This window comes from Carcharodon carcharias, chromosome 21, assembly GCF_017639515.1.
Source record: "Carcharodon carcharias isolate sCarCar2 chromosome 21, sCarCar2.pri, whole genome shotgun sequence".
Classification (NCBI taxonomy): domain Eukaryota; kingdom Metazoa; phylum Chordata; class Chondrichthyes; order Lamniformes; family Lamnidae; genus Carcharodon; species Carcharodon carcharias.
The window spans coordinates 50,639,181-50,711,269 of NC_054487.1; positions in this window are offsets into that span (position 1 = coordinate 50,639,181).

The window sequence follows — 72,089 nt, forward strand, 5'->3', positions numbered from 1 at the left end:
AGGAAAGAGAAGCACAAATTGATCAAAGGTGAGTCACACTGCATTTAAAGAAGATGCATCTTACCAGAAATGACCCTGCCATGGAATGTACAGGCAACACTGATCATGTGGATCCGAGAGAAAGATGTGTACATGAACAATACACTTCACCAATTTAAGCAGTAGGGAAGCTCTGTCATCTACTGCATATGGATCTGCAGCCACGGACGAGTACCCGGGCTGCTCATTTTGTGGCTATGAAGGTGATGACTGCAGTCACCTTTTATAGCACCAGTTCATTGCAGGCAGGCATGGACAATCTCTGTAATATCAGCTGTCTCACGGGCATGCATTCATCAGATCAGGAATGCCCTTTACAGCAGAGCTGGGAAATTCATCACCTTTGGGATCACAGCAGGGTGGTAGTGAGATACAGTGTTCAATTTTAAGAGATCCTGGTTAGTGACATGGCAGATCATTGAAGTCAAAGGAAATAAAATTCAAGAAAGAGATAGAACAGGCTGCTGTTTCACCATTATCTTTTATAGGCTGTCATAAAAAATCAAAATTACCCCCATTGTATTTGCTGAAGATTTCTAGCAAAAACTATTAAGCCTAGAACTCTGCCCTCTCATGGGATAGAAATCCAAAAATCTGGGAGTGGAGAGCAGCTAATTATAATAAAACCCATTCTCTCGCTAGACCAAGATGAACTTATCTGTGGAGGTCAACTAGCCGAAGTTGAATTGTTGAGATGAAGGGAATAATAAATATTAGGCATTGTTTGGTTAGCCTTACGGTCAAAGAATATTTTTTGCAGAATGTTCCTTCAGATTAAAACAGCGGAATGCAGTGCAGGTTAGCTGGGTAAGTTATACATGGAAGGAGTGAGTTTAACTAACTGGATGATATTTTCTGTACATGGTTTATATATTGTTAACTACTTGTGAAGAGACCATTCACAATTATCGGCAATCTATCAACATCAATAATGATAAATTTACATTAATATTATAAATAACTGAAAGAGTTAATTTATTGTGCATCCTCTAATTGTGCAGTAAGGTATAGTCAATTCATCTGTTAATATTATTGAAGTGGACATGAGCTTTTGCCCTTGTTACTGAAGTTGCTCCTGGGAGTAAATGAGTGCAATATATTTGAATGCACAGCCCATGGGCAGAATTTTTCGTTTGATGTGCGGGGGGCAGGCCCTACACGTCTGTGCGTAAAATGATGCGCGGTGACATTGTGCGAGCGTCCTGATGTCACCGCGCGTCATTGCGATGTTTCGCTGGGGGGACGTGCGATGAAGTCCGACGCGCACCCACCATTAATTAACGGGCCACTTAAGGCCCTTTAGTCTTCAATCGACGGCGATTTTTCGGCGCCCGTGCTATCTTCGGGTTGGCGCAATGGGCAGGTGGGGAGGAGACATTTTTATTAATCTCACCCACAGGCTGGATAAGAGGACTCAGTGGGGTTATGAATCTGCTCTGTGGAGTCTTTATTGGAGAAAGTTCTTTAAACTTGCCTGTGTGATCTGCAGCACATCAGAACACATCCCAATGCTTTTTCTGGACTCTTAACCTTCAGGTCAGCACTCTGCAGTGAGGAAGATTTTTCAGGCCTGCAGATTTCAGGAAGCCTCCCCTTAGCCTGGGTATGGGATCTGATCTGCCCACTGGAGGCAGCTCCTCTGAGGAGGGAGGGAGGGCTAGAAGGAGGAGGAGACCCAGGAGTGCACATTCAGCCTCCAGAAGAGCCATCTTTGGGAGTACAGGCGCAGGCACAAGTGGCGCAGGACCAAGAGGTAGTCCAAGGTGGAAGGGGCCGCAGAAGACACCACTATCCTGCTGCCAGGGTATACAGGCGGAGAAGCAGTTACCTCAATATGTCTGAGGTGCAGTGCCAAAGGAAGCTCCGACTGTCAAGGGAGGCAGTCAACTATATCTGTCAGATGATTGGACCTGAGATCTCCCCTAACTGTGTGGGTGGACACCCCATGCTAGTGGCTCTGAAGGTCATAACTTCTATGCCTCTGGCTCCTTCCAGAGCTCGGTGGGTGATCTTTGTGGTGTCTCCCAATCAGCTATCCACACTTGTGTCAAGCAGGTTACAGACGCTCTGTTCAGGCGTGCACCGACATTCATCCACTGCCATGGGGACCAGGCAAGCCAGACACAGTGAGCCAGAGGCTTTGCGGCCATTGCTGGCTTCCCCCGCATCCAGGGTGCTATAGACTGTACACATGTGGCCATCAAGGCGCCAGCAGGTGAGCCTGGTGCCTTTGTCAACAGGAAGGGCTTTCACTCCATGAATGTGCAGATAGTGTGTGATCACAGGATGCTGATTCAGCAAGTTTGTGCAAGGTACCCAGCCAGCTCCCAGGATGCCTACATCCTCAGACACTCCCAGGTGCAGAGGTTCTTCAGTGCTCTGGCCCTGCTGGATGGATGACTGTTGGGTGACAAGGGTTATCCCCTCAGAAGGTGGCTCAATGACGCCTCTCCGCCATCCAAGAACAGTAGCTGAGCAGCGGTACAATAGGAACCACACCTCCACAAGAGCTCTGGTGGAGAGAGCCTTCTCAAGATGCGCTTCCAATGCCTGGACCATTCAGGGGGTGCACGCCAGTACCCCCCAGATCGTGTCTCAGTGATAGTGGTAGCATGCTGCGCTCTGCACAATCTTGCGCTGGAAAGGGGGAAAGCAGTGGATGATGAAGATGTCGACGAGTGGCTGCGGCTGCATACGATGAGTCCAGCAGTGTTCAGAGGATGAGCAGGCACAGGGAAATGCTGAGGGATGACGCTGACCTGGGCATACTCCAGGGAGGCAGGGATACCCAAGATGCTTTAATCCAACGAACCTTCAGATAGCACAACACAGATGGATCACCAGGACAAGCCTGGGCTCCCGCCTCGATACTTGACACCTGAGTGCAAAATCTGCCAGGTCAGCAGCACTAACTAAGTTCTTTGTACATAAAGATGAAGCTCCAAATAAACACTCATGACACTTTTCTTAAACATACACATGCAGAAGAAATGAGCCACCCTCAGCCATGGTCACACATCTGGCCTTTAATGTGTGAATCAGAAGTTCTCACAATCATTAAACAATAGTGTAAACATTCCAAAATGAATCATAAGGACCTAATCTTGCGCCAACAGAAAGCACCAATAAGAAACCCGTGGTGTACCTAATGTGCCTTATGCTTTCATTTACGGGTGCTATGTCTTAGTGCTGCCCCATCTGAGTGGCATCTGAGCCAGCCTGCTGACTCTGCTGTCCTGGTGGCTCGATGACCTTGGCGGCCGTCATCTGGCCCGTGGAGCCTGGGAGGGAGTGGCCAATTCCACAACTGCCTTCTCCCCCAGTTGTCGCAGCCTCACCGGATGATATGGTTACTGGGAGAGGGGCTAGTGCCCGCAGCGGGAGCGCCCTGAGAGGAGCCTGCAGAGACGCCAGGCAACTGCTGCGCCAATGTGAGGTCACCTCGGACCTCCCTGCTCCCCGTGGATAGATGTACAACGAGCTGGAAAGCTTGATGCCCACACCATCTCCCACACTGGCTGAGGTCATTGCAGATGTGAGTGCTTGCAGGTCAGAGCGCATCCCCAGGAAGCCTTGGCGGGTCTCCTGGAGGAGCCTCACCATGACAGTCGCCATGGAGGATGCTTGGCACTCGGACATGTGGTTCATTGCTTTGGCAAGCGTCCGCATAGACCTCCACCATGGACACCAAGCCAAGCATAGCCTCATGTATCACCCTAGATGCTCCCGCACACCCGGCCACATTTTCTGTACCTGCTGCATTGCGGACGACTCCAGAGGCACATCATTACTAAGCCTGTGCCTGGTGCCCTGCAGTCCTCTGACTGCTGGTGCCATGGCATTCTCTTTCTCTGCCAGCTCCTCCAGCGACTGTGAAGTGCCCTCACCACTGTGCCCCGGGACACTAGCCGATGTTCTAACTCCCACAGAGGTGCTAGTATCTGTGCTGGTGCGTGCCTCACAGAAATGGTGTGACGCTGGTGAGACTTCAGGGCCCTCAGGTGTGAGAGGGGGCATCTGCTGCTCCTCTTCCTGGCCTGCTCTAATGATGCTGAAAGGAAGAACAAGAACAGTGGATCAGTTAGCGTGCACACATTATGCGCTCAACCTTCCAGAACCAATGGTCCAGCAATGTTGCAACAATAACTAATTTAATAATCTTCAATGCTATGGCTGTTGGGAGAACAATGCTGACCTCACTGTTGGCCTTAAATACCTGGCCGTGGCACCCTAGCCTCACCGATACCAGTAGACCTGGATGCATGGTGCCTCTCCAGCCCAAGGGCCTCCTGCTCAAAACGGCTTAATATGGAGAGCTGTGCCTGGCTGCCTCCATTCCTCACACGCTCGGCCACATTATAAACATTCTTTTCCTGAAAAAGAGAGAAGATCATTCATTAGGGCAAATTGCACATGGATGCTGCTTGCGCATGCCACACCCCAACCAGAGTGGGGCATATCAGGCCTCCAGTGCCTCCTCTCCCTGCTGCTGCTGATCACTCAGACCAAGATGCTAGGCCTGCTTAAAGGCTAGGCCTCAAAGGCTAAGGCTACCTGCTGGGCTAAATTCCCAATACCAACATGGTACTCACCCTGCCAGAGCGCAACAAATCGTTGAAGCGATTGCGACACTGGATCCAGGTGCGCCGCACCACGTCGCGGGAGCTCACCACCTCCACCACCTCCCTCCCCGGCATGTTTTGTCATGTGGGGGGGCCTCCTCCTCCCATCCTGGGGGAACAACACCTCCCGCCGTGCTGCCACCTCTTCAAGAAGGGCAGCAAGGCATTCATCAGAAAAATAAGGGCGCTTTGGCCTACCCTTCAGCCTGGCCTGCTCCTCTGGCCTACCCTGAAGCCTGGTCTGCTCCTCTGGCCTACCCTGCAGCCTGGCCTGCTCCTCTGGCTTACCCTGCAGCCTGGCCTGCTCCTTTGGCCTACCCTGCAGCCTAGCCTGCTCCTCTGGCCTACCCTGCAGCCAGGCCTGCTCCTCTGGCCTACCCTGCAGCCAGGCCTGCTCCTCTGGCCTACCCTGCAGCCTGGTCTGCTCCTCTGGCCTACCCTGCAGCCTGGCCTGCTCCTCTGGCCTACCCTGCAGCCTGGTCTGCTCCTCTGGCCTACCCTGCAGCCTGACCTGCTCCTCTGACCTACCCTGCAGCCTGGTCTGCTCCTCTAGCCTACCCTGCAGCCTGGCCTGCACACATGAACCCCTCTGGTGCAGCCTAGAACTGGCCATTGTCAGCAGCCTACAGGAGGCTGCCAGGCCTTCCTTTAAACAGACTGCCGGGTCACCATTGGACCTGGCGGTCTGTGCACACCCGCCTCTGCCCGCACACTCCCACTATCCACAAAATGGTGGAGTGGACCCAATCGCGGGTGGTGATGAGGTCTGCGCCCTGTCCCGCTACCGCCGCCCCCCCCCCCCCCCCGCCCCCCGCCAAGTGGAAAATCCTGGCCTATGTGTTTGTTAAGCACTCATTAGGAAGCAGTAAGAATCTCCCTATACTGACTATTATTGGAAAAGCATGATTGATGTCCATTTGGAGCTGGTGTTACAGTAGTGGACAGAATGCTGACAGGATGTTTCCTCTCCTGGAGAATCTAGAACTCGGGCACAACTTCAAAATAAGAAGTCTCCTATTTAAGACGGAGATGAGGAGAAATTTCTTCTCTTAGAGGGTCAGTGGTGTTTAGAATTCTCTGTCCTAGTGAGCAGAGGAGGCTGGGTCGTTGGTTGTATTCAAGGCTGAGTTAGACAGATTTTTTTGTTTGACAAGGGAGTAAAGGGTTATGGGGGTGCCAGGCAAGAAAGTGGAGTTAAGGTCACAGTCAGATCAGCCATGATTTAATTGAATGGCAGAGCAGGCTCGAGGGGCCGAATGGCCTACTCCTGCTCCAATTTCTTACGTTCTTATATCCGTTAGAACCTGAAGCAGACAAAAGCAGCATGTGAAACAGTAAAGATGAGATAAATGCATAAAACAGCAAAGTACAAAACTAAAATCTGGGCTGTCCTGATGCAAACTGCAGTTCGTGCTGAATATGTCCCCCTCTGCCTCTGCCCCCACCCCCACCCCCACTACGGGTGTCTGGGGCATGTGTTTAACATTAATATTAAGGCCATCAGTTAGGTTAAGATTTTCACAAGACAGGCCTGTGTTGATGAGGGCCAAATAAGTTCTTTTTGTGCAGTAATCATTCTATGATTAGCACAAAACTCAGTTAAAATGTCAATTTTGCATTATCATTAAATATGTACTCAGGGATATATATATTACTTTCAGGACCATCAAGTTTATTGCATCTGCTAACATTCAAGCCACAGTGACTATAATGTGATTTCATTCAACTTCTGCATACAATAAAGGCACTCAATTTTGGGGCCCAACAGGATGTTTGAGCAACATGTTGTGATGTATCAGTGAGATCCTTTTGGAACTGAAAATAGCACTCAGCTGCTGCTGCTGGCAGTTTAGGTGTACTTTGTCATTTTTCCTTTGCTGACAGTGCAAAACATGAACAGTCTACATACATCATGACTATGTATCCAAGCTTATAAGTAGGACAAGTGCTTTGGCACATCCAGTGATTTGTTGCTTTTAAAATCTATTTAGAAGTCTGAATTTTAATGCCTTGAGGAACCTTTACTGTAAAATTGCAGTACACAGGCAGTAATAAGTCTTTGTCCAGGGATATCAGTCCAAACCAATTCACCTGTACTACTGATATTTCAGGTACTACTTAATTGGAAATACAAATAAACATTGTTGTAAATACCAAAGAGATACTTAACTTACAGGTAACAGCTTCTGAAAAATAGGTTACCATTAAATCAATTAAGGATTTGTAGTGAACAGGTCAAACTAATTTTTTCAGATGCTGTGTTATGGAGGTGTCATATTTCACATGAACCATTTAACCAAGGACCTGCCTGCTTGCCTGTTCAGGCGAATATAAAAGATCCAGTCATACAATCTGAGAGAGAGCAGAAAGTCTTTCCAATGTTCTGGTCAATATTGATCCGTAATCCAAAAGAAAACAGTTTGATGGATCATTCATCTTATTTGTTGTTGAGGAAACTTGTATGCAAATTGACAGCCATGTCTGCCTATGAAACATTGACCCTTGCTGAAAAGTAATTAACTTGTTGTTAAGTACTCTGGGACACCCTGGGGATTTGGTCAAATGCTAACTCCTTGGCCTGGACTTTCACTCCCGAGGCCGGTGCTCAGAAAAAGTGCCCGAATGGTGGGATCTTCAATCCAGGGGGCCGAGTGGTGTGTGCGTGTGTAGGTTGGAGTTTGGCCTGTCGTCCCAGATGCAGTTCAGAGGCATCCAAAAGGGCTGCCAAGTACCAAGGAGGACTGGTTCCTATGCCATCTTAATGGCAACTCATGACCCCCATCCACCATCCTTTGCCCTTGCACCCTCCATGCCAACTCACCCAGCATGTGCATACCTCAGGAGGCATACTGATATTAAATAAACTAAAGTTCTAAATATCTTTAACAAAAACAAAAATACCTGGAAAAACTGAGTAAGTCTGGCAGCGTCTGCGGAGAGGAACACAGTTAACATTTTGAGTCCGAATGACCCTTCAACAGAACTAAATAAAAATAGAAGAGAGGTGAAATATAAGCTGGTTTAAGTGGGGGTGGGACAAACTTGTTTTTTGTTTTTGTTTTGGATTTCCAGAATCCACAGTTTTTTGCTTTTATTTTTTTCTAAATATCTATTATAGACTTCACTGTATTAAAAAAACCTCTTATTTATGATAGCTCATTCAATATATTTAAATCTCAAGTACCTAATCCCTTATAAAACAAATATTTGTATTCATAATCCCAAAGCCAGCTAATCCTTTAATAACATCTTTGAACTGTTAATCAAACTATGAATTTACAGTTCCCCACTGTGATATTGATAGATTGTGGAATGCTGTAATTATAGAACTCAGGGTTATGTCAACAAACAACTATTGAGACTGCTAGAACATGTTTTCTTTCAACTCTCAGGCACAAGCAGACAGTTTTTAATTCAATTTTCAAAGGGCAGGGGATTTAAATACCTCAGCAGTTTGACAGTTTTATATACCTTATACAACCTTCAACGGCATCTATGTTTACTCAAAAAAATAGTAAATCACACGCTGCAATCAGCCCTTGCTCCAGTGAAAGTGGAGTCTGTTTTAATTCAGCATTGATTTCAAATGGCCCTGCTGAGTTCAGGTTTCCCACATGTGGGAGTCATGTCCAGCCCCTGACTCTCCCAGCTGCAACAGTTCCCTCCCCCCCACCACCCCCCCCACCCCCACCCCCACCACCACCCCACCCATACTGGTGCAAATGGCTTGTGGAGAAATTTGGGACTTCCGGATCTCGGGTCTGACTGTCATGGACCCACAGCATATTTTCAATATTTTCTGCTCTTATCTCAGATTTCCAGCATATGCCGATTTTCTTTTTAAACCGCTGATTGTATCTACCATATGGTAGGGCAACATTTTTAATTCTCATCGTTTACCTCCTTTCAAAACATATGTTTTGCTCAGTGTTGATAATTTACTGCATATTTCCATGAATGGATGCAGATGATCATTTTAATGGTAATAAGTCATAAAAAGGATAGCAAATAGTGGTTCACAAGATATTTATTTCAACACAGACTGATTTTTAAAGAACTGAATAGTAAAATTGGCTTTCCAGGCTTGAGATAATGCAGAGCATTCCAGATACGATGGTTTTCCCACCTCTTTGAGCTGATTAGAATGAAAGGCTTTGAGTTATGTTTCTGGTGGGCCTCAGCTATATGTAAGAGAGCACAGAGTCTGAACCAGAAATTAGAAACTTTATGTAACCTGCCCCAGAAAATATTTTTAATTATTAGATCACATTTTTAATAAGGCTTGCAGCAAACTGAGTTAATTATCAAACTCTGGCCTAGAAACACAGCCATGTCTTTAGAGAGTTACAATCAGGCCTCTTGTATAAATTAATGATACGCATCATTTAAAATCTTAGCTCCCTAGACATTATACCACTGCATTTAGAGTGAATGTGTGAAATGATTGACTGTTTTCCTATTATATTTTAAATGAACTGTCACAAACGTGTGTGAAAGTTCACCATCCTTATCAAAATTCTGTAAGGTAATAAATGATTCTTGTTATAAATTCTGCTAAAGAGTCAGGTCACTGCCAAATTACCATATTTTAGTGTTTTAAGAGACAGTCTACTTTTATTTGGCCTACTTAACTTCATTTTCTTCTTGTCTAAACAGTTCAGAAGCTTAATGAGCTTTGGTTATAAATTAAATGTTTTTAGGAAAGGAAGCTTTAGTTTGCTTGGCATGTCTGCAATGTATTCTGTTCAATCAGTGACCCCATTTTGAGAACAGTCTAGCCTACCATTGTTATCAATTTCTCCCCTCGTTGGTGCATCCTCAGCGCTTATCAACAATTAAAATTAAGCATTATCGTTAACCCTGCAGCTTTTTCTTGCTACAGATCAGGCTATTAAGCTTCTGTTTTCCCATTCAGATAGCCAAACAAACATTTCCATTAGCAGATGAAAGCAAAATACTGCGGATGCTGGAAATCTGAAACAAAAACAAAAATACCTGGAAAAACTCAGCAGGTCTGACAGCATCTGTGGAGAGGAATACAGTTGACGTTTCGAGTCCATATGACTCTTCACCAGAACTAAGGAAATAGAGAAATGAGGTGAAATATAAGCTGGTTGAGGGGGGTGGAACAGGTAGAGCTGAATAGGGGGCCAGTGATAGATAGAGGCAAAGAAGAGATTGCCAAAGAGGTCATAGACAAAAGGACAAAGGGGTTTTGACAGTGGTGATATTATCTAAGGAATGTGCTAATGGGGACATTAAGGGCAGCAAGCAGGACAAGCTAGTGGCAGATGGCCCTAGTGGGGGTGGGGTGGTGGGGGGAGGGTTCGACATGGGCTAAAAGGTGGATATAAAACAATAGATCGAAATAAACTTAAAAATAGGTGGGAAAAGAAAAATATTTTTTTTTTAAAAAGGGGATCAGAAAGGGGGTGGGGATGGAGGAGAGAGTTCATGATCTGAAATTGTTGAACTCAATATTCAGTCCAGAAGGCTGTAAAGTGCCCAGTCAGAAGATGAGGTGCTGTTCCTCCAGCTTGTGTTGAGCTTCACTGGAACATTGCAGCAGGCCAAGGATGGACTTGTGGGCATGAGAGCAGGATGGTGTGTTGAAATGGCAAGCAACAGGAAGGTCTGGGTCATGCTTGCGGACAGACCAAAGGTGTTCTGCAAAGCGGTCACCCAGTCTGCGTTTGGTCTCTCCAATGTAGAGGAGACCGCATTGGGAGCAGCGAATGCAGTAGACGCTAATTTCCTTTAGCAGACTGTCCTCTTTATTTTTCTGAAATCTGCAGCCCCAATTTTAACCTAGCAATGGAGGCAGGAATGGGGTGTTGTTAAAATCAGGGCAGTAAGTAAATTTTCATGATTTATTTATTTATTTTTATTCATTCATGCAATATGGGTGTCATTGGCTAGGCCAGCATTAATTACCAATCCCTAATTGCCCTCGCTCAGAGGACAACTGTTTCGTCAATAGTTTCATGGTCATCATTAGACGTTTATTTCCAGATTTTTTTTATTGAATTCAAATTTCACCATCTGTCATGGTGGAATTCGAACCCAGGTCCCCAGAGCATTACCCGAGGTCACTGGACTATGAGCCCAGTGACAATACTACTACACCACCACCTCCCCCTTTATAGTACAACTGTAGTGTTGCATCCATGCAAAGCAGCCACCACAATGATAGAATAAGTAGGGGCTGAATCTGGAGTCAGGATCTGACTAAGGCTAGGAGCAAAATGAAACTCATTGGACAGAATATTACGCTCAGCATGCGGGCGCGCGCCCAACATGCCTGAGCATAAAATGACACGTGCTGATGTCGTGCGTGCATCCTGATGTCATCACGCAGTCTCGCGATATTTCGTTTGGCGGGCATACACCAGAAAAGGTTGTGCACCCATCGATAATTAAATGGCCTATTAAAGCCATTAACAATCTAATTAAATTCAAATTCGCACTGCCCGTTGAACTTTACAGTTGGCGGGCAGGCGAAAAGGCCAAGCAGCCTTTAGGTTTTTTAGGAAACCTCATTCACGAGTAGGATGAGGTTTCCTAAAGCAAATAAACATTAAATAAAAAAATTATTTTTGAATTAAAAACATATCCCAGCTCATGTGATAGAGTCAATAGCTGCCGCTTGCGATCCACGCTTAATTGGCCCGCCTGTGTGAAATCACGGTGCGGAGCTGATCACGGGTGGCCGTCGGCTTCCTGACCTCCCCCACCCACCCCCACTGAGCACCGCCGACAAGGGCAAAATCCTGCCCCTTGGGAGGTGAGAGTCACAGATCACATTGCTTTCCAGCCCTAGGGCCTGGTTTACACTCTAAGTTTAGCATTAGTGTTTCTTGCTAATACTAAACTTGTGGAATGTGAATACACCATAGGGTAGATTTTTGTTCCCACCGCCTGGACGATACTCATAGGGCAGAAATTTTAGCTCAGCATGTGGGCACATTTGTGACCCGCTCGAACGTAAAATAGCAAGCGTCCTGACGTCATTCTGCGCTCGTGTGATATTTCAGTTGGCGGGCACGTGCAGAAGTCAGAAGCACACTCGCCGACACTTAAGAGGGCAATTAAGGCCATTAAAGTTCCAATTGTCCCTGATTTTTCGTGATCCATCCAACCTTACGGTTGGCGGATGGGTGAATCTGCCAGGCGGACTTCGCATATTTGAAGAAACCTCATCCAAGGGCTGTATTAAATTTAAAAAAATAAATCTACGGACGGAACTTTCATCATGTATATGTTCAGGTTACAGATTCTGATGCATGGACACTTTTCTCCTCATTTTAAAATCTTTATTGGTTTTAAATTCTTTAGCTCCCTGAGGCAGCTCTCTACCTTCAGGGAGCTTTCATTCCATGCTCCCCTACGCCGGGGCTTACGTCACCACCCACTCTCCTCCTGCCCCCCACTCCGGCAGCACTGAGCATTTCAGCGCGCGTTTCACGCTGGCTAGCCGTTAATTGGTTAGCCAACGTGAAATTGCAGTTGGGGGCCGATGGTCTGGGGGTAGTTATCTGTTCCTCAGCCGCTCCTGGACCCACCAATCGCACCCGCACACCGACCTAAAAATACTGCCCATAGTCTGATAAAATGATACAGCACAGGAGACCATTCACCCCATTGTGTCTGTGCTGAATCTTCAAAAGAGCTGTGCAATTGGTCCTACTTGCCTGACTTTTCATGAAAGCCCTGCAGACCTTTCCCCCACAAATATTTATTTATTTATTTATTTATTATTCATTCAGGGGATGTGGGCTTCGCTGGCTGGGCCAGCATTTATTGCCCATCCCTAGTTGCCCTTGAGAAGGTGGTGGTGAGCAGCCCTCTCGAACCGCTTCCAAGTGCCTTTTGTAAACTTCTATTGGAATTGTCTGTACAATACTTACAGGTAGTGCATACCACATCAAAACAACTTGCCGTGTATTTTTTTTCCTCATGTTGTCTCTGATTCTAATTACATTAAATCAGCGTTCCCTGCTTACTGATCTTTCTGCCATTCTATCTACTTTATCAAAACTTTTCATAATTTGGAACACCTCTATCAAATCTCACCTTAACCATCTCTGCTTTAAGAGAACAATCCCAGCTTCTTTAGTCTCTCCACATAACTGAAAACCTGTTTTCCGGCACCATTCTAGTAAATCTCCTCTGCACTGCCTCCAAGACCTCGACATCTTTCCTTAAGTCTAGAGCCTGGAATTGATAACAATACTCCAGCAGGGTCTAACCAGTGTTTTCTAAAAAACTGACATAACTCCCTTGCTTTTTATTACACTATTTATGTCTCCATTTATGAAACCAAGGGACACATATAATTTTTTAACAGCCTTGTTAACTTGTCCTACCACCTTCAACAATACAACCACAGATCTCTCTGCTCCTGCATCTTTAAAAATTGCACAAGTTTATATTGTCTCACCTCATTCAGCTTACCAAAATGAATAATTTAATATTTGTCTACATTAAATTTCATCTGACATGCAGCTGCCCATTTCACTAGTCTATGTTCTCCTGAATTCTGTTAACTACATCCTCCTTCCAGTTTACTACATTTCTGAGTTTTGTGTCTTCTGCAAGTGTTAGAATTATGTCCTGTGTATCTGACCTGATGTCATTAATATATAGCAAAAAGAACTGTAGTTTCAGTGAACTGGCAAGGTGGATAACCTGCCCTTTACCGAATCTTCCTAATTTTCATTCCATTGAAATTAATGAAAGAAAATTCCAATGGTTTCTATGAAGGACAAGAAATCTGTCCCAACAGTTTACCACCAAAGAGCTGAAGACATGGATCAACTGTCAAAGTCTTAAGTCCATGGAATACTGGAAAATATCATAGAGGATATCTACTGTTTATACAGAGTAAAGCAGCTGATACTATGGCCCTGATTTTGTGACAGTAATGATAGTTAAACTGTCAGCTTGGCCATCATTATTCCTCTGAAACTGACAGCAACTTTTGGAGTCTACATATGCATGGTTAGATCTGCCATCGGTGACTCTACATTTTTCTAGAGGGTACAGTGTAAAAGTCCCCACAAAAAGCTATCAATTTCAAATCTCTGAACTGCAAAATCCTTTGAAAAAGTTACATCGTGCTGAGTGAAATGTAGCTGGGATTTTACCAGCATAATAATTTAAAATTATTGCTAACAGCCTCTCTGGCCCTGAAGAAGTAATGTATTCCTTTATGACAAAAACATTCCACGTATTTTATGGTGTCATTTCTTTACATTTTAGTTTCTAATTTCATCCCATATGTATGTCCCAATCAGTTATTTTACCCACTGTAAAAACTAAAATGAAAAGTGAAATGTTTCATTGCTTTTTACTTCTTGGTTTGCTGTCTGTGAGAATACTTCAATTGATTGGCTGCTTACCCTGCTTGATGATATCTCTGCTGCTGGATGCTGGGAGAACCCCTTGACTTGCTGCCAGCTTCAAATTAATGCTGGGAAAAGGGAAATCCATACCACAGTGATGGTTAGACATTTGTGGGCAATTTACTATGAGGTCAGCTGCTGGCTGCAAAATCCAGCCTACTGTATATTTACTTAAGGTGCAGAAAAGGCGTCTTTTTGGGCTGGATTTTACACTCAGAGGCAGTGAAGGGGTAGAAATCTGACGCATTCATAAAATATACTTTAAATGGGTACATGACTACAGACAGCCTAATCAGAGCTCTCACCAGAGCTTCTTCAACAATTAGAACAGTCTCTTGGAATTAAGTAATCACTTGGAATAAAACAGCACCTTGCCTCCAGCAAAATGCTTCATGTAAAATAGATACACCAAATGCTCAAGTTGCTATTTGAGCCTGAACATTGTTCAGGACTCAGATTAATTAATAAACATAAAAGAGAGAGGAAATTTAGGTGGAGTATCATTACATGTATAACATATGTTATTTCCTCAATCCTTTATGGGGTATTTACTTGATTATACGTCTCTGGGTGCCAATATGCAGGAAATTCCAGAGCCCTCCTACATCTCGTCATATAGAAGATTTCATTGCCCGAAGTTAAGTGGTTCTCATTCTGTCAAGGTGTAAAAATTATAACTATTGAAGAAGCAATTGCATGCTGTGATGCGTAGAGTTCTCCATGAGTGAACAAAGATGAACATCCTTAACTGTATCAATCTTGTAATTAGTATTATTTGTCCATTTTGCAGGCATTCACACACTTAACTGCAACCTGGTTGGTTGAATGATAAACAATGAGCCTCATTGCTCATCAGAGCTGCTACTGCATTATTTTGATAACTTGTCTTTTGTGCTCTACACCATTTACACGACTAGCTCGTTACAGTACTAATTTTTTAGTTTACAATTAATAGATTTTATTCATTTTTTACATTTATTATAATATACCTTCATCTTAAAAGGTGTTGCTAAAATGAACTCTGCTTACTTCTAAACAGTATAGGGTGGAATTTTCCAAGCCCGCTGGCAGCAAGTGTGAAAGGTGGCGTGTGTGGAAATTATGGCAGGTCCCACTTCACGACCGCATGAAGGCAGGTCGTGATCTTCCGCTCAGCCAGCCAATGGCGGGGCTGTGTTTCCTGTGTTTCCTCCATCGGTTGGTGGGGAGCTAATTGTAGTACATCAGCATATAATTAAAAGGCCATCTGCCAGGCTCTTGGAACCCAGCCATATTGTCTGTCCATGTCAACGGGAAAGCACACCGACATGTTTCACAACAGCACACGGGCAACATGCACTTGGCAGCCTTCACTTTGGGGGAACTGAGGTGAGCGAGCAGCAGCATTCTCCACAGCCCACTGTTTACAGGCCTCAGGGGAACTGGGGGACAGGGAAACTGATGCCTGGCCCCGCAGACGACTGCTGAGGGATGGGGGGGGGTGGTGTCTGGGGGCAAGGGCTGGCCAGCCTCGGAGGCAACAGCTGAGGGAGGAGGCGGGGGGCGGGGTCAAGTGCTGCCCTGGCACTGCATCCCATGCACAGGCAATTGAGGTGGGGGTCAAGGTAAGCGAGGGAAGTAGCCATGCATTAGGGACCTGTATAAACTGATCATGCCTCTGCAACTGAGACAGATCAGACACAGTCACAGTGATATGATTGGGGTCGGGCTCCTAGCCTGACCGCCCATGCAAGCATCATGGAGGCACCAAAGGGCTACCAAGCGCTCCATACCTTACCTCACCACCACCCCCCTGCACCCCCCCCCCCCCCCCCCCCCCCCCCCCCCCCCCCACACACCCCGGCACAGACTTCGTGTCCACCACCATTTTATTGGACCGCGGAGCAGTTGGACTGCACACGTTGTACAATCTCTTCACCAACGCTGGCCATGTAGCAGTCACTGCTGGAGGCGCTCAAAGCCCCTTGCAATCTCAACATCCTGGTTTGGACCAGTATCCCCCATGTCACAGGTTGACAGGGCAGCAACGCAGTGCACTCATCTCTGGCCATCCGAGGGGTGACCAGCGCTCACCAGGAAGCATTAAGGGGCAGTCACACAGGGCCAGGAAAGGTGCTAAGTACAGCCATGATAACCACGTCTCTCTCACTTTCATGCTGCAGGAGGACCATGTCAGGATCATGGATCCTGCTGACCTAGCTGTATGCCTGATGGCCTACAGAGACTGTGGAAGACAGAGGAGAGAGCGACTGAGGCACCTGTCTGTGCAAAGGCAGGAGCAGCAACCTCATGAAAAAGGGGCATTAGGGGTCCTGCACACGCTGCCCAGGAGTGACAGTGAGTGTGGCTGGTTGGCACCTACCAACACCCAGGGTCTATAGATGCAACCGGCCATTCCTGCAGATGACTGAGAACTAGTGTCACCAACGACTGCACACGTCTAGGGACCTGGTGGCTCACATCTGTCACTTACTGCAGGACTTGGCACAGAGGGAACATGGAGGGCATCCAGTGCCTGTGGCTGTGAAAGTGACCACGGTGCTCAATTTCTACATCAGTGGCTCCTTTCAGGGTTCCACATTGACCTCTGTGGGATTTCACAATCCACCTCACAAATGCATCCCTGGGGTTATGGATGCCATCTTCTCCATGGCACACAACTTTGTGCATTTCATTTGGGACCGGGATAGTCAGGGTGTAAGGGCCATTGGATTTGCCCTGATCTCGGGATTCTTACAGGTGCAAGATGTGATTACTGCACTCATGTGGCGCTCAGGTCTCCATCGCTACACTCACTGGACTTCATCAACTGCAAGGGCTTCCACTCACTGAATGTGCAGCTGGTGTGCGACCACCAGAAACACATCCTGCAGGTGTATACAGGGTTTCCAGGGACTGTGCACGATGCCTACATCCTGAGTCACTCACAGATCCCTGCAGTCTTTCAGGGTCCACAGAGTCTTCAGGGTTGTCTCCTTGGGGACAAGGGCTACCCGCAGAGGCCGCGGCTGATGACACCTATGTGGTGGCCTCAGACTGCAGCAGAGAGACTCTCTGCAGCAGAGGCTCATGCAGCACCTCACAACTTGGTGGAGCAGACCATCGGGATGCTGGAGGTGCAGTTCCGGTGCCTGGGCCGGTCTGATGGGAGCCTGCAATACAGTCACGCATCGTCGTCATCTGCTGCACCCTTTACAACCTGGCGCTGCAATGGGGAGAGGAGCTGGCTGAGGAGGAGATGGAGTGGCTGCACATCTCCTCCAATGAGGAGGACACTGACAGGGATGAGGGTGAGGGGGTCCTCAGTGGTGACAACGACGGAGGTGAGGCTCTCGCACTGACTAGACGAGGCAGGCACACTCGGAAACCCTCATAGCAGCCAGATATGTGGAGGATGATGACGACATGCAGTGAGGATACTCCATAGATCTTCACATTGCCTCTGAGAACGTCTGACTCCTGTCTGACTGAGAGCAGCTCACTTGCGCTCCATGATCAGGGCCATCTTCGAGACACAGCCATGAAACTTTAGACGCATCTGATGCTGTGTCCACCTTCAGCACCCCAGCCCTTCAGGAGCTGGTGCACAGCATCACTGGTCACTGATGCTGGTGTGATGGGGGCCAGACCCACCTTAAAGATGCTGAGAGCACAGAGAGAGAATGAGAGAACTCTGTGGTGCCTGCCCACTACATTCTGGCAGCAATGACCGGCAGCGCCGAGGTGCAGGCATCAGTAATGTTTCCAGGGAGTGTGAGGCTGGACCATCACTGTGGTCTGAAGAGCACAGGGAAGAGGCCCTGGATTGAGACACTTGCCTTTTACCTTGTGCAGAAAGGTTTCACATCTGAGTGACAAGAACACTGCTCCTCAGAACAAGGAGCCATAGGCAGGGAGACATTCTTAAGAGTTTATTGACAATAGTGAACAGTACAAGTGATCAACACCCATGCCCAGGCTGTGCAACTACTTTTAACTAACTTTGGGGCTTGGCCTAAATAGCCAAGTGGTTATGGTACTGGGTTTGTAACCCCAAGATCAAGAGTTCAAATCTCACAATGGCAAACTATGAAACAATGTAACTTCATCTGAAACAGATGGAAACGTGTTTGTACTCGAAAGAGTTACTTTTACCTAACTTTCCTAACCCTGCCGCTACGTCTTGGTGCCCCTGTGCTCTATTGTGATGCCCTATCCGTGATGATTTTGGCGGGCGTCCTCTGGAGGGCTGAGACTTGGAGGGGCCCAGCCTGTTTTCGGGGTCCTGCTGTGAGGCAGTGGCACCCTCCTCGGCCTGTGAAGCTGGAGCTGTAGAAGTCACAGGAAGAGGGAAGTCAGATAGGCCGGTCACTCCCAGAGGCACCTGGATCACCTGGAGCGTGAACCTGCTAATCCTCCTCCCTATGGGTGCCCAAGGGCCCCTGGCTGACTCCGTGAGCGGAAAGGGTAGCTGGAGTGAGATCGAGCTGCCCAGCACCCCTCTCACATACACACGTTGGAGGCCAACTATGACATCAGCGATGGAGTTAAGCCCACACAGCAGTGCAGGAGTGACGTCCTGGACCAAGGACACCATGGCGGCCGCCCTCCTGCCTGTATTGACCTCAGTGCGTTGCAATGCTGGTGCTATTACCTCAGCCTGAAGACAGACGGACTTCTCCATCGTGCCTCATAATCTGAGGAGTGCAGCAGATATCCCGACCTGTTGTTCCCTAGCTTGCCTTTGCAGCTCCAGCAATTGTGATATGACTGAGACCAGAGGCTCCTCATCTGACTTGGACTCAGCAAGGTTCTGGCCTCCAGCAATCCTCCGAGTGCTGGGGATCTGGGAAGTCCCTTACTCCGCCTGCTGTGGATCAGAAAATGCTCTGTGCTCACCAGATTGTGATCCCGAGGCTACTTTAAAGCTAGGTTCCACTGAGGTGTGTGTCCCTGAGCTGCTGGAGGGTGTGGGTGAGCTCAGGGAGGGGGCCTTCAGATTTCTCTTCTTGGGTTTCTTCAGAGCTTGATTGGAGGCTCTGGGTGATGAGTCTATCAGCTATTTGGCAGATGTGCTGTGAAAGCAAGGGGAGATAATTAGTGCTTGGCAGTGGCCTGTGAAAGAGAACACATCATTCACTGCATCATTGTTTGATGGATGTTGCACTGTTGGATCCTCACTTGGTAGAGCAATGCCAACTTCACCGTCACCACAGGACCGGTCATCAACGGTCAACGACGGCTAGCTGGATGGCTCTGTTTTTGAATTCTGTCAGAACTTTGATCTCTGGCATCCCCCCACCTCTCTTTGACCTTTCCCTCCTGTTGTGAGCCAGTTTGTCCTGCATGGATAGAGATGGGGAGAGTGTATCAGGATGCCTGCCTGGCCAGATGATAAGTCTGCCTGGCCTGTGTGGGCGGTGAGTGGTCCCACAGACGGGATGAGGACAATAATGGTGTGTGTGAAAGAGTGAATGGTGATGTACCTTGCATTGGCAGTGAGTGAGGGCCCTGTGGATGTGTAATGACCTTGTGAGTGTGTGTGTTGGGAGTGATGAAAAGAGTGACTTACCCTGGTGGAACAGTGATCATTCATCCTTTTGTGGTACTGGGTGGCTGTCCTCCTCTGCAGGGCATTTGCACTGACCACCGCTGCCATCACCTCCCAAGCTGGGTTGGTGACATTGCTACACATCCTGCGGCCAGAGCGGGGGTAGAGCAAATCCCAACGGGCCTACATGGCATCCAGCAGTCGGTCAAGGGACCCATCGTTGAAATGGGAGGCTGTAGTCATTTTTTCTTTGCTGGCCATGTCTCCCAGGCAGCGGTGGTGAGCTGGTAGCAATGAGCACTTTGCTGACGACTGCCTTTTAAAGATGGCGGCCAGCGTGATGCAACAGCGGGTGATGGTGAGTGGGCGAATGAGAGCCTGCCTGTCATGGAAATGGCGTGTTTCACAGGAGTGAATATATAATGAGGCGGGCTCGGGAAGATAAGGCGTGAAAACCCAACATTTTCATCGGTTAGGACTCCATTTTACCCGCCCACTACTGCACTTAGTGCAGCTCTGGGAAAATTCCACCCCATAATTATTTCCAATATACGGGTTTCCTCACAACAGGTTATATTTAATCTGGACCATGTTGAAATGTTTCTAATATTCACTGATTGTATTGAAGCATCTCATGATCTATGTGGAAAACTTGAATATGATTGCACTTTTTTGATGGACATTTTGAAATGTTTTGTAATGTTCTTTCAGATACTTTATGATTAAAGTATATTTTGCCAAAAAGAAACCCTGAACCAAAACTAAGGGGAATCCTGGTCATCCTCACAGTAATTACTTTCAGATGGATAGATATCTTCCATTTGACAATTTGCAGTTTGTCGGAGCTAGGATGAAATACATATCTGTGCTCTATAGGTGAACTATCCTTCTTGGTGGCAGAGTGGAGAACATGCAAAAATCATTGACAAGCAGATTCCATGTGAAGGAATAATCTATCCACTATTTAGCAATCCATCAATAGTATCATCACTTTTCTTCAGGAAAACCTTTCTTCTAATAAATGCCATATTGCTTTTTAAAGAATGATTTTGTTACACTTTTCCACAAAGTACTAAAAATAGTGCAGCTGAGTTGTCATTATATTTTACTTGAACCACTGGAAACCTTAGCAGAATGTATAAGAGATTATGTAGATGTTATTTGATTAAGCATGTAATGCCAACTCCTGGCGATACCGCAGTTAGATGCTCATCGTATGTCTTGACTACCAGCAGAGATTGAACCTCAATCAGCTCACTTCATCTGAAGAGCTTTTTCAGTTCTCAGTGGGTCTTCCCATCATGAAGAACTCTAGATAGTCTGCCAGTCTTATCCCATGGATAGCAACGTCTTGTTGACTGATTAATAGAACTGCATAGGCTTTGAGGACATAATCCATTTACCCACCCTCTGTGCTGTTGGGGGATGTAAGGAGCAAGAATATTAGGAAAAAGAATAGGAGAACATGACATTATTAGAAGTATTTAACCATTTCGAACTTGCTAGATGCAAATGTTTTGCGAAATTCTGGCAAATTTTAAAAAGTTGTCAGTAAATCATATGTAAGTGTAAATGGAGCATTATGATTCTTACTTGCCATTTCTAATTTCATTTATGAATTCTTATAATTTCTGTTTGAAAATCATGATATTGTAATATGGAATATGGATTTTAAATTGGGAATTACTTTCTGAAAACTGTAGAATTTTAACCTGACAATGTATATGGGTTTTTGATAGGCAACAGGTTAAAAGTGCTGAAATATCTGTTGTGCCAGGAAGCTGATAGCAACCCACTGACTTCTGCCTTTAAACCGAATGCAATCTCTGGAAGTCCTGTTTCCTAATGATGGTAGCAGGAGGCTCTCCCGCTAATCTGGGAACCTTTGACCAATGGAGAGCCCACATTTTGCATTGGCTACACCCTGGTCTCCACCCACAGCACTGTCTCCATCCTCGACCTTTACTTCAGAGACCTCTTTGTGTTGTCACAACTTTATCACTGGACACTCCCATATTGACCCTGGAGCTTGAAGCCATCACCCTGCACAGTCCGTCAGTCACCTTCCTTCCATCAGCCTCGATCCTCACTCCATCACCTTTACTCTTCCTTTTTTTGACTCTCAAGCAGCCCATCATCACTCTTGCTCAACTTACATTCACTCTAGGACTGCTCTACATCACCATTGTTCTATCCCCTGGAACCTTGGAACTGCTCCATGTCACCCGTGACTGCCATTCGTTATCATCGAACCTCCCTCCATCACCCTTGACCTGCCCTCTGTTACCTCTGACTCTCTGGACCTCACCATTGACCCTCCCTCTATAACTCTGGATCTCTCCACAATCATGCTTTACCTCCTGTCTGTAGATATTGACCTTGACTGTGCAATCTAGCTTCCTACTCGTGTCTCCTACAATCTCTTGTAGGTCTGCCACAACCCATTGCCCTCATTCAGCCATGCCCCGATCCCCCTTGCACAGTGCCTGTCTCCTACCCCTCCTCCTGTGGTCAGCCATATCCTGATCCCCTTGCACTGCCAGCACACATTCTCACTGCATCAAAGCCTACACTTCCCTGGTCCAAAAAATTCCCATGAAAGAAAGGCAGCTTCTACTCAGCCCAAATTCACCAGGAAGACTACCTTCGTTGGCTGCACACCAGCTTTAACCAGCTGTGAATTTGAAGGCATGTGTCCCTCATTTGCTGCAGAATTAGTTGCAAAGATACCATTTAATTTGGTGAAATGGCGTTTTAATAAGTGTGCATGACAAGCTAATGTATTAAAAATAGGCTCCCACAGTTTGCTGTCGGGAAGCTTGATCCGCCTTCAATCTGCCACAGCCTTAATTCCCTACTTTCATCCCACCATCAGGAAGCTGACATTTTGGCTCCCACACAATTAAGTGCACCCACCCACCTCATTTCCCACTGCTGGTAGCAGCACAAGATTCCAGCCATTGAATCCCAATAAAATGTATGAGATTGCTACACACTGGGAAACCCAGGCACACGCATGAAGTCTTAGAATAAATAAGGTGCACAAACAGTTAGTTACTTCACTCAGAAAGCTAGGGAATGTGTCTAATTTATTGCCCAAGAAGGTAGATAGTGCAGAAACTTTTAGGAGAGAATGGGATTGATATTTGAGGGAATTGCCAATTGAGAAGTATCAGTTTTTGGATTTGGCCAGATAACCTCCAGATTATTCTGTTCATATCCTTATCTATATGTGATGTAAGAACTGTCTTCTGAGAGAAATTACGTACTGCTAGACCTATCACAAATATGGCAGAAGCATGATGCTTTCCTATTCAGCAACAAGCAGAACATAAACACTAGTTATGAACCTGCAATTTAAGATCAACGTTTAGTATACTACCTGTTCAAAAATCTAATCAAGCTTAGTGGTGGTCTAAGAAAGATCAATTTTATAATAACAGTAAATCACAAATTAATATTTTATGTTGCAAAATATCCTCCATAGCATACAAAACTGTTATAGACGTTGATATACAAAATATTTGACTGGTGGCTGTTCGTTCTAATTAGCTTGCAGCATACTGACGAAGACTGACATGCTTAACATTAATCACTAGTGGCAATGTATATTGAATTCACTTTTCCCCTTGTATATTAATTCAGAGCTTTTAGTCCTGTCATGGAGGTGACACTTGATCCTTAGGGAGTGGAATTTCCCGAGAAATTGAAATTCCGGATGATAATAAATCAAACAATTTCCTACATTTTTCTCTTTATGTGGAAAACCCTGCAGAGATTACATTGTGTAAGTTAATCAAAGCATTAAATTGTTTTACATGCTGTTCTTTTAACAGAGTGAAGTGTATGTTCTTGATATTTAAAATTACATGAAAGAGCTGTTTCCTGATTGCCTGACAGGAGAGAATATGATTTTATAACGCGCATCACGGCTTTCTGATACTGCTTGGCCTATTATTTGCAGCAAGTTAGAAAACCTATTTAATTTTTCAAAACATACTTTTTCCCTTTCTCTTTTTATCTTGACATATTTACAGCCATGATCTGTTCATTATGCATTACTAAGCATGCTAAAAATTGTACATGAGCTGCTAATTATCTTGTTAACCTTTCAAGCGTATGTAGTGTTCCTTTTTTATCATTTACCATGAACAGATTTTAAAAATGCCAATTCTTCATTTGTTTCAGGAAATAAAGAATATTCTCTCACTGCGTCTCACGTTGGCTATTTTCAAGACTCCCTTTTTCTTTTTTGGGATAATTTCCCCAACCTAAAAGGGTTCACACCCATCATTTAGCTGATAGATTTAAAGATCCATCATTATTATAGTCACATGAACACATTTCTTAATACTGTCACTAGCATGCCTAAATTATCAATTATGTAAACACAGAAAGGCTCCCCTAAGAAGAAAGCAAATAAAGGATGGATGGGGTTAAGGGGAAATGGATGGTCATGAACGTGCACAACTATGCGCTTTCATCTGAGTAACCTGAATTCAAATACAGCCAGATCTCACCAGTAGCTTCCTCAGGTAAGTCCCAATGGTGAGGTGGCACAGGACCATGGGAGGGGAAGCAATCATTAGCCTGAAGTGGCACTTGGAAGTATTGTGAATCTGGAAGGAATACTCAACAAAGTTAAGAAGGGAAAACAGAAAATGCTGGAAAACTCAGCAGGCCTGACAGCATATGTGGAGAGAGAAACAGAGTTAATGTTTCGAGTTCGTATGGCCCTTCTTCAGGGTCATACAGACTCGAAACGCTAACTCTGTTTCTCTCCCCTCAGATACTGTCAGGCCTGATGAGTTTTTCTAGCATTTTCTGTTTTCATTTCAGATTTCCAGCATCTGCAGTGTTTTGCTTTTATCTTAAAGTTAAAAAAAGTGTGCTTACCTTCTTGATGGTGGCCCATCTGGCCAAAATGTCAGCAGAGCAGGCCCAGTGCCTAACCTGATTCTTCAGATTGGTCCTAAGTCAAGCTTCACATTTTTCTGCTTAAATGAACCAAATATGACTCAGTAATGCAATGCTTAACATGTTCAGTTACCCATCACTAGTCCAATCACATCCTCCCCTGTTTATTTGTAACAAATTGCTCTTTGTCACCAAAACTTTCAACATATTACGAATTTAAATACAAAAAAAATTGTAAATTTGTGTTTGTTTTTTGTTATCTGTGCTGCCTTTATCAGTTTGTGTGCTGCATGTGCATTGCCGTGTTGCTTGGAAACCCTGGACCAGCATACAGTACAGAGCTCAGCGCCTTTCAATATAGTGAAATCTTGTTTATTAAGGTATTTTTACGTGGCTAATAGCATTTCATTATGGAAGGATTTGTAGCATTAATAAAATGAAGACAAATGTAGGAATGTAAATGTAATACTGTTCCAAACATGCAAAACAAATGAAAATAAAAGAGATTCACACAACAATCAACTACATTTTGTTGTTACTTCCCTTCTTGAGACTTTGTAATGAATTCAACTGATAGAATTGAGACAAATTCAGCTCCATGAATAACTGCCTCATACTAAAAAATGTGATATCAATGTTCAATTTCAATTGCAGGAAGCTTAAGTGTTGAATACAGAACTGGCCTGAGTTCAGTAGTTATGTTATAAGACTGTTGACCGAATATTTAGGTCACATCCATCCATTCATTTCCCTAACATAATCAGATGAAGAACAGTGAAGAAGAAAGGGTTATGCTCCATCTATCAGTCATACTTGAAAAGAATAAATGCTAAATTGAAATTGCTAACTTTTAGCTTCAAGTATTTTTTTTCTGTTTTGAGCTCTGAAATCCCATCACTCACTGGAATATTTACAGATTGTGAGAAATGGTTTCAAAATTTCTATCTGTCTGATGTCTTCCACAGGGTTAGTGAGGCTAATCTTAATTACATATTATATTAATTCTGCTTTCACTTCAGAAAACTTGTTAGTTATTCTGTTTCTATTATGTAACTACTGCCTGGGAATACCAGTTCTTAGTGACATTAAGCCACAGAATTTAAATCAATATTTGAGTGTGAGGTCCATGCCCTAAGCTTTGTATAATCAGTCCTCAATCAAGCGTGGATTAACCATTATTCCAACAATTAACTTTCACTCTCATTTTTCTACCCTTGTCCCCTTAAGGTGTGAAGTCAAACTGGAGGATGGTTCCACAGGCTGCCCACCAGTACTTTACCCAAGTGAGCATTCCTTCTTTTCTGTGAATTTAACAATTGAATATTTACAGGTCATTCAAACATAGTGAGCATGATCTGGCATCTGTCTTTGTCTGACATCCTTGTAAATAGGCTTGTTACTGATTTGCAGCAAGAAGCAGGAGCTCTGGCTGACTTTGCCCTCCCACACCCGCCACCACACCCGCAACACACGCCCCACACCCCCCGCTGCCGCTCCCCCTGCACACCCCACCCCCCCCGCCCCGTCCCCATCAAACCCACCCCACCAAATATTTTTGGTTTTGGGCATTGTCATAAATAAGAGTCTTGATCATGATCTGAAATCAGAAAACAGCACAGTCTGGGGAATGACACCAGTGATGATCCCTGATCTGAATGACTCCTGTCCCATATTGGGTCGTAGCTTTGCCAGCTGAGCCATAAGGGAAACTTTGCCAAACCTTTAATCAGGTCTTCTGCCTTATTCAATTTGAATGAAGGGAAGAAGGTTAAAATATAGTCACTCTGGCGGGATTTTCCAGCCCCGCCCACAGCAGGCGTCATGGCGGGTGGGAGCAGGAAGTATCGCGTGTTTGGAAAAATCAGTGTACCGCCATTGTCAGAGCAGTACAGGATCATCCGCTCCAGCCGTCAATGGCAGGCCATGTTTCCTGCTGTGGCACATCAGGAATGTCATTTTAATACATTTGCATCTCATTATTAGGGCTGCTCACCGGAATCATCTCCCCCGCTGGATCTAGGTGGCTTGTCAGCATCCAATTAGGCCGACATGTTTCAGAGCAGTGTATAAGCAATGTGCACCTGGCAACCTGCATTTTGCTCGTGACTTTGAGATTCGTTTGTCTATCTTGCATTGTGCAGCGCTCATGGCAACTCAATGTCAGTGCCAGCCTTCACAGGCAGCACCACATCGCTTTTGGGGGGGGGGGGTCTCAGAGGCAAGTATCTACCTACCAGACCAGCGGTAAGGCGAGGGTGGCTTTTAATGTGCTGCAGAGCAAGGCCTCCACTGGGGAAGGGGGGAAACTGGCCTGAGGCAAGGGAGGGGGCTGCATGGTGAAGGCTTCACTGGGGGGTAAGAGCAGAAGGTTTGCACTCAGACACATGACTGGGAATGGGGGTGTGTCCTTAGGGTCAGGATGGGGAGAGAGTTGGTTACAGAATGACATAAGCCACTTGGGGCCAGAATGGGAGGATTGCTGAATGAAGAAGCCCTCCAATGTTGAGCTTGCAAAGATGTCCTTGTCCCAGTCCAGGCAGCGGGAGGGCATGTCAGTCATTCTCAGCTGTGTCCAGGATGTTGTGCCTAGGATGTTGTGCCCAGGGTGCTGCCATAACATCACACTTGTTGGCCCAGAGAGTTTCCGGCATCACATTGGGCTGCAGATGGCACATTCAGTCAGGGGAAGCATCTACAGCCTTTAAACGAGGACAAAGTATTGTGGGGGCATTCGAGGGTGTCAAAAGTTGGGGGTATATGTCAGACTGTGCAAGTGTCCTCAAAATGGGGAAGGGTGAGGTCCACAAAAGTATTAGGCACACCTACCTCACCATGTTCCGGGGGTAACAAAGGGCTATCCATCACAATCACAATGGGATCAAGGAATACAGGGCAGGATTGAGAGGTTCTTGGAGGGAGAGAAACCTGAACATTAAGCTCCTGCGGGACTCACACAAGGAGGGTCCAATCTGAAATAAAAACAGAAGATGCTGGAAAAACTCAGCAAGACTTTTATTTCAGATTTCCAGCATCTGCAGTATTTTGCTTTTATCTGAGGGTCCAAACTGGTCTGGTAGTGAGAGCTCAGTACCACCATCTTCCAACCTGCAGCGATGGGGCAGTACAAAATTTAAATGAGGAGGAGCTCTGCGGGTGGATTGGAGGGCAGGTGCATGCAAATGGTCGGGGGGGGGGGTGGGTGGTGTGATTAAAGGGCCACCCAACTGAACTGTGCATTCCCAAATAAGGAGAGAAGTGCAGCTGAGTAATGTTAGAAGCTTTTCAATGACAATGCAAGGAATCAGGGAAGTGAAGCAATGATGTGCTTTCATGTGAGACTAATCCCACTAAGTGGAATGAATCAATCTCCTCGTATTAACCCTTTGTGCACAGCGTGGAGATTCCCCAAAGCAGTAACACACTCCAGAACAATTGGGCAACTGGACCAGATTCAGATGCATGTTAGAATCGTTGTGCTGGCAGCTTCACAGAAGAGAAACCTCAGGCCCCCCACAAATAATCTCAGTTCCTGACTAAATACTTTCCCTTATGCATATTCCAAACAGTGTGAGAGTGCAGTGAATGAGAATCCAAGTGCCCGGGCTGAAAGCATCACATCCAAGCACATGGCCAAAGCAATCTCATAGTAGTCGGTCATGTAAAGGTGGGGGGTGATGGGGGAAGGCGTGCCTTAAAGTGAATCCTGAGCTAATCTTGACTTTTGAGGTGATTAGTTTCCGACACTGGAACAAAGCCCTTGAACCCACATCCACTGACGAGTCATTGACAGAAACAAAACTTTTGCAAGCTAATGTTAACTCATGTCTTTTTCTCATTGATGCTGAAGAGAGGAGACCATCAGAAAAATGGAGCCTGGATTTATTGCTGCCTGCATAATTGCATTCAGGCAGGCCAAAGGGAGGGGCTAAATCCTCAAGACCAAGGGGCAGCAGGGCCCCCTCGTGGGTGCCTTGAAAGACCAAGGATGTAGAGAACTCGCATTTCTTATCTGCAGATGGGTGAGAGATAGTTTTGCAATTGCCCCTGCAAGTCCAGGGATCTGGTGACTCAAATTTGCCATATTCTCCAGGAATTGTCGCCATATGGACTGGGAGGGCATCCATTGCCAGTGGCTGTGAAAGTGGCTGCTGTGGGCTCTCTCATGTATCCATGCACAAATGCATACATGAGGTCACGGATGCCCCTTTTGCCAAGCCCCACAGTTGCAACAACTTTGACAGGGATCAAGCAAGCCAGGATGCCAGAGCAGTGGGTTTTGCAGCGATTTGCAGATTTCCACAGGTGCAGGGTACCATTGACTGTGCTCATGTAGCTATAAAAGCTCCTTGGCAGTTGGCACTCCAATATATTAACAGGAAAGGCTACCCCTCGCTCAATGTACAGCTGGTCTGCAACCATAAGAAACTTATCATGCAGGTTTGCGCCAGATACTCAGGAAGTGTCCATGATTCATACATCGAGCAGATCCTGGACATCTTTGAGGGGTCACATAGGATCCAGGGCTGGCTCCTCAGTGACAAGGGGCACCCACAAAAGACATGGCTGATAACGCACGTGTGGCGGTCACAGAATCCTGCAGAGAGAAGGAGCAAAGAGGATCATGCTGCTACCCGAGCATTGGTACAGCACACTATAGGCATCTTAAAGATGCAATTCAAATGCCTGGTCAGATCTGACGGAGCACTGCAGGACAGTCCCCAGAGGGTCTCACGGATCATCATTGCTGTGCGCTGCACAACCTGTCGCTGTAAAGTGGGTGGACTTGTCAAAAGCCGACATGGAGAAGCTGCACATCTCCTTCAATACAGAGAACATCGAAGGGGATGAGAGCATGGAGTTTGAGGAAGCCGAGACTGCAGGGGAAGAGGCCATAATACAGGCCAGACAAAGCAGGTGTGCGCGTGAGGGTCTCATTGTCATCAGATTCCACGAGGAGGATGACGAGTTGCAGTAAACTGGACAAGTGCCCTCCATCATGGGCCACCATGAACACCAGTGTTGCTATTCCTCTCATTTCAACCATGCACTTCAATATGAGAGTGAATAGTTACATATCGGCTTACAATGTCCTGATCCTTTGTAGGATGATGAAGCATCAGGAGCATGATGCTTCATTCTTGCTGAAATGAGATGCTAACTGGAGGAGGAAGTCCCAGCATCAGACGTCAGAAGGTGCTGCCTCTTCAAACGTTTCTCCAGCATCCCAATCGCAGCAGCACCCTACAAGAGCCAGGAGCTATTCCACTATCCTCAGCCGGCTCGTAGCTGTATGCCTTTAATCTGACAAAGCTGTTCAAGGAGATCCACCTCCAGCAATGGGATAATGCATTCTGTGTAACAGCGATGGTGAAACTGATAGGTGACTCTTGGCCAAGGCAGCCAAGGATGTTCTGTAGGTGTGCACCTAATCAGAGATGACTCAACTCTCTGTGTCACCTTCTTCTCTATCACATTAACATTGACACTCTCAGTTAGGGGTGCTGTCCAGCTTTCATTCTTACCTTAAAATGCATGTGACCACCCGAAGATGATGGCATTCAACCAGGGCAATAAAGTGGTTGAGAGGGGCAGAGCTTCAGCACCTCGAGGTGGCAAGGTGCTCCCAATTATTGCTCGGCTTAGCAGATGTACACTCAGAAAGACGGTTGGCTGACCGTGCGCTCATAGCATGAATGGCACATGGAGTTACATGGTATATGTAAGCTTCTTCATGCGGGAACACATTTCTACTTTTTTTTATTATTCATTCATGTGGGCATCACTGCTCATTCCTAATTGGCCTTGTTCAGAGGGCATTTAAGAGTCAACCACATTGCTGTGGGTCTAGAGTCTTCAGGTAAGGAGAGCAGATTTAATGAGCCAGATGGGTATTTACAAGTCATTAGACTTTTAACCCCAGATTTTTACTGAATTCAAAGTCCACCATCTGCCATGGTGGGATTCAAACCCAGGTCCCCAGAGCATTACCCTGGGTCTCTGGATTACCAGTCCAGTGACAATACCACTACACCACCACCTCACCCTTTAACTTTGACACTACACCTTCACTTTCAAGAATGCAGACGAGACAGGAGACCACCTCTGCATCAATCTATCGCAGCCAAGGATAAACATGACATGACCCTGCAAAGCATGCGGACGGGGTTCATTCCACAAGCACACTTGACACTAAGGTTGAGGCATCACTGATGTCAAGAATGATCTGGGAAAGGGCCACACAATGTGCTGATACGGAAGCACACTACATAGATGAGAGGCCGATGTTCACAACATCTGCAATAAGTGGGGGGAGGCGCCATGGTGTCACACCAGATTGACAGCAACACAGCTCATCATAAAAAGGAGGCACACACAAGAGGAGATGTGAAATGGGTGCGATTCTATTTGCATTTATGAACAGTATATACATTGTTGTGAACGCCTGCGCCACCGTTGTTCTCCTAAATTTTTCTAACTTGCCTAACTCTATCGCTACATCTGGGCGCATCACCAATATTTACAGCAGAGGTGGAGGCAGCCTGCTGGCTGCTACACCCTGTTGTCTGTGATGACTTTGGCGGGCGTCCTCTGGAGGGCTGAAACCTGGAGGTCTGCTTTGAGAGTCCTGCTGTGGGGCTGGTGGACCCTCCTTGGCCTGTGTTGCTAGAGGTGAAGGGGTCACAGGAAGAGAGGATAGGCATCAGCTGGACACTCCTGGACTCACCTGAGTGGATGGGCTTTGGGAGTCCTTCTGCTGATCCTCCTTCCAACGGGTGTTCGAGGGTCCCTCGCTGACTCCTTGAGGAGAAGGCGCGGGCTAGAGTAAGATAGTTGTGCCCTGCGCCCCCTCACATGGCCACTGATGGATGCCACCAAGGGTTACCGTGATGGAGTGCAGCTCCTGCACTAGTGCAGGACCGATTTCCTGAATCAAGGTCTCCATGGCGGCTGCCAACCTGCCAGTGTTGACGTTGGTGCATTGGCATGCTGGCACGATCACTTCAGGCTGAAGGCGGATGGATTTCTCCATTGTCCGTTGCAATCTGAGGAATGCAGCTGACATCCCTTCCTGATGTTCCCGTGATTGTCGCTGCAATGGCACCAGCTGATTCAGAACCGAGAGTCCAGAGGCTCATCATCTGACTTGGACTCAGCAGAATCCTGGCCTCCAGCTACCCTCCAAGTGGCGATGACCTGTTTGAGGGATGAGCTATTACAGGATCCTCATGCGGGTGTTTGCCGCCAACATCATTATTGCTGCAGGCATGGTCCATGTCCCCTTAATGGCTCGGTTTTCGAACTGAGGGAGGACCTTAAGTTCTGGCACTCCACCCTTGTCTAGGACCTCCCTGTGATTGTGTCTAATCTTGTCCTGCATAGAGACAAATGGAGAGAATGTAAGCAAAATGCATGCCAGGGCAGATGATAAGGATGTCTAGCATGTGTGCGTGGTGAAGGGAGCCATGGACAGGATGAGGATGTGATCTCCAAAGGACTGACAGCTCTGGCTCTCTGAACTCTGCTGTCCATTTCATATTGTGTATTTTAACTGAGATGAAGTCCCACAACACCAAGATGAGCCTTCTAAACAGCCCGCCTCCACACCCGGCAGCCCCACAGGGCTGCCTCTGACCTCCTTTCCAGCTCGTCTGGCCCGGCTATAGTCCACACCCAGCCCTCATTGCAATGAAGATCCTGCCTTTGCGGGCACATTCCCCTGAAGTGGGTGGGCCGAGCTGGGAGTTTTTCCAACTCCCGCTACCAGCCTCAGTGATGAAAATCCAGGCCTTGGTGTTTGGTGCCTGAGTTTGAATAACAAAATCTGTATTTTAAACAGAATCACACTGAAACTTGGTTCTTTTATTTTTAATATTATTCCTTTCACACTACCCTCCTTAACAGCATTGTGGGTGTACCTACACCACAGGGACTGCAGTGGTTCAAGGAGGCAGCTCATCCACCACCTTCTCAAGGGCAATTAGGGATGGGCAATAAATGCTGGCCTAGCCAGCGAAGCCCACATCCTTCGAATGAGTAAAGGAAAATAGTTTTAGAGAATGATGTATCTCTTGGTCTGACCTTCATATGTTTCTCTAACTTGCTATTTTATTTTACTTTTAATTATTAAAACTGATATCTCTGAACTAATTTTGTTGGAATCAGTAGAACTACGGAAACACAATCTGACCTTTAAAATATTTTCCAATTTTTTTCATTAGATGGTTTTCACTTCTTTCCCACCTATTTAGCTAAAGTATTAGAATCTCTGTATGACACATCAGGAGCAGAATATTGCGCTCTTCAGGCGCGCGCACATCCGACCCGAACGAGCGCAAAATGACGCACGATGATATCGGGCGAATGTCCCAATGTCATCACGCACTCGCGCGATATTTTGGTCAGCGCACATGCACAGGAGTCAGCAGCGGACCTGCCGACAATTAACGGGCGTAATAAGGCTATTAAAGTTCTAATTAAATGAAATTCTTCGCTGCCCCTCCAACTTTATAGGTGGCATGCAAGCAGCCTTTGGATTTTTTGCGAAACCTCATCCACGGGCGGGATGAGGTTTTGTTCAGCGATTAAAAAAAAAATTTAAACATTTCAAACTGATTTCTACAGAGTCACAGGGGACACGTCAGAATCAGGGGACATGTTATTTAACATTGTAAAATTCTTTATTTTTTATTTTCAAAATTCTTCAGCTTCCTGAGGTAGCTCTGTGCCTCAGGGAGCTTTTACTGTGTGCATGCATACACTTCTGCGCTTGTGCACCTCCCGCCCCCAGCCCAGTAGTGCTCAGCACTGCGGTACACGTTTCATGCTGGCTGGCTGTTGGTTGACCAGCCAATGTGAAATCCATGTCGAGGCCCGACCGTGGGTGGCAGCCACTCCCGGGCCCGGCAAGGGCAAAATTCGGCCCCAGGATTTTAAACTGACTGCCACCTATAAAAAGGGCACCCAACAACTTGGTGACTTGCTCATTCCCCTGCCACAATAAATTTGCACTATGTGCCTCTGCATTGACAATCCTTGTAACTTTCACTATTCCCTTAAATTTGCCCTAAAGAACATTGAGGCTATTCAGTCAACTTTAAAATCCATGACATTCTGGCAGCATGAAACATACAGCTGGCCTAAATGTCAAATAAGATAACTGTGGCGGCCCAGTTTTTGCTGCAAGGGCGAGATTGGTGATTTACACTGTAAAGTTAGCTGCTTCCTGGTGATCTCACTGACATTGGCTTCCTCCATAATTTCTTGCATTTTTAACTAGACTGTGTTGCAGTGAGTATGGAGGCCATTTTTGCCCAGCAATTCAGCAAATACTATAATGCAAAGCATTTCACCTTTATAGGGTGCGGGGATTAACTGCTTGAAATAGCAGCGGGAATCTCTCAGGTCCATTAAGAATACTTAAATCTAAATTTTATGGGAAGAGCTGGAACACTTCTAAGAGTCCTTCAACTTTGTGACCTTAGGGATGAATATTCTTTGTAACACTTTTGCTGCAGCCTCTAGTCCAGTTTATTTTTGCTAGCGTTTATGCCACTCTTTCAAAATAATTAATGATTTTTCAGTAGCCACAATCAATGCTTAAACAGAAATAGGGGCAGAATTGTCTGGTTCCATTGGCGGTGGGCATCATTGTGGGGGTGGGTGGGGGGCGACTATTTGGTGTGGGAGGCAAAAATTGGTTTCGTAATGACATGCAATCACAGCAAAATCATCCGATGGAGCCTCAGCAAGCACTCTCCCACCACGCAGAGCCTCCTCCATCACGCTCATCTCAATGTCCCGGGAATTTTCAATGCTGCCTGCTGGGTTCTCTTTCAGCTGTCCATCTGTGCTGACCTGCATCTCCACCCACCCACTGATCACACTCCCATGCAGCACCATTGCCCATCCATGATCGTGGTCAAATATCTCGTCAGCTCTCCCTTCCTTTCCCCTCCCCAACTCACCCATACCCTTTCCCCTATCATTGTGGACCTCCCCGGCATCACTTTCCACCTCCCCACTATCACCAACTTAGGGTCTCTATGGCATCAGCCATCATTCCCTGAACAAGGGAAATTAGGGTTGGGCAATAAATGCTTGCTTAGCCAATGATGCTCACATTCCATGAGCGAATATAGATAAAAAAATGTGCACGTGTGGGAACCACTTCAGTAGAGAGCAGGTGGACGCACTCCTCAGACTCATGAGCCACTCTGTTGAGGGCATCCATAAGCTCTGCATGATGTCTTCTGCCTTCTGCTGATTCTTCATGATGAGTTAGAAGGCTAAATCCAGAGGCTCATCATTTTACTCGGACCTTACAGATGCATCTCCCCCAGCAGTACTGTGTGTGTCAGGGAGCTTGGCTGAACCTTCCTCCTCCTGCTGCAGATACGTGTCCACACAGTGACCACCAGATTGTGAACCTGAGCCTGCTCTAGATCTAGGTCCCACCAAGGTGTACATCTCTGCACTGGTGTAGGGTATGGGTAAGCACCGTGATGGGTCTTCCAGGCTGCTTATTTCCAGTTCTTCAATGGAGGGGATGTCCTCTTTGCTGGAGGTGAGGACTTGGATGGAGCTGAGGGACTGGCTGGCTGAGAGCGTCGGTTGCTTGGCAGAGCTCCCTGTGAACTAAAGTAGAGATAATTACTGCATGGCAGCAGAGTCAAAAGCAGAAGAGAGAGCACTCACAGTTGCTTTGAGAGAGAGTTGATGGTGCAGGATCCTCACGCAGGTCTTCGCCACTCACCTCGTCGGCACAGGCATGGTCCATGTCCTCACCAGTCAGCGCGATGGCATGCTCCACAAAGTGAGTGAGGGGCCTAATGTGGGCCACTCCATCAAGTGTCTGGGATCATTTCCTGCTGTTGTGAGCCAGCTTTTCCTGCATGAAAACAGATGGAGAGAGTGTGAGCAGGACACACGGCACTGCATCGAATGTTTGTATTCTGAGCAGAGCCATGGATAGGATGGGGACGTGAGCTCCAGAGGATATGAGCCTGATGGAGATATGAGGGTGAGTGTGAGAGTTAGTGGTGTTGTCCCTTGAGGTATGAGATCCCTGTGGATGTGTGATGGCTTTGTGAGTGTGTGAGTTGAGAGCAATGAGATAGTTGACTTACCCTGGCAGAACGGATGAGAGCATTCATCCTCTTCTGTCTGACCTTCTCTGTGCTCTGATGGTGCTGACTACCGCTGTCACCACCTCCCAGGCCGGATTGGTGAAACTTGTGGAGCTCCTTTGGTCACAGTGGGGGCTAGAGGACATCGCAGCAGCCTTCCACCCCATCCAGCAGGCATCCTGGAGATGCGTCACGAACATTTGGGCCTGCCTTCTTCTTTGCTTTCAGGGTGACCTGACACTTGGAGTCCTGGTCTATAGATATGAAGTAGGCTGCTCTCTGGTGCACTTTAAATATGGTGCTTGGAGTGAGGAAGCACTGAGGTAGCTGAGTGTGGCAGGCAAGTCTGATCCTGTCTGCCAGTGAACCGGCATGTTTCCCGTGAATACATTATTAATGAGGTGGGACACGCTGGGAAAGGGACGATATGGCGCAAAAAACCACCTTTGTGGCTGATGGGTGAAACCTCTTTTTTCACCCTCATTACCGCAAATCTGGAACGATTCCGCCCATAGTCAAAATTAAAATTTTAATAGTAAGTTTTTAACAAAATGACAATGCAATTGATTTTTTGCAACAAGTCCCAATCAGCAAACACATTAGCACCTCATTTAAGTGCAAGCAGAGAATACATTTTAAGTCAATAAACCATACTACTCTCAGGGCACCAGCACCATTAGTTTTAATTCTAAGTGGCAGTGGTGTGAAAACTGCCATAAATCTAAAAACCAGAATCAGAAAAAAATGTGGGTTCATCCCCACTATAAACTTGAGCACATAACCTAGGACCCTTCTGAGGGAGTGCTGTTTGGTTGAAACTTCCATCTTTTGGTTGTGATACTAAACTGGGGTCCTGCTGCTACCTCATTTGGACATTAAAGTGTCCATGGCAAAATTCAATGAGCAGGGAACTCTTGTCAATATTATTCCCTAGCGACACAACCAAAACAAGATAAACTGGTCATTCAAAAAAATTATTACTTTTATTTTTATTATTTATGGGATCTTGCTAAACAGCACTTTTGGATATCCTGAGAATCTGATAATGTGCTTCACCAACTACTTATTTTCTTTCTCAACAAATACACATTGCCTGGCTCATGTATGAATAATTGCTACTTGGGTAAAGTAATGATTGCACGAATGGTGCTTGGAGGATCGCATCAAGCATATATCATCATCTTCACAACAGGAGGAATAAATTGAGGATCAAAAAAGCAGATATTGGTCAGAATTCCATAGGCTGGTTTGTGCCTGGGTCATTGGAAATTAGACCAGGACCCAGACACGCTGCATCTTGTCCTTACATTGGGGATTCTATTCAACCCTCAATGGTGTAAAACTACTGTCTACTCCATGTTAACATGAATCACAAGTGGCATGTATATTGAATTCACTTTTACCCCTGTATATTAATTCAGAGCTTTTAGACCTGTCATTAAGGTGAGACTTAGGAGAAGATTTTCCTCAGAATTTGAAATTACTTTTGATAATAATTCAAAGAACTTCTTACACTTTTTTGCTTGAAATGGGCTACTAGGAGATGAAAGCTTGAGGTCCCTCCTGAAGCCCTGAAAATCAAGTAATATTATCAAAATATCACCTCCCTCCTGCCTTTACAAAGAATGTCAAGAAGGCAAAATAAAGATGTTCCTGAGGGAGAATTCACTCTCTTCAGTATCAGCATAGTGTGCCACAGCGATATTTAAATGAAAGCATCTCTCCCTGACTCCATGGGCTTTGCAGGATTAGTGTTGGAGATTTCATGCAGGAGCCATGATGCAATGCTATACATTTTCAGCTCCATAATTTCTGAGGTAAAAATCTACCTCTAATCAATAAAACCCGAGTAAAGTGGTGCACTCTCTCTAATCTTTACTAACCCTTAGTGATTGCTGCTTCATGATTACCAGCGTATTATCTACGAGATCAGTACTTCCACCTCTCAGTTAGCTAAACATCATCACCTCAGTACTAGAGCCTGTGTCAATCTCCAAGGGAAACTCTAACAAGTAACTCAATGAGTTTGGAGGCTTTGTATAATTTGCAAATTATATAAATAAAATGTTTTACAGTCTATTCCTTGAATGCATGATGTTCTCTGTGGGTGCAGTTTGGAAAATTCTCTACTGAATAAAATTAAATCCATCATCTCAGTGGAAACAAAATTGAGACACATTTGATAAAAATGGATACTTTGTGTGTCAATCAAATGCTAAGTGAAATGTCACATAGTAATTATGTTTGTCCAGAGCAGGTCAGGTTCTGCACAGAAAAAAAATTATGGACCGTGTGGACAGTTCTGAACAGAAAATAAATTGCTGAGAGCGAAATTACTGTCAGCCACGTGCTATAAGACTAGACCAGTGCAAGCAAAAGCTACCTTTTATACCAAGTGCCCCACTGCAGAAGAAGTTGAAACACAGGTCATTTTTGTCAAGAAGATTTTCAAGAAGCTCTCTCTTCTAAACCTCAATATCAGTATTTGGCAGCAAATGCCTTCAATTAGCCTGTCTCTGTTAGCTTTGCAGTCTTTGAATTAAATTGCCATGCTACGTCCCACCAAGCATTCTGCTATAAACCATGGCAATTAATGCATTTCCTCTTCTAAATAAGTTACCTCCACACAGCTGGTAGTTCTGACTCCACAGTACTGTGGTATTCAATTCTTCAGCTACAGTAACCCTTTCTTCAAAGCCAGACTCCATTAGTGATTGCCACCAGCTGTAATAACTGATGTATGGTAGTGTCAGTTAAAGGTGAATTCCCCTCCAGGTTACCCAATGGCTTTCAATTTAAAGATCAATTTTAGCCTTAGATAATCTACTCAATTCTTAAATGCAGATATTACTTTCTAACCACATAGGCTTAAATTACATTGCTGATTGGTTTGAGCAATCTAAGGCTAAAGAATAACATGTGAGGATTGAGCTCCACGTAATAGGACTCTTCACTGCACTGTAGAAGGAAGAAGAGAGTCAAGATGATTGCACTGAGAATATGAGCACTTTCACAAAGGGCTGCCTAACTAGCTGTTTTTTCTGCAACCTCCCATGACAGAAACACAAAGGGCAGAATTTTCCATGTCTGTTCACATTGGGCATGTTTGGCAGCTGAGCAGACAATATAGCGAGAAGGCTAAAAATCAGTTTCACAACTCATCCCTCCCATACTGGAACATCCGAGCATGTCAGTGTGATTGCACGTCGTTGTGTTTCAGAACTGTATGTAAGCTAAATGCACCTGGCGGGCTGCACTTTGCTCGGGACTTTGAGGTTTGTTTGCCTATCTTGCTTCGGGCAGCACTCGTGGTCATCAGCACCAGGCTTTGCAAGCAGTGCCACATCACTTTAAGGGGGGGGCTCATGGGCAGATCTGTACCTACCAGATCAGCCATAAGGTGGGGGTGGATTTTCAATGGCTGCAAGGCTAGGGCTTTGCTCGGGGAAGGGGGAGAATTGGCCTCAGGCAAGGAAAGAGACTGCAGGGTGAGGACTGTACTGAGGAAGGGGGGTATCCCAGGATGTGTGTGGGGACAAATGTTGATCTGTGCAAGTGGCCTCAAGATGGTGAGGGCTGAGGAGGCAATCTCCAGAGGAGATGAGGCCTGATGGAGATGTGAGGCATTGTGTGAGAGAATGAGTGATGATGTCCCTTGAGCAATGAGTGATATGCCAGTGAACATGTAATGGCTTTGTGAGTGTGTGAGTTCAAAGTGATAAGATGGTTCAGTTATCCTGGCAGCACAGATGAGATCGTTTATCCTCTTTCTGCATTGGATGGCTGGCTTCTTCTGTGGCACGGACCACCTCCCAAGCCAGAGTGGGGACGCTGATGGGCCTCCTGCAGCCAGAGCAGGGGTACAGGACATTGAAGCGGGTTCCACCAGTGTCCAGAAGCTGACCCAGGGATGTTTCACTGAACTGGAGAGCTGTAGTCTTCTTGTCTTTTGTGCAGCATCCTGGGCTGGAAGCACTGAGAGGTATGCACGCAGCTACAGTTTAAATATGGCACCCAGTGTGAGGAAGTGGAGAGCTGACGGCATGGCGGGTGAATCTGAGGCCCACTTCCAGCAAAATGGCGTGTTTCCTGGGAATGCATGATTAATGAGGCAGAATCAGGATGATACAGCGCGAAAAGCTGCCATTGCAGCTGGTGGGTAAAATGTTCTTTTTCCCACCCATTACCACGCTTAGTGCAAATCTGGTATGGTCTGCCCATAGTTTATGCCTTTAATTCCCACATATAACACATTTGTTCTTTGCTAACAAACTCTCATCCAATGCTTAATTCATACACCAATAGGATTTATCTTTTTCTCTGGTTCCTAAAGACCCAAATAGCTCCCTAGTTTCCAAAGATTATAGGCAATTTTTGATTCTCACACTTATTTTACAGATGTCTCAACAAAATGTTGTTAAATGTAACTCTTCACTTGCAAGGCTTCCCCTGCAGAGGTGCTTTATTTCAATGAAACACATGTAACAATGGGTAGGTTTAATGGATGCAACACATCTAAATTAATACAAGTTTTTTGATATTCGATTTGTTCATTTGAAATGATATTATGCACTCAATCTGTGATGTCACTCAAAAGGTTTAAATATCAGGGATAGAGATTAAAATAAGAATGCTACAAATAAGAAGGGAAGTCAATTAGAATGTTTTCCATACAAAGAATTATTGGTATCACAAAAAGCAATAGAACTATTTAATTTATTTGGGTTCAAGAACCAGCTAGACATGTTCTTGGGGAGAGAAGTGATTTGGGGATAAGCTGGGCAGGTAGAGAAGTCTTCTCCTGACCCAGGCTTTCTTGTGCTCTTTTGGAAATCATTTTGGATTACGTTACTCTTAAATCATTTTCCTCATTCTAGTTCATTGGGCGAAGAGTTTCTGAAGACTCCTTCAACTCTACTGCTGATTCCGTTGTTTCTCCAGAGTTTCTCCTGAAGCTCTGAATTGTGGCAGGAAACATGGAAAACCTTCTGCAGATAATCCACAAATCAGCTTCTATGCCAATTATACCTAATACCACGAAACATTTTGAAGATATTGCGTTCCACTAAAAATTAACCTTTACATGCAACTGCCAAAATGTATTAAGGGATAGGTACGGCTGGAGACAATGTTCACAGATAAACAGATACTTATAGAAATTAATTTTGAAAAGAAAACAGCTTGGAGTTGAAATCACACAATATGATGTTAATAAATTTGTCAGTAACCCAAATGGTGCTATTGAGTTCATACCTGTTATTTTGTATTGGAAAATTAACATTTTTGTAGCAAACAAAGAGTTTTGTGTAAAAATGTATTCATAGACTAATCTCCAAACAAAGTAAGGTCAATATCTTTTCCAGGTTCTTGATGAGGCAGCGGGAAGGTCAAGGTTGGAAACTTCCTAACCTGGCTGACCTGGCAGACCTGCCTCCTTTACAAAGGCCTCCACCCACCATATTTTTGCTCCTGGGGGGGGGGGGGGGGGGGGGGGGGGGGGGGGGCGGTGATGGCGTTGGGCTTGCCATCTTTGGAGGCAGACCCGAAGCAGCTATGGAGACAGGTGGATCACCAGGCTGGCAGGATAGAACAACCCCTCCATTTACTGGGTCATTGGTCCAGTCGTAGTGATGAATGTCAGGCCTTCATACCCACACCTCCCACCCACACCATATTCTCTGCATTTTCCCTTATATTATTCATGGCCACTTCATGCATTCTTATATTCCACATGCCCCTCACATTCCCCAAGCACTCTTCATGACCCCTTATATCCCCCATGCATCAATGTCTCCTTCATAGACACTTACCCAATATCTACGATGGGCAGATCTCAGGAGCTAAGTCTTCGAAATGGGCAGTAAAAAAATAAATGTGTAACTATCTAACAGATCGCTAACTCAAACACACTTCATACTGAAAAGACTGTCATTCATAACTCCATTAAAAAAAATTTAAATTCCCTGAAGTGGTCAATCTGTTTCAAAAACAAACAAACTTCTATTGCACTAAACAGATCAAAGACAGATAATCCTTTAATAACCTCTTAAAACTGTCAATAAAAATGTGAACTTAGCCTTCTGCTGAGATAAGTGGTTCTGGAGCCTTTGAAACTCAGTCAGTTATTCATAATGTGCTCAGCTATAGTAACAAAGTCTGGGAAATGTAAACAATGGACTCTATTGAAACTGAAAAGCAAGACTTTCTTTTTCATTCATAGGATGTGGACATCGCTCGCTAGGCCAGCATTTATTGCCCATCCCTAATTGCCCTCGAGAAGATGGTGGTGAGATGCCTTCTTGAACCACTGCAGTCCATGTACTCTTGATACACCCACAGCCCTATTAGGGAGGGAGTTCCAGGATTTTAACCTAGTGATAGTGAAGGAACGGCAATATATTTCTAAGTCAGAGTGGTTCCCATGCGTCTGCTGCCCTTGCCCTTCTAGATGGTAGTGGTCATGGATTTGGATGGCGCTGTCTAAGGAGCCTTGGTGAATTCCTGAAGTGCATCTTGTAGATGGTACACACTGCTGCTACTATGCATCGGTGGTAGAAGGAGTGAATGTTTGTGGATGGTGTCAAGCTTCTTGGGTGTTGTTGGAGCAGCACTCATCCAGGCAAGTGGAAAATATCCCATTACACTTCTGACCTGTGCCTTGTAGATGGTGGGCAGGCTTTGGGGAGTTGGGAGGTGTCACTTGCAGCATGATTCCTAGGCTCTGACCTACTCTTTTAGCCACAGTATTTATTTGGCAAGTCTAGTTCAACTTATGGTCAATGGTAACCCCCAGGATGTTGATAGTAGGGTTTTCAGCGATGGTAATGCCATTGAGTGTCAAGGGGTGATAGTTAGATTCTCTCTTGTTGGAAATGGTCATTGCTTGGCATTTATGTGGCGTGAATGTTACTTGTCACTTGCCAGCCCAAACCTGGATATTGTCCAGGTCTTGCTGCATTTGGACATGAACTGCTTCAGTATCTGAGGAATCAGAAATGATGCTGAACATTGTGCAATCATCAATGAACATCCCCACTTCTGACCGTATGATGAAAGGAAGGTCATTGATGAAGCAGCTGAAGATGGTTGAGCCTAGGACACTATCCTGAGAAACTCCTGCAATGATGTCCTGGAATTGAGATGATTGGCCTCCAACAACCACAACCATCTGCCTTTGTGCTTGGTATGACTCTAACCAGTAGAGAATTTCCCCCCGATTCCCATTGACTCTAGTTTTGCTAGCTCTCCTTGATGCCACACTTGGTCAAATGCTGCCTTGATGTCAAAGGCCATCACTCTCACTTCATCTCTGGAGTTCAGCTCTTTTGTCCAAGTTTGGACCAAGGCTGTAATGAGGTCAGGAGCTGAGTGACCCTGGAAGAACCCAAACCTTGCAGCAGTGAGCAGGTTATTGCCAAGCAAGTGCCGCTTGATAGCACTGTTGGTGACCCTTCCATCACTTTACTGATGATTGAGAGTAAACTGATGGGGAGGTAATTAGGCGGATTGGACTTGTCCTGCTTTTTGTGTAAGGGACACACCTGGGAAATTTTCCACATTGCCAGATAGATGCCAGTGTTGTAGCTGTACTGGAACAGTTTGGCTAGGGGTGCAGTAAGTTCTGGGGCACAAGTCTTGAATACTATTGCCTGAATATTGTCAGGTCGCATAGCCTTTGCAGTATCCAGTGCCTTCAGCCATTTCTTGATATCATGTGGAGTGAATCGAATTGGCTGAAGACTGGCATCTGTGGTGCTGGGGAACTCCAGAGGAGGCTGAAGATTGTTGCAAATGTTTCAGTCTTATCTTTGAGACAGATGTGCTAGGCTCCCCCAGTATTGAGGATGGGGATACTTGTAGAGTCTCCTCGTCCAGTGAGTTGTTTAGTTGTCCACCACCGTTCACGATTGGATGTGGCAGGACTGCAGAGCTTAGATCTGAGCCATTGATCATGGAATCGCTTAGCTCTATTACTTGCTGCTTATGCTGTTTGGCACGCAAGTAGCCCTGTGTTTTGGTTCACCGGGTTGCCACCTCATTTTTAGGTATGCCTGGCATTGCTCCTGGCATGCCCTCCTGCACTCTCCATTGAACCAGGGTTAATCCCCTGGCTTGGAGTGGGTGAAATGCCAGGCCATGAGGTTACAGATTGTTGTCGATTACAATTCTGCTGCTGCTGATTGCCCACAGTGCCTCATAGTCGTCTAGTTTTGAGTTGCTTGATCTGTTTGAAATCTATCCCATTTAGCATGGTGACCTATTTTTCTAAGCTACATCAGATGTCCTGTCAATCAAACCAGTCCAGGTGCATTGTTTTTTTTTTCGAAGTGAAAGCTGCTGAAGGATTTTTCATTTTAAAATGACTCTGGGCTTTGAAATCACTTCAGATTGTTATACTATAGATCCCAAGCAGCGCTTTCTTCAGGTTTGAAGAAAAGCTCCACTAAAATTGCATGGGATAATTTAAACTGGCCACCCCCGCAATGGAGTTGGCAAGGGTGGAAGGGCTGCATGCATACAAACTGCCTGCACCCTTATCCCATGCTGGTAAAAATTCCTGGAAACAGGAATGGGACGAAAATCCCAGAATTAGGTATTCCCGCCATTTTAAAAGGGCACCCAAGTCATCCTGACCTGGTGAAAATCAAGGTCTTGGAGTTGCCCAGCGGTGTTTTCTTTCATTGTGAATGCATAATGGCACTTTTCCTAATGGGAAAAGCACTGTTATGCATCTTATCACTTACCCAATTCTGGTGAATGTAATAGTCAATTTACTTTTGCAGGACAATCACTGCACTAAAAACACATCTACCTTACATAGCAGCTTCTAACTATTAAAGCTGAAAGAACAGATTTCATTTTTGTATTTCAAAGCCTGGCAATGAAAGAATTCCAGGAGCAGGTGAATTGTTTTTGGTTCCTCACTTGGGTGTGAGGTTTCCCCGCAGTGAGATGGCAGTGTAGTGGTAATGTCAGTGGAGTAATCCAGAGGCCAAGGCTAATGCTCTGGGGACAGGCCGCACATTAAAAAAAAATAGAATCGAAAGCGATTATTAGTAATGGTGACTATGAAACTACCAAAGCTCATTGTAAAATCCCATCTGGTTCACTAATGTCCTTTAGGGAAGGAAATCTACTATCCTTGGATGGTCTGGCTGGCATGTGACTCCAGACCCACAGCATTGTGGTTGATTCATAGCTGCTTTCATGTGCCATGAGGGATGAGCAATGATGCAGGCCTTTCCAGCAATGCCCACATTCCCCCGAAGGAATATAAAAAAAAACTTGCATATAGCTGCTCAGAGATTGCTGTTCAGAGAGTAATTTGGAAGGCCCTGGACATGGAGATATTCCCAGCACTAATGTGAAGGAATAATGGGAGGGGATAGGACAGTCTAGGAAGCACACTCATCAGAGGGTTAACTCACAATTGGCAGTTCTGATGAAAAATCATCAACCCACTGGGCGGAATCTTCCGAGCCCGCTGGCGGTGGGAATGATAGGTGGAGTGCGTGGAAAATATGACGGGACCCACTTAATGATGGGTGAAGGCAGGTCGCTTTCTTCCGTTCAGCCCGCCGATGGCGGGTCACATTTCCACCATCGATCAGCAGGGAGCTAATTGTAATACATCAACATATAATTAAAAGGCCATCCCGGCAGACTCTTGGAACCCCACCGTATCATCCGTTCATGTCGACGTGTTTTACAACAGCGCACAGGTAACATGCACTTAGCAGCCTTTACTTTGGGGGAACTGAGGTGAGTGAGCAGCAGTGTTAACCACAGCTTACCTGTAGTATACAGGCCTCAGGAGCGCCGGGGGACAGGGAAACTGATGCCTGGCCCCGCAGGTGATTGCTGAGGTGTGGCAGGTGCCTGGGGGCAAGTGGTGGCCAGCCTCGGAGGCGACTGTTGAGGGGAGGGTGGGGTCAAGTGCTACCCTGGCATTGCATCCCGCACAAGGGCAATCGAGGTGGGGGTGAGGGTAAGCGAGGAAAATGGCCATGCATTAGGGACGCCCTGCAACATAGTCCACAGAGAGAGTCACGCATCATCATCTGCTGCGCCCTTTACAACCTGGCGCTGCAATGGGGAGAGGAACTGGCTGAGGAGGAGATGGAGAAGCTGATGTCTCCCCCCAATGAGGAGGACGGTGACGGGGATGAGGGTGAGGGGGTCCTCGGTGGTGTGCCAATGGAGATGAGGCTCTCCCGCTGGCCAGTTGAGGCAGGCGTGCTTGGGAGGCCCTCATAGCTGCCAGAGTTGTGGCATTGTAGCTGTGAATGTTTGACTCCATTCTGGCTTATCTCAGCAAAAATACCCTCTGTGAGAATGCTCTTGTCATGGAGATGCAGTGGAGGCCCTAAAAGTCGCTCGATCGCAGGAGTATGATGACAACATACAGTGAGGACACTCCATAGATCTTCACATGGTCTCTGAGAATGTCTGACTCCTGTCTGGCTGAGGGCAGCTTGCTTGCGCTCCATGATCAGGGTCATCTCAGAGACAAGCCATGAAACTTTAGACGCATCTGATGCTGTGTTCACCTTCAGCACCTAAGCCCTTCAGGAGCTGATACACAGCATCACTGGTCACAGATGCTGTTGTGATGGGGGCCAACCCCACTTTAAAGATGCTGAGAGCACAGAGAGAGAATGAGAGAACTCTGTGGAGTCTGCCCACTACATTCTGGCAGCAATGACCGGCAGCGCCGAGGTGCAGGCATCAGTAATGTTTCCAGGGAGTGTGAGGCTGGACCATCACTGTGGTCTGAAGACTGTACAGAGCACAGGGAAGAGGCCCTGGACTGAGACACCTGCCTTTTATCTTGCATAGAAAGGTTTCGTATCTGAGTGACAAGAACACTGCTCATCAGAACAAGGAGCCACAGGCAGGGAGACATTCTTAGGAGCTTATTGACAATAGTGAACAGTATGTACAAGTGATTAACACCCGTGGCCAGGCTGTGCAACTACTTTTACCTAACTTTCCTAACCATGCCGCTACGTCTTGTTGCTCCCCAGACATCCACAGCAGAGGTGGAGGCAGCCTGCTGACTGTAATGCCCTGCCTGTGATGACTTTGGTGTGTGTCCTCTGGAGGGCCGAGACTTGGAGGGCCCCGGCCTGCTTTTGGGATCCTGCTGTGTGGCAGTGGCACCCTCCTCCACCTGTGAAGCTAGAGCTGCTGAGGTCACAGGAAGTGGGAAGTCAGATGAGCCGGTTGCTCCCAGAGTCACCTGGATGGATGGCCCTGGAGCGTGTACCAGCTGATCTTGCTCCTTAAGGATACTCGGGGGCCCCTGGCTGACTCCATGAGTGGAAAGGGTAGCTGGAGTGAGATCGAGCTGCCTAACAGCCCTCTCATGTATACACTGATGGAGGCCAACTGTGGCATCAGCGATGGAGTTAAGCCTGTGCAGCAGTGCAGGAGTAACCTTCTGGACCAAGGCCTCCATGGAGGCTGCCATCCTGCCAGTGTTGACCTCAGTGTATTGCAATGCTGGCACTATCACCTCAGCCTGAAGATGGACGGACTCCTCCATCGTGCCTTGCAATCTGAGGAGTGTGGCAGACATCCCTTCCTGTTGTTCCCTAGCTTGCCTTTGCAGCTCCAGCAACTGTGACGTGACCGAGTCAGAGGCTCATCATCTGACTCACACTCAGCAACGTTCTGGCCTCCAGCAATCCTCCAAGTGCTGGGGACCTGGGAAGTCCCTGCTGCTGCCTGCTGTGGATCAGAAAGTGTGATGTGCTCACCAGATTCTGATCCCGAGGCTACTCTAAAGCTCGGTCTCTGTGCAGGTGGAGAATGTGGGTGAGCGCTGTGATGGGACTTCAGTGAGGATGTCTTCAGATTCCTCCTCAGGGATTTCTTCTGAGCTTGATTGGAGGCCCTGGGTCATGGACTCTGTTTGGCAGATGTGCCTGCAAAAGCAAGGGGAGATAATTAGTGCATGGCAGTGGCCTGTGAAAGAGGAAACATCACTCACAGTATGGTTGTCTGATAGATGTTGCACTGCTGAATGCTCGCTTGGTAGAGCAGCGCCGACCTCACCGTCTGCACAGGACCAGTCCCGGCCGTTGCCGGCCAGCTGGATGGCTCTGTTTTCAAATTCTGTCAGAACTTCGATTTCCGGCATCCCTCCACCTGTCTGCGACTTCCCCTCCTGTTGTGAGCCAGTTTGTCCTGCATGGATAGAGATGGGGAGAGTGTATCAGGACGCCTGCTGAGCCAGATGATAAGTATGCCTGGCCTGTGTGGGTGGTGAGTAGTCCCTTGGACAGGATGAGGACAATAACGGTGTTTGTGGAAGAGTGAATGGTGATGTCCCTTGCACTGGCAGTGAGTGAGGGCCCTGTGGGTGTGTGATGGGTTTGTGAGTGTGTGAGTTGGGAGTGATGAAAAGAGTGACTTACCCTGGTGGAACACAGGAGGTCATTCATCCTCTTGTGGCACTGGGTGGCTGTCCTCCTCTGCAGGGCGTTCGTGCTGACCACCACTGCCACCACCTCCCAAGACAGGTTGGCGACATTGCTGCCCATTCTGCGGCCAGAGTGGGGGTAGAGCACATCCCGGCGGGTCTCCACGGCATCCAGCAGTCGCTCGAGGAACCCATCATTGAAGCTGGGGGCTGCAGTCTTTTTCCCTTTGCTGGCCGTGTCTCCCAGGCAGCGATGGTGAGCTGGTGGTGATGAGCATTTTGCTGGCCGCTGCCTTTAAAAGATGATGGCCAGCATGATATAACAGCGGGGTGATGGCAGGCGGGTGAATGAAAGCGCGCTCACCATGGAAACGGCATGTTTCGCATGAGTGAATAAATAATGAGGTGGGCTCACGGCGATAAGATGTGAAAACGCATCATTTTGGTCAGCAGGTAGGACCCCATTTTCCCTGCCTGCTGTTAGTGCAATTCTGGGAAAATACTGCCCTACCTTTCTGCTATGTGCTATTTTATTTACCCAATCTGTTGGGAAGTTAAAACCTCCCCATGAAAGCCACTCTGATTTTGCCACATGCTTGTCTAATCTCTGCATTTATCCAATCACATCTGCTATCAAGGCCTATACTAAATTCCTACTGCAGTCCTAAATCCTTTTCTATTTCTAATTTCTGCCCATAAAATCTCCACTGCCTGCACATTTCTCATTACATTCTCATTTATCATTGAAGTGGTTTCATTCTTAAACACTAAGGCACTTTACTCCCTCGACCACTTTCCTTACATTTCTTCTAGACCTTATAACATGGTATGTTTACCTCCCAGTCTTGGCTGTCTTGCAGCCATGCCTCAGTAATGTTATACCTTCCAAGCTGGATTTCCACCTGGAATTCATTCAGTTTATTCCTTCTACACCATGCATTTGCATAAAATGGATTTACCTGAGCCACACACCATAAACTGTCCTTCTGCTGTCATGATTTACTCACTGGTTTCTTATTTCTCTCTCCTCTTGTAATTATTTTAGATATTTTCGTTTTCCCTTTACCTGTAGTGCCTAAAGCACACTTTCTGATTGTTACTCTACTCTTTTCTCTTATGTTTATTTTGAACTATGATTTATACCATCTTTTCCACTGGAGTACTCCCCCCTCCCTCCCTGCACCAGCTTAAAGTCCTCATGATCATCCTGTTTGTCATTTCTGCTAGGACCCTAGTCACAGCCTGGTTCAGGTGCAGCCTGTCTCAAAGGTACAGGTCCTTCCTATCCCTGTACTGGGTGCCAGTGTGCTACATCTTTTCCCTACTGCTCCTTCAGTCACATGTTCATATCTCTGATCTGCTTATTGCTATACCAGTTTGCATGTGTTTTAGGTAATAATCCAGAAATTACAAGTCTTAAGATCCTGTTCTTTAACGTAGCTCCTAGTCTTTGGTATCCTACAAATAGAACCTTTCGCCTACTCTTCCCTGTGTTGTTGCTCCCAATATGGATCACAATGACTGGATCCTCCCCTTCCATCCCCAATATCCTTTCAAAGCTTGTTTGAGATGTCCCTCACACCCTGGCAATAGGTAGGCAACATACCTTGTGGGACTCGTGATCCTGCTTACAAAAGATATTGCCCATCTCCCTAATTATTGAATCCGCTGCAAATATCACATTACAATTCTCCTCTTCCTCCTCCCCATTTTGGACAGTCACTGGCTTCAAGGTTTCAGGGTCCACATTGTGACTGTTCTTTCGACAGTCTTTATTCTTATCCTCACAGATAACAAGTGGTAGATACCTGTTGGATAAAAATCAGTTTCTGTTAATAGTCATTTTCTATCTGATCTGGCTTCATCTTACTCTGTATACTACTGGCCACATCAATCCCTCTCTGAACTTACACTTCTGTACGGGGTGTGACCAAGGTCTGGAGCAAACTGTCCAGATTCCCATCACCATCCTTTATATATTAGAGTGTCTCCAAATTGCATTCCAGTTCAATAACTGAGCCAGAGAGATTCGAGATGGAGATGTCATCTGCAGATGGGGGAGTCATGCTGTTCACAGCTTCCCACATACTGTAGTTCAGTCCACAATCTACTCTGCCATGCCTTTGCCTAAGATTATCTATGTCATTTATATCTGCTTCTTAGCTTGTTGTAAGCTGTTTATTCCTTTTTCTGCACACTAACTTACCCTAAGCACAAGACCACTGGACAGTTTTAAATACTTGTGGCCTAGATATCGTTAGTCTGGTTCCACTGATATAAAAAAGGCAGAACAATTATATTCACTTTTCACTTTGATCACTAGGGAAAGATACAATACGCACACACACTAGTTAGCAAAATTTCAAGATGACCATTTTATTCAAAAAATATAAAAAGAAAGAAAAGGAACCAAAAGTATTCTGTCAGGTTGCAAATTGGAAGCCCTTTAATACAGGACTTCTGTACGAAGAAGGAATGTTTAACCACTCTGAGCAAGCGGAGCTCTGTGGGATGTTCCAGAAAGTATACACAAACATTGTTCTTCTCAGAGCGATTCAGAGAACAGAACAACACAGGTTGGGCTGCTGTCACACTCCTGAATACTGCAACATTGCTAATAATATGACTTGCACTTTCACTTCTAAAGGCCTCTGAGTGCTTCAATGTATCAGTGCAGTGACTGGTACAATGTCAACTGCAGTTATGTGAAAAAAAATCTGAGTGACAAACAAATTTATTTTATAGTAAATAATGTTGTCTAAATGATTTGATAACAATAATACACTGGTTCTTCTGATAGCAATTTAAAATGTTAAGTCAGCTGTGGTTCAGTGGTAACATTCTTACCTTTGAATCAGAAGCTTGTGGGTTCAAATTCTCAGAACTTGAGCATTGAAGCCAAGGCTGACACTCCAGTGCAGTACAACAGCTGCACTGTTGGGGGTGCTGTCTTTTGAGCATGATGCTATAAACTGAGGCCCCATCTGCATCTCACAAGTGGATGGTAAAGATATCGTGGCGCTATTTCGAAGAACAGTAGTTATCCCAAATCACAAAATCAGATTGTCTGGTCTTTATCACATGGTTGTCTGTGGGAGCTTTCAGCACATCTCGGCTGCTGTATTTCCTACATTAGAACAGTGGCAAAAATTGCTTCATTGGTTGCAAAATGCTTTGGGATGTCCTGAGGTGAAGAAAGGTGCTTTTTAATTCAAGTATTATTTTTAAAATGAGATCACGATGTATTTTTAATTTCTGTCACTCTATATTTCTTATATTTACTACTTCTTAAGTAATTTCTATAATTTAATGACGAAGGCACTAATTTTGAGTACAATTGAGCTGGATGAGTATTAGGATTTACTGGTGCAGCCCATCTTTGTAATTAGTTAACTAATGATTTTGCTAAATATCATGGTAAGGGTTGCAATTTCTTTGAAATAGCCATGTGTAAACATAAGTATTAAATAGCATTCATTTAAAGAACAATTCAAGGCATCAAACTTCATTCACTTTATAACAGTATATGATTGGTATCTTTCTACACAAACACTGAACTCAATAGGAAACATTATAGAAGTTTAGGTGTCTGCTGTAGGAGATTATAACACTGCATGAGCTCAGTTATTTATTTTTAATTCTGAGATTGATAGATTTTTGTTAGCCTTGGGTATTATGGGCAATAAAGTCACATCATTCTAACGGTGCATCCTAACCCCAATGTAAGAAGCAACCTTTAGTACATCAGTGTGAATTTTACCATCTTCCATAGCAGATGTTCTGAATGAGACTATGAAATTGCTCAGAACCAAGGAACGTCAAACTGACAGCCTATGGTACTCCAGCATGAATAAATTTGCAACGTATTTGCTATTATTTTCCAAGCCATGGCACTCTACATGAATATGGATGTCCACTTATTCAGTGTTGTATTCATCTTAGTAAGTGCACATTGTAAGATAAGAATTAATCTTGCTGTTTGAGTGTAAATTGCAGTTGACCTTAATGGTATGTTTGAAATAGAAAGTGTTATAAAAAATTAGCTTTCAAATGTTTAATTTCAGAATGAATCTGAAAGTGTGGACTTTATAGGATTTACAAAAGACAGAAGGATTTTTGATACTCTTCATGTTTTAAGCCTAGTAACTAAGATTCTTCAATTAAACATCAAGCCCTCTAGCTGTTTATAGGTTGCCACTAGCCATAGGGAAAGACTACTGCATCAAAGTGGATGCCAAAGGGCATTAGCTTTTCAAAGTCATTCAAGAGAATAGTGTCCTAAATAGAGGTCCATCCTTCCTCATTTACCAGTCTCCTGAATAAATTACATGATAATCAAATTCAGGATGGTAATTTGCTGATGACACTTTACTGATAAACAAACACAGTTTAATTTTTTAGTGCATTGGGACAATATGGAGTTCAGCAAAATAATTAAAATCAAATACCCCACAAACAAATCATTGATTTGCATTCCGTGTTTCCATGTAGCACATCTGGCACTCAATTGTAAATAATGTCCTAACGGGAAAGCGAGGAAGTTTCAATTCAGTCAATATTTATTTTGTTATAATATTAAGCATCCACCATGTGCATTTCAATGAATATTGACAATCTCATTTTATTCTAAATCAGGGGATTAGAGATGTTTATAAATGGACAGGATACCCAAGGGGAAGCATTGCTTTGCTTGTAAACCTTTGTGGGAAAGCAGGCAGGAGTAAACAATGGAGGAAAGTCAGGGGAAACACTAACACACAAATTGTCTATTTTTAATGCTGGCTGAATATTCCTAAACCTCAAATGTAGGGACAAGGAATACTAAAAAACAGAATAAAAGGAGGTCAATTAACCAAGGAATAGATTTTCCATGGAAGGGTTCCTGATCTCCCACTGGAACTTTGACACAAGTTCAGTGGAAATCTTGGTGAAACAATATAAATTGCCATTTATTTCTTTGGGATTTCAACCAATCTGCTGTCAAAGTTACAGCAGGAGATCGGGAGAACTTATGGAAAAATTAATGTAATCAATTTACCATCATAAAAATCATTCTGGAGCTAATCATCAATATCCAATAGCAATTACCGGCTAGCCAGCGTAAAACGTGTGCTGAGAGCTTCAGCGCTGCTGGGTTGGGGGCAGGAGGAGCATGAGCACTGAAGTTTGCGCATGTGCGTGGGTGCGCTCACTGAAAGCTCCCTGAAGGCACAGAGCTGCCTTAGGGAGCTGAAAGATTTAAAAATTAAAAATAAAGATTTGAAAAATTAGGGAAACATGCCCCCACAGGTGCGTTTGTCACATGAACAAGGAAATGTTAAAAATAAGTTTTAAAAATGTTTACAATTTTTTAAATTCACTGTTGGAAACCTCATCCCGCACGTGGATAAGGTTTCGCAAAAAATGCAAAGGCCACCTAGCCTATTCGTCTGCCTGCCAACTGTAAGATTGGATGGGCATTGAAAATTTCAACTTAATTACCAGCTTAAGGGCCTTAATAAGCCTCTTAATTGTCAGCGGGTGCATTGCCAAGTCTTGTGTGCGCCCGCCAACTGAAATATCGTGCGAGTCGAGTCACTTGCCCAACGTCATCATGCGCCATTTCACGCTCGGGCATGTCAGGTGCGTGCCCACACGCTGAACTGAAAATCCTGCCCTTAATTCCAACAGTCAAACCTGCTAAACAGGGAGCAGGATGGTGGCGGGGTGTTTTTGGGCATTAAACTTTTGCCAATTTAATTCCTCCCTCTCTCACCTGTCATGGTTATGTATGGACCTGTGTAATATATAAAAACCTGTGTAATGAAAAGCATAGAATATGATTAACATGGGATTTAGCACTTGTTCCATTCTCTCCTTCAGCCTCTACAGTCCTTGACCTCTCCTGGAACAAATGAATTACTGTTCCTTTAAGCAGTGTTCGTTACTTCAAGCCTGGGGTCACCAACATGTGCTACACTGCAACTTTCACAAAATGTGTGGGCTTTAACCTTAAATATAAAATTAGCGAGATTCGAGAGACATTCATTTATCTCATGGAAATTCCTTCCTATAATACATTCACTCTCCCAACCTGGTATCTATTATGTAGCTTGTTCAACACAGCCATTTTCTTTTCTTGCAACTTACAGGGCTTTCTTATTTAACATCCTAGTTACGTTCTTGAAAAGTGTGACTTTAAGTGAAACAACGTTAAGCGAATCAGATTTTCCCATTGGAATTAATGTGTAAACAGGAGTTAGGATATTTTGGACATTTCTCACCTGAAAAATACATAAGTTGAAATGCTGCACATTTCAAAAGAAATTACTTTTAAAATACATTTATAAATATAAAAGAAACATAAATGTAAATAATAAACCACTCACCAGTGATGGTTGTGGAGCTTGCTCGCTAAACTGCCTGGCTTCAGAGCAACTGGGCTTCATTGGCTGTTACCCACCCCTGGAGGAGGTGCATCACTTGGTGTAGCTGGCTTGTAGGGTTCTTTTTCCAGCGTGAATGTCAACTTTGAGTACATAGCTGATGGAGAGAGGTATTCTGAAGGGTGTAGATAGAGGAGAGAGGCCAGGGTGCAGAGGCATCTTTCAGGATGTATTTTCATGGTGTTTTCACTGATCATGGAAGAGGGGGAGGCAGGTGAGGGAATGAAGGTTGTGGTGGGAAGGCATTGATGTTACATTGGTAAAAGCATTTCTGTTTGACCAGTTGTTGCATTTTGACAGGCTATTTGTGGGTTTATATCTCCTGAGCTATGCCATTTGACTGACATTGGGGAGGGCTTGTTGGAAAGGGCTGACCCTCCCTCTTACAGCACCAACCCTGTCTGAGTAAAGGAAAATTATGAAACTGGCCTGGGGCACCAGATGCTCTAGTGATGGTGACTTGTGAATGGAATGTCGGATCTTCTCTGGGTTAATGGAAGATGAAATGGCTCTGTGAACTGTGGGGGGCAGTAACAGCGTCCCCTGGGCAGCAGAGTGGAAACTGCTTTCAGACAATCAGCAACCATGACTAATCGGCTCTGTGCACCCATTGATGGTACAGGGCTAAAGGGACATTGAAGAGGAGTAGAACAATCCGGGTCGACACTGAGACTCTAGTTGGGAACTGTGTGAATCCATCAGATCAGTCCTGTGCAAACCACAGGAATTAAGGTCACTATCTGCTGGTCAAGGTGAACGTCAGACCTTCAGCCTGGGATGTGCAGGCCAAGGAACAGGAACTCTCTGGCAAGCAACGTTGGAAGGATATATGTTCCCTATTTTATCAGTGATGTTAAAAGTAAGCAGCATTAACTAAGTCGACGTTAAGTGAGGAATTACTGTAACTTGTTAAATTCATCCTAATATTTTTCAGCGCTAGAGATCCTTCCTTTTATTTACATACCTTTTATAATAACCAAGACATATGCACTCCCATGTAAATATTTGTTCTTGTGTTCTTCTTTGAGTTATGTACATCCTTCCAGACCACCTGGAAGATGGCCTGAATCATGGAGGCAGTTTTGACACAGCCTGTGGCCTATTGCTAGCCTTCTTTAGAAGGCATCCCTAAACCTCTGCAGCTTTTCCCAGCACTTGAACAGTATCATTGTCAAAGCATCCCTTTTTTTGTCTGTTAACGTTGAGACCGTTTCAGTCTCTGAGACTTTTTGAAATTCTTAGTGGTCAGTTGGCTCATTTGATGCTTCAGAAGTGTAGACAAATTGTTATTGCAGCTGCACTGTAATTGGCTGGTACGTTTTCACTAATATGAATGGAAATATATTTCTTACGAACATAATTTAGAAATGCCACCTGCTCCAGAAAATGTGTTGGTTTTTCATTAAAGTAGTTGAAAAGCATATTTTTCTCCCATTCTTTTCAAACAGAGGAAGGTCAATCTCAAGGGTGTTGAAATGTAATACCATGCTCTCTCTTTTGTTTATCCTTTACTGAGATGCTGCCATAAATCTCAAAAAATGGTAATGGAGCAGAAACAAGGTGTAATTGGGAGAGAGCCACACTTGCTCATAGAGCTGCAGTTGTATCTATTAAATATAAAAGATGAAGATGATGCAGAATGAGACTCAGAAATGTCCTCAATTTGAAAACTGCAATAATTGTTGGACTTGGACACTTATGTATATTTATTATTATTTGGTTTACATATTTGCTCATCAAAGCCACATGGTTGCACATGCAAAATTGGAATGCTTCCTCTTTGCATTCTTTTGACAACATTAAGTCCTTCCAGATCAGGCATTGTTTGCACCAAATCTAATGTGGACTATGGTTATACAGTATCAAAACAAATGTCCTGTGTTGCAGTGGGAAGCAGAGAACAAAGGTAACTAAAGCCTTAGCGAGTACTTTAGAAGAGTTTGCACTACCTCTCGTACCTGATTCCTTCATTTAGTCCTAATGACTTCTCCGAGAAAGATTGTCAAAGCAGTATCACTTGGTCCTGAACCTTAGGGCTGGATTTTTGGAAGTGGATATCGTGCCCCCATTTCTGACAAGTCCAATTTTTGCCAGCAGGGGCAAGGGGGGTGGAGCATGATTCATACAGGCGGCAAACCCAAACTCAGCAGGGCCATGTCAATGTAGTGCTATGTTTAAACGGACCCCATTTTGGCTGCTGCAAGCGCCTTAACCCATAGCATGGGAACCATGAATTGATGGAGTAGACGTAAATGCCATTGAAGGACGGATAAGGTCTGTTTAAGTGTCATGACTTGAAGTTTTTTTAAATCCCCTGCTCTTTAAACTTTAAACAAAGCAGGCTTAAACTGTCTGTGAAAGTTTAAAAATACCACCTACTGGACTGCTTTGAGCAAAAGACTATCTGGTGTTGGTTAGAGAAAAAATGACCAGTTGCTCCACATTTCAAAAGAGTTCTTTGTCAATATTACCCTAAGGGCTGTTATTATGTCATTATGACTTATGTCATCATCAACTCATTCCTGGGATGAAGGGCTTATTTTATGAAGCAAGGTTGAACAGGTTGGGCCTAAACACATTGGAGTTTAGAAGGATGAGAGGTGATCCTATTGAAACCTATAAGATCCTGAGGGGACTTAATACGGTGGATACTGGGAGACTGCTTCTGCTTATGGGGGAGACTAGAACTAGGGGACAGAGTTTAAGAATAAGAGGTCTCCTTTTGAGACTGAGATGAGGATAATTTTTTTTCTCTCAGAGGGTTGTTAGCATGTGGAATTCTCTTCCCCAGAGACTAGTGGAGAGTGGGTCATTGAGTTTGTTCAAGAGAGAGTTTGATAGATTTTTGATACTCAAAGGAGTCAAGGGTTATGGGGAGCGGACAGGAAAGTGGAGTTGAGACCACAACTAGATCAGCCATGGCCTTATGGAATAGTTGAGCAAGCTTTAAGGTCAAAATGGCCTCCTCCTGTTCCTTAGTCCTATGTTGCCATGAATGCTTGAATGAGTTTCAAAAGCTACAATTGCCTCAGCAGGAGTTTCGCAGCTTGATTGATGTTTAAAGGGGCTTTTAAAGGATTAAGTGTGTTTGATGTGGCTACTGAACAGAAGTGTGTTTATTTTTTAAAACAGAGTAATCACTTGAGGAGATTTAAAAGCTTTGAATGGGTTTCATGAATGGTAGTTTCTTTACTATCAAGTATATATGGGCAGAATTTTCTGCGTGGCGGGCAGGCCTGACCCAATCTCCAGCAGGCGGGAAGCCGATCCCCGCCGGAGAAGCAGGCCCCGCCACCATTTTATGTGGGCGGGCCTTAATTGTGACATCCGGCGGGAAGCGCCATGCGCTCCCTTTGTGGGCGGAAGGGGGAATCCCCAAAAGCAAGAGTGCGCTCTTTCACACATGCACACGAAAGAACACACATCTCCCTGAGGCTAAGTGCTGCCTCAGGGAGATCGCTGACACTTATAAAAATATTAAAAATAGAAAAAAAAAAATTCACAATGTCACATGAGATGGGACATGTTCATAATTTACATTAAAACTTTATTAAACTTTTTAAAATCCTACATGAAACCTCATCCCGCTAGTGGATGAGGTTTCAGGTTTTCTCTATTTGCTGCCGGGGCTCCTGGCCTGCTCACCAACCTTAAGGTTGGATGGGCAGGTCCTTCAATTGGTTAAATGATCCTGTCAATGGCCTCAATTGGCCATTGACAGGTCGGCGGGCCTGCAGCTGATTTTGCTGTGCCCCCGCCTTCCTGAAAATTTAAATGGAGTGGCATGGCGTCGGGGGTTCTGCCCGATGTCATCCCGCATCATTTTACGCGTCGGCGAGCGGGCCCCACCCGCTGCTCGCCGATGGCAAAATTCGGCCCTATGAGTGCAAGCTGTAATAGATTGTTAGAAGTTTATATTTTCAGCTCCACATGACTCCTGAAGTCTGCCCATGTTAGATACTTGAAGAGTCACTATGGTGGAGGCTTGGGGTTGGGAGGCATGAGCTGGCATGAGTTGGCATTGAAGTGGCATGGGAGTATGAGGAGGTGTGAGGAGTGAGGGCTAGGGGGCCTAGCAGCATCTAAAACAACTGGAATGAAGTCCCAGGGACCCAAGAAGGGCCTTCTAACCAGCCTGCCTCGGCACTTGCCCGTCCCTGTGACTGCCTAGGATTGGCAGGGGTTGGCGGGCCTGATTCCATCCTGCCTCCACTGGAGCAAAAATTCGGTATAATGGGGCCTTTTAACCCGAGGTGGGTCTGCTGAGTTGGGAACTTTCCCAATCGAGCTACCTGCCTCGGTAGCGAAAACCCATACTTTTATATTTTTACTGGAAGGATCAGCTGTCACACTGGCATCACCTGGAAGGATCAGCGGTCACACTGGTATCACCTGGAAGGATCGGCTGTCACACTGGCATCACCTGGAAGGATCAGCGGTCACACTGGTATCACCTGGAAGGATCAGCTGTCACACTGGCATCACCTGGAAGGATCAGCGGTCACACTGGCATCACCTGGAAGGATCAGCTGTCACACTGGCATCACCTGGAAGGATCAACGGTCACACTGGCATCACCTGGAAGGATCAACGGTCACACTGGCATCGCCTGGAAGGATCAGCTGTCACACTGGCATCACCTGGCAGGATCAACGGTCACACTGGCATCACCTGGAAGGATCAGCGGTCACACTGGTATCACCTGGAAGGATGAGCTGTCACACTGGCATCACCTGGAAGGATCAGCTGTCACACTGGCATCGCCTGGAAGGATCAACGGTCACACTGGCATCGCCTGGAAGGATCAGCTGTCACACTGGCATCGCCTGGAAGGATCAGCTGTCACACTGGCATCGCCTGGAAGGATCAATGGTCACACTGGTATCACCTGGAAGGATCAGCTGTCACACTGGCATCACCTGGAAGGATCAACTGTCACACTGGCATCACCTGGAAGGATCAGCTGTAACACTGGCATCACCTGGAAGGATCAGCTGTCACACTGGCATCACCTGGAAGGATCAACTGTCACACTGGCATCACCTGGAAGGATCAGCTGTAACACTGGCATCACCTGGTGCCAGAAAAGCAAACCAACAGCTGTAAAACCAAGAAAATATTCAGAACAAAAAATACACAAAGCAGCTGTCTCATTTTGTTGGCACTGAAAGAGCTGGTCAAGTTCATTGATGGATGTATTGTATAGGAGCTTATAGGGGACAAAACCCAGATATACAACCCCGTCTGCAACAACTAGTTTATCAATATTTTGTGTTTGACAGAATTTCCAGTGTAATATAACAATTCCTCAAGGTGTTGACATTTAAATTAATGTTTTCCTGTAAGCCTAGATCTGCCAAGTTTGTATAAGTATAAATGCTTATTGTAAATTAATTTGATATTGATAATTGTACAAAAGCATTAATTGATCCAGAGTGGTATTTTCAAATTTTTAAAACAAACTTGACGAAGGTTATATACATCGTTCTCGATGTGAATTTTGCTCCAGTGGGAAACTGCATGCTTATCTCTTAAAGAGATACGCAAATAGCGAATAACAACTCAACTAAAAATGCCTGGACATTGATATTAAAAATATCAGGCAAAGCTAGTTCTTCCTGTTCAATGCTTCTTCAGAAATATTGCATAATATCATCCAGCAGTACTACAATCATTGTGGAAGCTTTTAAACCTCCTGGACGCTATCCTGCTGAGCAAACTCATAACATTAAAAAAAAATCGGATTTAGTTACAGCAGATGCATAGACCAGTTTCCATAGCACATATTAAATGTGACGGTGCCATCATGCTTCTGTTATTTCAAATCCATTTTAACTATTTCTTTGAGGCTCGGCACCCTATTTCAGGCTCCATTAGCTCACACATGTCCTGTATGATGTTGAAGGTTTCAATCAATTCCTTTATGGGAACTGTGACTGAACTGATTTGCCATCTCTCCCGCTACCACTGTATCTTTTACCTCCCAAGGTGGAAAAGCTTTTACTGGTTTATCTCCATTCTGCCTGCTTGTTATATTTATGTTCCCGAGCAATGGCCATTGCAATTGTAGGGAACACTGCTTATTTTTTTCCCTGCTTTGATGTCTTTATGAAAAAAATGCAAACAACTTTCCCAGCAATTGTTTGCTGACAACAAGCCTTACAGCATGCTTTTGTTTGGTTGATAGTGCAGCACATCTTTGGGCTTCATGCATAGAGAAATAAATTCTCCCCAATAACTGACAACAGGAGGTACATCTCTTTAGGCCAGGCTTTACCTGCCAGCTTTTCCTTCCCAGGAAATAGAACTCTCAATACCATCTGGAAAGAATTCACAAAATTTACCTAGTAAATTTAACTAAATTTGAATGTCCATGAAGGATGGCAGGGTGTTGAACTCAGGGCCTATGGTTGCAATCCTAATATTTTGCCACTGCAGCCATGGGGCCAATCAGATTGAATTTAAATTGCTGTTTTAAAATTAAATTGTATGTGATATTTAGGTCATATATGACCATATCATGGGAATGATATATTACATTCAAATTAGTGTAGCTATTTTTTCTTCAGAACACTGTTGTAGAATGTAAAGTTACTAACACCTAACACTGACTACAGTTGCACAGAATTCTCTTGGCAATGAAGATTCATAGAATGTAGTGTCCCACGTATGGGACTGTTCATAACTGTAATACATGATTTATCATAACATCCTATGTAAGTTATATCCCACAAACTCATAATTAATTCTTAGCCAGCTCAGCCCAGCTGATTGATGTTACTGAATCCTAGTTTTATCAAGTTGTCTGGTTTTCTCAATCCTGCCATCTTGCATTACTTAGGGGATATCATCATATATTTCCAAAGACCAAGCTATATCATAGATCTGATAAGTACATTAATGAAAAGAGAATGACGGGTTCATGTGTGTATCGAATAAGCGAATGTAAAGTGTTTGCGTAAACTTTGTAATTAGTCCTCACTATAATCATTTCATCCTTTAAAATGACATTTAATGCAAAGTTGGCAAAGATTTAGGGTTTTAAGAATATGGATAATGGGGATAGGGGGATGAAGCCAGGATAGGAAATCATGTGATCATGCAAAAAGAGCTTTATTTGATCTTAATGAACTATGTGGAAATAACGGAGGGACGATCCATTTTGGGCACTTTGCAAACATGATTCTGCTATAATTTATGCTTCTCAGTTTAGCCAGAAAATAGAATGTAGAATAAATCTAATTAATTAATTATCATAGGAGGCAACAAATCAAACAAGATGTGGGACATGTTTTATAAACAGAAATTCAATGGTTTAGTCTATTTGCTCCACCAACGTATTGTCTTACAACAGGAATATGTACTGACTATATAATTAAAATAAATGATTCAATTGCTTTAGCAACAAAGCATTATAATTATATGCTATGTACAAGATAGAGAATTTCCCAGTAGCCAACTCAGATAACCTTTTATCTAACATTCAGTATTGCAATCATTAATGTGTTAATGCCACCAAATATCAGGGCCATGAGGTGTGCTCCACTAATATTTGCTATTAGCACAGAAATTAAGCATTGACAAGTAAAATCAGTTGTAAAATTAAACCAGATCATATGAAAAATAATAACAGATAATAGGACCTGGTTACAAGGCAGTTAGCTGTCTCATGGCTTCTCTGTTCTTAAGTTTTCTGTTGAAGGTTATGGTAATAATAATTTGTGTTTAATTTTCATTCTTGATGTATTTTATTTTATATAGTTAGAAGCCACATGTTAAAAATCAATCAATGATCAATTGATAGATTATTGTTCGGGGTAAATTAATTATTTACATTTTGAGGTCTTTCAGAAATGAGGTTGAGGAGGCTTTTGTTCATTGGGCCAGTGTGCCAATATTGTACAATTGCAACCTTGTGATAAAGGAGAACATGTCTAAGATAAAATTCCTAATAAATAAAAGCGTTGGATTAGAAGAAGCACACCTTCAGTATCATTAACAAGAAAGTCTATTATGCAAAGGAAGACTGTCCTTCCCTTCGGCAAAGTGGGAATAGATTGATGTTGTAGCTGCCATTTAAATGTAGAATGTCTGACCTTTAAATAACGTAATAAACATAATACGTTTGTCATGTTCCAGAGCAAAATTAAAACATGAGTTATGGAAATCTGACTTTCATATGCACACCCTTGACACTGGCCTGGATTTTGTGGTAAGAATAACGGTAAAGCTCTCCACTTACAGGAAAGAAACGCATTTGCTGTACTTATCTATTTAGTGCCCATTAAATATGCTAGAATATGTTACAGCTTGTCCATTCAAATGTAAGTAAATTTTTAATGGTGAGGTATTTCTACAAAACAACTGATCTAGCACTGAAAATTTAATTTTACAAATAGTAGGAGTCTAATTCTTTCAGGTTTTACTTACTGTTACAGATTTTAAAAAATCTATATACTTATTGCTTTTGTTTTCTTTTTTTAATCTCCCTCTCTTAATCCCATCTTTCGTTTCCTCTCTTTATCTTGCTTTCTATCAATAAGTTCACTTTGAATTAAAAAGTCTTACACTTCCTGGTTTAGGTTTTGCATAACACATTATGAATTTTTCAACCAGATTGTTTGAGGAGATTATTTTTTAATTCATTGATGGGATGTGGGCTTCGCTGGCTGGGTCAGCATTTATTGCTCTTTCCTAGTTGCCCTTGAGATGGTGATGGTGAGCTGCCTTCTTGAACCGCTGCAGTCCGTGTGGTGTAGGTATATCCACAGTGCTGTTAGGCAGGGAGTTCCGGTATTCTGACCCAGCGACAATGAAGGAACAGCAATAAATTTCTAAGTCAGGATGGTTTGTGGCTTGGAGGGGAACTTCCAGGTGGCGGTGATCCCATGTATATGCTGCCCTTGTCCTTCTAGATGGTAGCAGCCTTGGGTTTGGAAGGTGCTGTCAAAGGGGCCTTGGTGAGTTCCTGCAGTGCATCTTGTAGGTGATGCATACTGCTGCCATTGTTTGTCGGTGGTGGAGGAAGTGAATGTTTGTGGATGTGGTGCCAATCATGGAGGCTGCTTTGTCCAAGATGATGTCAAGCTTCTTGAGTGATGTTGGAGCTGCATTCATCCAGACAAATGGAGAATCTTCTATTGCACTCCCGACCTGTGCCTTGTAGATGGTGGACAGGATTTGGGGAGTGAGGAGGTGAGGGGGGATCTGATTGAAACTTACAGAATACTGGAAGGCCTGGATAGAGTGGACGTGGGGAAGATGTTTCCATTAGTAGAAGAGACTAGGACCCGAGGGCATAGCCTCGGAGTAAAGAGAAGACCTTTTAGAACAGAGATGAGGAGAAACTTCTTTAGCCAGAGAGTGGTGAATCTATGGACTTCATTGCCACAGAAGGCTGTGGAGGCCAGGTCATTGAGTGTATTTAAGACCAAGATAGATAGGGTCTTAATTGGTAAGGGGATCAAAGGTTACGGGGAGAAGGCGGGAGAATGGAGTTGAGAAACTTATCAGCCATGATTGAATGGCGGAGCAGACTCGATGGGCCGAATGGCCTAATTTCTGCTCCTATGACTTATGGTCTTATGGTCTTAGTCACTGCAGGATTCCTAGCCTCTGACCTGCTCTTGTAGCCACAGTATTTAAATGGCTAATTCAGTTCAGTTTCTGGTAAATGGTAGCCCCCAGGCTGTTGATAGTGGGGGATTCAGCGATGGTAATGCCACTGAATGTCAAGGAGCGATGGTTAGATGATTAGATAGATAGCTTACCCTGTTTACATAGGAACTAAGTCAAAGTGCAAAAGCCCACAGAAAATCTGTGGCCAACTTTTAAATTTAATAAACAGAGAGCATTGTTCATTTGCCACTCACCGCAAAGTCTGGCCCATTATTTTGTTTTGTTATAGCCAATGCATGTTCTACATATTTTTATATTAATGTATGTTTTATTTTTATTTATTAATTTATGTTCAAATGAGTATAAAGTATAAATTACGTGCATTCGTTCCCCTGGTTGCAATTGATTCAATTGCTGAAGCAATTACAAAATGTAAGCAGCCATTTTCAAGGTTCAATTCAATAGGAAAGCAAGGCCTCTCAGGGCTTGGAGTAGAAGGTAATCGTTTCTGGAAAGTTGACAGTCCAGGCTACGTAGAAATCTTTCTGGAACATTTTGATCCATTTCTGACAGCACTTCAGCAAAATGCTTAATTTGGAATAGAGTTCAGTTTAGATTTAAAAGCTCTACTCTGCACTGACATTCTTGAATACTGAAGTGTTCAGTTCTGATGTATATCTTTTGACGTCTGGGCCCCTGTAGGTCGTTGAACCTGCACCTCTCCTCTTACCCTCCTAACTCTAAGGTTTGGCCTGTACCTGTTCGGGTGGAGAAAATGATCAAAGCTAACAATTCAGTACACCTTGGTATTCTTTTAACATTTAATTTTACCACCAGTAACTTACAAGCATCAGTACCCTCTGATAATTTAGAAACATCAGTACCCCCTGCTCCCTTCAAGTTAAATCAACACTTACAAATGTTGTTTCCTTAACTTCTGGACTGCACCCACCCTATTGATCACTCTGAGGAGTACACTGCCATGTGTGTGGGTGATCAGTCCTCCCCAAGGTTAACCTTGAAAGTTGTTACCCCTGTCTCAAAACACATGTTTCTTCTAGTGCAAAAATCACACCCATGATAATAATTGCTGCAAATCCTTTCCTAGTTTGAATGTACCTTTTTACATATTGCAACAATCTCCCCTCCTGGGTTCATGCATATGAAGGTGTTTTGATTGGGAAATTCTGGTTTGTCAACATCATACAGACTTCACTCTAATTAAACCGTTCTTTGGGATTAGCATTCCCAAAGAATCTGGGGGCGCAAACAGATGCAATGACTCCATTGTCCGTTAACCTGTAAATATTTTTCACAGTTCTTTGGCAGTTCAAAGTAATCCAGTAGTTGAAACAAATCATTTAAATCTATGGCAGGCGCATTTCATTTCATGGCTTAGTTGCCTGTACCATCTGTTTACTAGCATTATGGAGAAGTCACTCATTGGCTTGAATTTTCATTCCTGAGGAGGGTAGCGGGAGTCAGGAAAATTCCTGTCTCGGCCTGCCTGCCTTGGGAAAAAGTGCCTGCAAAGGTGGGATCTCCATTGCCTGGGGTGGGTACAGGCTGTAGTCGGGCCAGCTGACCCAGGAAGAAGCTTGGAGGCAGCCACAGGGGCTGCTGGGTGCGGGGTTAGGCTGTTTAAAAGGCCTGCTTTGGTGCTGTGGGACTTCACCCATTAAAATAAAAACACAAAGGAAGTCCAACTGTCACCCCTCGAACACCCTCACTCCCCACACAACCCCCATGCCACCTCACATGCCCATGTCAGGCTGTGCACTCCCTCCCAAACCCAACGGCCCCTCATGTCCATTGACCCACTATACACTGTATAGAAACAATGAACTGTTTAGTGACAGGATGTGTAACAAAAAAAGCTTCAAAAAGTCATTTATTCATTCATTACTTTTCACTTTGTTAAAAACAAATCATTTTGATACAGGGCAAAGAAAGTGTCAATCATCCAGACCTTTTAAAATGTCAATAAGAGAATCCACAAACCCTTGAAACCTCTTAACCTTGTATAAATTAATACTGAGAAATTGACTGCAGAGATCAGACAGCCAGAGCTGTCAATCAAGCTATTTTTCTCTGGGGCACAACTGTTCAGCTGTTTCAATGAGAGTAATGGATATCTGGGCTCTCAGCCAAGCTTCATTATGTATGTAATGTGTTATTAGATAAGGCGTGTGACACATCCAGGACACTGTTATGACATTTAGTGGGCAGTTGGCCAGTCACCCATGAACAATCTAGGACCTCACACAATATAAGTCCCGTTGTTAGTCATGGAAAATACATGGCAACAGATCTCCTGGAATGAGCAGCTACAAGCAATACACAACAGGAACATAACTTCCTTGCTTTTGTATTCTGAGAGTCCTTATTGATAAAGCTCAGATGCTGTATGCCTTATTAACCACTCTCTCAACCTGTCCTGCCACCTTCAATGATTTATGAAAATATACACCCAAGACCCCTGCCCCTGAATGCCTGTTAGAATTGTACCCTTTATTTTATACTGCCTCTCCACATTTTTCCTTCCAAAATGAACCATTTCACACTTCTCTGCATTAAATTTCATCTGCTGCTTGTCCGCTCATTCCACCATATTTCCAAGTTTCATATCATCCACAAATTTTGAAATCGTCCTGTATACCAAGGCCTAGGTCATTAATATATATCAGGAAGAACAAGAGTCCTAACAATGATCCCCAGCGAACTCCATTATAAGTCTTTCTCCTGCCAGAAAAAGATCTTCCTTCCACAGCTTCCAACCTCATAGTCTCCCAACCTCAGACGGCCCTCTCCTACCTCATACCCAAAATCCACAAACAGGACTGTGCCGGCAGACCGATCATGTCAGTCTGTTCCTGCCTCACGGAACTCATTTCTTGCTATCTTGACTCCATTCTCTCTCCCCTTGTCCAGTCTCTTCCCACCTACATCCGCAATTCCTCTCACGCCCTACATCATATCAACAATTTCCATTTCCCTGGCCCAACCGCCTTCTCTTCACTATGGATGTCCAATCCCTCTACACCTCCATCCCCCACTGGGATGGTCTGAGGGCTCTCTGCTTCTTCCTTGAACAGAGGCCCGAACAATCCCATCCACCACAACTCTCCTCCGTCTGGCTGAACTTGTTCTCTCACTGAACAATTTCTCCTTAAACTCATCTCACTCCCTGCAAATAAAAGGTCTGGCTATGGGTACCCGCATGGGTCCCAGTTATGCCTGTTATACCTCTTTATGGGGTATATGGAACGTTCCTTGTTCCAGTCCTAGTCAGGCCCCCTCCCACAACTCTTTCTCTGGTACATCGAATACTGCTTCGGTGCTGCTTCATGCTCTCGTCTGGACCTGGAAAAACTTATCAATTTTGCTTCCGATTTCCATCCCTCCATTTCTTTTATATGGTCCATCTCCAATACTTCCTGTCCCTTCCTTGACCTCTCTGTCTCAATTCCTGATAATAGACTGTCCAGAATATTCATTCCAAGCCCACCGACTCCCACAGCTTCCTCGACTACAGCTCATCACACCCCACTTCCTGTAAGGACTCCATCCCATGCTCTCAGATTCTTCACCTCTGTAACATCTGTTCCGATGATGCCACTTTCCGAACCAGTGCTTCTGACATGTCTTCCTTCTTCCTTAACCAAGGTTTTCCACCCACGGTGGTTGACAGGGCCCTCAACCATATCCGACCCATCTCCCTCACACCTTTCTCTCCCTCTCAGAACCATGATAAGGTCCCCCTTGTCCTCACTTTTCACCCCACCAGCCTCTGCGTTCAAAGGATCATCCTCCGCCATTTCCGCCAACTCCAGCATGATGCCACCACCAAACACATCTTCCCTTCGCCTCCCCCCCTCAACGGCATTCCGCAGCGATCGTTCCCTCTGGGACACCCTGATCCAATCCTCCATCACCCCCTACACCTCAACCCCCTCCCACGGCACCTTTCCATGCAACCGCAGAAGGTACAACAACTGCCCCTTTACTACCCCCCTCCTCATCGTCCAAGGGCCCAAACACTCCTTTCAGGTGAAGCAGCACTTCACTTGCACTTCCCTCAATTTAGTCTACTGCATTTGCTGCTGCCAATGCAGTCTCCTCTACATTGGAGAGGCCAAACGCAGACTGGGTGACTGCTTTGCCGAACACCTTCGGTTTGTCCACAAACATGACCCAGACCTTCCTGTTGCTTGTCATTTCAACACTCCACCCTGCTCTCATGCCCACATGTCCATCCTTGGCTTGCTGCAATGTTCCAGTGAAGCTCAACGCAAACTGGAGGAACAACACCTCATCTTCTGACTAGGCACTTTACAGCCTTCCAGACTGAATATTGAGTTCAACAACTTCAGATCATGAAGTCCCTCCTCCATCGCCACCCCCTTTCCGATCCCCCTTCCAATAATTTATAATTTTTAAAATATATTTTTCTTTTCCCACCTATTTTTAAATGTATTTTGATTGATTGTTTTATCTCCACCTTTTTGCCAATTTCAATCCCTTCCCCCCACCCCCACTCGGGCCATCTGTCACTTGTTTGTCCTGGCTGCTACCCTTAAATGTCTCCATTAGCACATTCCTTAGATAATATCACTGCCGTCAACACTCCTTTCTCCTTTTGTCTACGACATCTTTGGCAATCTCTTCTTTGCCTCCACCTATCACTGGCCCTCTATCTAGCTCCACCTGTCCCACCCCCCTCTAACAGCTTATATTTCACTTCATTTCTCTATTTCCTTAGTTCTGATGAAGAGTTATACGGACTCGAAACGTCAACTGTGTTCCACTCCGCCGATGTTGTCAGACCTGCTGAATTTTTCCAGCTATGTTTGTTTTTGTACCCACCACTACTCTTTGTTTCCTGCCACACAACAAATTTCATACCCATGTTGCTACTGAACCCAGGATGGGAGCTCCAACTTTGCTCACAAGTGTGTTGTGTGGCGCTTGATCACTTTTGTGCCCTTTGGAAGTCCATGTACACCAAATCAACAAATTAACTTAATCAGCCTTCTCTGTTACCTCATCAAAAAACTCAGGCAAAATAATAAACACAATTCACCCTAAACAAATCCATGCTGGCTTTCCTTAATTATTTGCCCAAGTGATTATTAATTTTTGTCCCAAATTGACATTTCTAAAAGCTTCCGCACTACTGAGGTTAACTGACCGGCCTGTATTTGCTGGGCTTATCTTTGCACCCTTTCTTTGAATAAGCATTTACAATATTCCAACCCTCTGGCACCATCCCTGAGTTCATAGAAAATTGAAATATTTTGGCCAGTGCCCCTGCAATTTCCTTTCTCAATTCCTGCAGCATCCTTGGATGCATCTTATCCGATCCTGATCAGATCGAGATGAGTTCAGAACTAAGATGAGTCTGGGGTGATTTATCTTCTCTGTGCGAAAGTCTCGCAGTCCATTTAACAACTGTCCCACAAGAGATTGAAAACCCATTAGTTTGAGTGTGGCACTAACCCATGGGGGAGAATTTTCTCCCCATCAGGCAGGCTGGGCAGGAGCGGGCGCAATGGGCGCGCAGCAGATCGCCGCCCTCGATCGGCTGCGCGTTGCCATTTTCTGTGAGCAGGCCAATTAAGGCCCGCCCAGTATGACATGCACCCAGAAGCACTCAGCACTACCTGTGTGGGCACGGGGGTAGGAGGCAGAGGCGGGGCCTGTGCTCTTTCACGCGCATGCAGGAAGATTACTTTGGTTATGAAAACTTGAAGTAAAGAATAAAGAAATTATTCAGACACGCCCCTTCATGTGACTGTGTCACATGAGCTGGGACATGTCAATGAATTTTAATAAAAATTTTTATTAAACTTATAAACCCTTCATGAAACCTCATCCTGCCCGTGGATGAGATTCCATGAAAAATATGAAGGCTGCCTGGGCTCTTCGCCTGCCCGCCAATCTTAAGGTTGGATGGGCAGCCCTGACGATGACTATAATGAGGTGATTAATGACCTTAACAGGCCTTTGACAGTTCGGCGGATGCGCAGCCTAGTGTGGTGCACGTCTGCTGAACTGAAGGTCGGAATGACGCGTGCTGATGTCGGGAGCGGGCCCCCCCCCCCTGCATGCCAACCAGAAGATTCAGGCCATGAGGTATGTCTATATTACCTATTCAATACCTCCTCCCTTATCAAGTTTAAACCCTGTTAGTTTCTCAACTGCCTGCTCTTCCACCATGACCTGGGCAGCAGTTTTTTCCTTGATAAATACAGATGCAAAGTTCTCATTTAGCACCTCTGCCATGCCCCTGACTCCATGCATAAATCCCCTTTTTGGTCCCCAATCATCTTGACTCCTCAGCTTACCACCCTTTTACTATTTATATATTTTCTTAATTTGTTCTTGGGATATGGGCATTGCTGGGTAGGCCAGCATTTATTGCCCATCCCTATTCGCCCTTGTTCAGAAGGTATTTTTTTTAAAGAGTCAACTATATTGCTGTGGGTCTGGATTCACTTATAGGCCAGACCAGACCAGGTAAGGACAGCAGATTTCCTTCCCTAAAGGGCATTAGTAAACCAAATGGGTTTTTACAACAATCGACAATGGTTTATGGTCATCATCAGACTTTTAATTCCAGATTTTTATTGAATTCAAATTTCATCATCTGCTTTGATGGGATTCGAACCTGGGGTTCAGCACTACCCTGGGTCTCTGGAATACTGGGCTGGTGACAATACCACTATGCCACTGCCTCCGCATTCTCCACAGTGTATATGCCTGTAGAAGGTTTTAGGATTGCCTTGTATATTAGCTGCCAATCTCTTCTCATACTCTCTCATTGCTCCTCTTACTTGTTTTTTCAATTTCCCTCAGAACCTTTTATTTTTGACCTGGTTCTCAACAGTATTTTTCACCTGATATCTGTCACAAAGCACACTTATTCTGCTTCAGCTTAATCTCTATCTCTTTCATCATCCAGAGAGCTTGTGATTTGTTTGTGATATCTTTCCCCTTCATCAGAATGTATCTTGACTGCACTTGAACTATGACCCAATGTTCAGTCACAGTTTTGTCTGCTAATCTTTTGATTCCAATTTATCTGGGCCAGATCCATTGTTACGCCATTAAAGTTGGCTTTCCTCCAGTTAATTATTCTTACTTTGGATTTATGGCAGAAATCAGAACAAACATGAAAGGAAAGTCAGAATCCAGGATATTACTGAATATGTGCTTTTGTCTGAGGGAAATAGCAGAAGTTTGTGACTTTAAAAGTTACACTGCAAAGCAGTCATACCTGATGGGTTAGTGCCAGGGTTACCCAGAGTAATGGATTTTCAATCTCTTGTGTGTGGCCTCGGAGACTACAAGACTTTCCCATGGAGAAAGTATATCATTTAAGACTCTTCTCTTCTTATCTGCTAGTACTTAGCTCAAACTCATTGGTTAGGATCTGGTATTAGATAGGTTTCCCATTCTCTTGATAAAAGAATGCTGCACAGGAGATCTTAACAATCATTAAGAATGGAGAATCTTTATTATAAATTTGACTTAAAAATTTTCGCCAAAAGCAGTAATTACTTGAGTCATGAATAATTGATTCACAATCATAGACTTAAGTAGTGGTAGGGATGTTACAGTTTCCTTTAGTGTCTTGGGTTAGGGAAGGGAAGTTTGGGCAGGGTTTCTGCTTGTTGATACCATTTAATAACTTTGGCTGAAGATGTTTGTGTGGAAGTCAGATAAAAGCAGGACGGAACTCCGCTGTGATTTCATCCACTCCTCCATGCCCAATAACCAGCCATTTAAAGGCAAAGGAATGGTGTTACTTGAGTAAGGCCCTGGAAAGCAACTTGCATTTATGGAGCCATATTACCCCAGCAAGAAATCAAAGTCGCCAGGACATGAGATAGGGGTAAAGAAAATAGGCATGGAAATAAATAATCACTGTGGAAGAAAATTAATAATGTCATTTATAATTAACAATGCTGAAGAGCAG